General features: G+C 41.0%; 2 protein-coding genes across 2 annotated transcripts; one reads left to right on the plus strand and one right to left on the minus strand.

Moving 5' to 3' along the window:
- Nucleotides 1-20,449: 20,449 nt before the first annotated feature.
- TMEM179 (transmembrane protein 179) lies at nucleotides 20,450-29,839 on the plus strand. Its single transcript, XM_010217710.2, has 4 exons — nucleotides 20,450-20,767; nucleotides 23,940-24,077; nucleotides 25,420-25,498; nucleotides 28,217-29,839. Exons 1-4 carry the CDS (start codon nucleotides 20,466-20,468, stop codon nucleotides 28,394-28,396), a joined length of 699 nt encoding a protein of 232 aa, XP_010216012.2. The 5' UTR covers nucleotides 20,450-20,465; the 3' UTR covers nucleotides 28,397-29,839.
- A 10,511-nt stretch (nucleotides 29,840-40,350) lies between these two features.
- CUNH14orf180 (chromosome unknown C14orf180 homolog) lies at nucleotides 40,351-47,395 on the minus strand. Its single transcript, XM_010217711.2, has 4 exons — nucleotides 47,309-47,395; nucleotides 45,023-45,149; nucleotides 43,214-43,240; nucleotides 40,351-40,576 (listed from the first exon to the last, which is right to left on the minus strand). Exons 1-4 carry the CDS (start codon nucleotides 47,360-47,362, stop codon nucleotides 40,374-40,376), a joined length of 411 nt encoding a protein of 136 aa, XP_010216013.2. The 5' UTR covers nucleotides 47,363-47,395; the 3' UTR covers nucleotides 40,351-40,373.
- Between the last annotated feature and the right edge of the window lie 24,694 nt (nucleotides 47,396-72,089).

Below are 72,089 nucleotides of genomic sequence, written 5' to 3' on the forward strand. Positions count from 1 at the left end.
GGAGGAAAGATACTGAAGAATAACTCAACCCCAACACGTGGAATGGAGATAAAACTGTTTTATAGCATCTGAAAGCATGTGGAAAAACTGTTCATAGTTGGAACTTATTTGGCACTGGGGAGGAAGCTTGCTGAGATGCCAATAAAACTGTAGAAGAGGAAACACTTGTAAGAACACATCTAGACAATCACTGAGCTTCTTTCCCATGAAAATCAAGGGTGCTTGAAATCACTGAGAGTACCTGAAATCACGAGTCCAAGTTCTCACTGAGACGGATTCAAACCATGGTGGGATACGCAACACGTTTGTAAGGACCTGACAACTTCCTACCACCCAGGGACCAGGGGCAGAGCAACCTGCTCAGAATGCACAACATCTGGCATAACTTGGGCAGTTTTCCCAAAATTCAGCTTGCGTGGCCTGAACGGTGACTTCTGTAAGTCATAGTACTTCCTCATATTTAATGCAAGGAAGATATTTTTGTGTCTTTCATCCAGAAAACATGCCTACATTTGCTGGTAGTTAGTGGATGCTCAAGCCTCTATAACTGACCCTGTCATAGGTGCCCTTTTCTTGGTGTGGTACAGACATGTGTACCATGGCACAATTGTAGGGAATGTGGGCTATGCAACACATCAGAGAAGAGCCATATAGCTAATCTAGCTTCTTAAACTGATATATGCTTTGCTATGGCAAAACACATTTGATTTCCTTTTAGAATAGAATAGAAACATTTGCTAATGTTATTTTTTTGAATTCTGTGGCTACAGTGACATTGTCCTAAATATATATACAAATATTGTTGCATAAAATGTTTACATATAGAGTAATCAGCGGTGGTAAGAGAACACACTTAATTGGTGTTTACTGCAAGTTACAGAAAGTTTATTGCTGTTCTTTCTTTGATTTTTCACTGAAGCTAGACTGGCTTTTTCCAGATGAGAAAATTACTTCAGAAACAAAATAAATATGTATATTTTTGTATGATTTAAGATCTTATTTTATTTTATATTGCATTTCACACAAGAGAAAGGAGGAATTTTGTTTCCAATGGGAAATATATCAGTATACATTTTGCTCTGTTTCCCTCCTCTGTAACTAAGAGACTTCTGTGATCATCTTTTGCAGCCAGTATTTTGCTGGTTGTTTAAGAACTTGTGGTCATTATGGAAGATAAATGACAGTCCTTGGAGCCCATGGCTGAAGCACACATTAGTCACTGGTAAATGATGTATAAAAATATTCAGCTTGCAAAAAGATAATGGTAGTTCCTATTTGAAAATGCAGAAAAATGCACATATCTGGAGCACAAAAGTGTCTCATCAATATCTCTGTGGGCAGAAAACTAACCTGTCAAGAAGAAAATGTTGAAGAGATGGAGATATTTATGCACTCACAGCACTGATTTTAATGATGTAAAGGACTACTAAAGCAAACTTAAAATATTAAATACTACAAACACATCACTTAATTATTTTTCCACACAACCTAGAAATGCACTAAAAAAAAAAAAAAACCTCAGTAAGGAATTGCTCATTTTACATCTCTAACTTCCAGTAGTCCTGCTTTTCCCCTCCCACTGCTATCTTTAACTGTCATAATCAAACTTGATTTGACCTTTCATTCATGGCAAAATCCTAAGCCCTCTCCAGGGCTGGAGCTTGGTATGGGGAGTCATTGGGAAGGGCAGGACAGTCTTGGTGACTTTGGCATTCACCGGGCTATGACATTGTGTCCACAGGCTTCACTACTCTCCAAAGCAGCTTCTACCAAACTGGCTGAGCAATGGCGAACCATCAGCAGGATCACCACTTCCTAATCACTACATCAGCCCAGCCGTGCCTTTGAACTGTCATTTGAGTACCCATGTGCAGCACAGGTGAAGTGTGACAGTGCCAGGAGCATGCTGGTAGTGCCACAAAGATAGAAGACACATAACGGTTAGCAGCTGCATTAATGAGCAATTAGGTACACGGGCATCCTGGAGGATCTAAGTCCAAGGGTCTTTGCTGCAGGCTGAAGTCTGTGGTGATTTAACTCTACGCTTCCCATGTACCAGGGCAACATCATATTATCAGGCTATCATTTCTTTCTTTCTTTTTTGTTCCCCATCACTAGTTATGAGTTCTGCTGGAAAGGAAGGAAAGTGGTAGAAAGTGGCACTCAGTGTATATAAGAGTGTCAGAGAAAGCTGCTTGCACATAGTTCCCACCAACACATAGATGCAATACAGACCCCTTTCACATGCAAAGCTTTCTGCCCCTCTCCCCAGTTACTGAACAATCTGGTAGATAAATATTTGCCTCCAGTTCTTCCCTCATACCCTCTCCTTCAGAGAGGATATCATGGTTACATACTGTTTTACAGGAATTGGGTATAACATACAAGAAGTAAAACTGTTCTGTAGATCAGGACACAGATAAACGAACCATGTCAGCGAGTCTGCCCAGTGCTCACAACAGGACCTTTGGTCTGCTGCTGCTCTTGGCTACGCTTGAACAGTCTGTTGAAGATGTCCTGCTGTAGCAGAGCTGACCTTGGCTCTGAGCGCTTTTCTTCATCCTTTATAGATGCCAAGGCTCATTTATGTTTTAAAATTTTGATGTTCACTCCCTTCTCCAACTTCTAAACTCTGTGAAAACAAGGAGGTTTTTGCAGGAAGAGAAACGGCAAGAATTTGCCTGTCTTCTATTAAACCTTGCCAGTGTGGTCTGCACTTAAGGGAGATCGAAGGTTAAATTCCCTCGGCATAACAGAAAGCTGTTTGGTGCTCTTACACTGAGAGAACAAATTGAAGTCACCCGCCGTCTGACCTACTCAGCTCTTATATAATGAAAAGCAGTCAAATCCAGCATGTAGCAACTTTATTATCAAAAAAGAGAGAGAAATCTGTTTAGCAACACTTTATTTACTTCCAAAATAACCTTGAATTGTCAGCTGGAATGGAATACATTCCTTTTCTCTATCCACTTCACATTTCCTTTGCTTCCAACATTTGAGCAGTAACAAGGCAGTTTCTGCCACTGCGTGAGGAACAACAGCATTTTGTTGAGTGCCTGGTTAAGATATTTATAGGTGCACATTTAGGGGCAAAGAATGCACCATAGCACTATGTTTTCTAGACACAAAGAACCGTTACATATTTTCAGCTAAAATGATTTTTAGTTAAAGTGAAGATACTCAAGACCATAAAAAGCACAAAATCAGTCTCGCCTGGGGGCAGCCCATGGAGCATTTCTTTCATGAACTCCTCTGGAGGAACATGGAGAACCAAATTACTTCTTTCCTGGAGATCTTAAGAAGTCACTCCCTACTAAGAAAGGCACTTACCTTGCAGCTGCCTATTAGAGCAGGTTAGGAAATGGTACCTGCTCTCATTCAAAAAGTTTCTTCTGCAGCAGAGTGTAACCAGGGTCTCTCAGGTTTTCACTGGAAATGCGGAGGGCAAGAGAGATTCTGGAAACGAAACCCCCTGTTCAGGCCTCACCTCTTCCTCTCTCTCTCAGATGGCAGCTTTTGTTGCCACATTACTGGGGAATCTGGGGTGGAAAACTCCTTTTGATGATGCCTTGCTTTGCCTGAACGCTTGTTAGGAGAAAGCTTTTTTTATTTGTGCTCTATATCCCTTAGATAAAAAAAAGATACAAAAATGTACAATAGAAGAGCAATTAAAAAGACTGTAACTCTTCAGCATGGGAAATAGATGACTGACAGAGACATAGAGAAGATGGTTGGCCTTATTTATGCATGTAACTACTTGGGTTACCATATATAAAGCAGAACAAAGAAACCAGGTATGTCAATTGGGAGATATTTTTAATTGACTAGATCACTGTTGTCTGATAAAAGTGGTCTCTTTTGCAAGCAGTTGATTATGCACATTAAAGAACTTCTACAACTTAAAGCCCAGCCAACAGGCATCATCCTTGACATTGTTTTAAATGTTCCATATGCGAGGGTGAAGTGCAGTTATGTACTGTTATGGGGAAAACAAAAAAAGCACAGTCAGGCAGGATGCTAACAGAAAGAGAAGAGCAGCAAGTTGTTTTTTACATTTCTGTCTGAGGCCAAAATGATTTCATAACACAAATTATCCACTGCACATATCTGCAAGTTGGCCACTAGCCACTAGAAGTCCTTTTAGTGTATCTGCTTGTAAACAAAAGGATTGTTTGTTTTGCCTTCTTTCCACTTTCTTCCTCTTTAAGGAAGGAAAAAATGACCTCTGAAAAGACTGGTTTAGGAGACAGTGCCAGGGATGCTGGAAGTCAGTCCAGTTGTGAAGTTGACTCTGTGGCCAATGAAGCTTCAAGGCAAGAGATTCTCTACTGAGGTTTCTGGCTGTCACTGCCAGGGCTTGTCGCTGCTGCATATGCTTAGGAGAGGAGGAGGAATTCCCCCTCTAAAGGAAGAAGCTGCCCAAGATTCATAAAAAATACATGGAAAAAAAAAGACAGAGGTAATGAACACATGCAAGTTATTTAACCTGTGTTCATTAACTGGAAATTAAAATTGTAAGATTACAAGAATGAGAGTAACTTCTGGAAAAGTATATCATGCACCTATTCAGAATTTGAGGCTAATTAAAGCTGGAACCTTCCTTTGGAAACGGGTCATTTGTGAGCCTGCTGAAAGAATAAAACTAAGACTATGTTAAAATTTTAGGAGATGTTTGCGAACAGTGAGGGTCTCTGATGAATAGACTGTGCATTCATTTTAAAACATCTCCAGGATTATGACTTAGAAATGGAAATGGAGAAAAGAGACACATTTTACTGAAATAAATAAAACCCTGCAGTCTAATTTGTCATTTGAATAAATTATATTAATTTAAGAATCTCTTGGAATTTAGCGTGCTGGGGATTTGACAGGATTTGGGCTCCAAATTAGATTCCACAGTAGAGAAGTTATCATTAGACTGAAGTCCCTGAGTCACGTCAGCAAGACTGCACCCCTGGTAAGATATTTTTATTAGTAAGTTCTTCTGTAAAATCAAAACTGTATTACAATTGCAGTCTGACAGGAGAGGGGAAGGCAGCCTCTACAGCACTGGTGCCACCATTAAGTGCAATCCTGACTAGGGTGAAGGAGATTTTTATCCCAAATTTTTTCTCTCCCAGTGGTCAGCCATTAACAAAACAACATCCAAAACCAGAATCCAAAAGTTTTATTTGTATAGACATTTTATTACTCCATACCCTCAAGTTTCCAGGAATCCCATACCTTCCTTCTTAATTATTGCCTCAGCACTGAGAACTGTCTGTTCTTCAGAGTAGATAATTCCACTGCTATTTGGGCATCTGACCAGTTCCACTGCTATTTGAACATGCCGGTTGGCATCTCCCCTGCAAAGCCCAAGTCTTTCAGTGCGTTAGGGGAACTACTTATTTACAACCAGCTACTTCCATGTATTCCCTATATATATACTTCCATATATTTCCATATGTTTTACCCACATGTATTTCCCACACCCTTTGGGTGCTTTAGGTTGGAACTTGTTCTCCATGACTGCAGTGTAATTCCCAAGTAGTTGCTTTGACATCAGGATGTGTGTGCTGCTCAGGTTTTATGCTAATTTAGAGATATTAGGGAATCTAACACCTTCTATCAGAGCTATTCGGAAGCTGTTGGGTCAGAAGGAGCCTGGCATTAGCAGAGATCACTATTTATATGTATATTTTAAATGGCAGTTTTACTCAGAACAACAGTTTTAAAAATAGCAATATGTCTTTGTGTTCCACTGGTTGCCATATGAGATGCAGCGTGTTTCCAAGGATATTTTTTTTTTTTTATTTTTTTCCTCCCTAACTGCCAGGACTAGAAATTCAATTTCAGCACTGTAAGCGAACAACATCCTTGTCTTCTCACATATCATCACCAGTAATAAAAACCTGAAGATCAAAGTGTGCCCTGCGTGACACCTCTACAACCACTTTATCTGCAAGCCATCAGCAGGAATCTCACCAGCTCTATCCTGGGTGTCTGAGGAAGGATTGAACCCAGATTGCCCTCTTTGTGTTGTGTTTCCATAGACAGTAAAAGAAAAATAAAATAAAAATGACTACATTTAAAATGGAAGGGATCGGACTGTGACTACATGTAGTATTACCTTAATGTTACATGATGTACTAATATTACGCTGATTTTACCCTTAAGGACAACACATGAGCTTGAACACATCTGACAGACAAATGTCAAGGTCTGATGCTACTGCTAAGTCTGAAGCTTCTATTTTTTAAAGCCATGACTTCAAACCAAAGAATTTTCTTCTAGCTCAGAGACTGTGGTTAAAGGTTCAGATGTGTCTGCAAAAAAAGAGCACTTCGTATAATGTAGAGAGGCCTTTACAAAACACCACTAAATAAATAAAGGAATCGCACACCTCACTGTATACACCCATCCGAGCAGAAGTATTATGAGTCTGGCTCACTGCAGGTTACCCAAATTGAGCTACAGGAACTTTTTTTTTTATATACTGAGACGTATACATTTGCAGTACCCCTACAAATAGCCACTGATGTTAAATGGCTCTACACCTGCTTGCAGAGGTAGGAGGGAGGTAGATGCTTCACCAGATGGTGGGAGAACTGGGTGGTTGCAATGTCTTTGTCCTCCACCGTCTTATCCACATGGATAAACCCTGTCTTCCAGGCTTCCCATTTCTCCTAATCCAACCCTGATCCCAGCTGTGGTTGCTACATGAAGGGTTGCAGACTTGACTTGCAGGACCCCTATGGCTATAATGTGTTTGAATGAGTGCCTTCATAGACCCATACAGCAAAATGCCGTATGTTAGAAGGGACACGTGTGGTGTGCTGGCTCAAACTCCCAACCCACAGCCTGCTGGCACCAAAGCTGTAAACAGCCTTGCTGTGTAAATTTAACCTTGTTGGGAGCTAATGGACTGAAGCATTTAACATACCTTTTCTTTCTCTGTAGATGAGAGCCATATGGCTCTAGACTTTTGCAATGCTCCTTGATCTGAAGATGAATGGGCATTAACATATGTTCTCAGATTAATTAAAAATCTGATCATAAACATAGTCTGACTTGTTGCATGCGAAATGTGTTACAAGGCGACCCACCTCCAGCATGAGGGCCACAGAAGCAGGATCTTTAGAGAAATGAAGGGAAAAGTAATTGAAAAAATATCTGGGAGGTGGCAAACCCCTAAGCATGAGCCAAGGTGCAGTTTAATTCATATAGGAAAGGTTTGATCAGATACTGGGAAGTTCTTTACACTTTGTCATTACAAAGAACCTATGAAGGATTGACTTTGCTGGAGGCAAATACCTAAAATTAAAGTCAAGCCAAACCTAAAGAGGCAATCATCTGTCTCTGGTCCCAAATGCACATAAAAGGGGAACAGTTTGCTGTTCAGGTACATGGTCTTAAAGGAATAACATCAGAAAGAAAAGTGCAGGGAAGAAGAACTGAGACTTTTTTTTTTCACTTTCATACAGAAGAAAACACATTAGCTTAAAGCTCTCTCAAGAAATTTTGAATTTAAGACCCTTTAAGGTGTGCTTGCTAGTGCCTTTGTGTTTGGACAGGATCAGCTGCTGCAGCTCAGGTGATGTGGGGAAACTCACGGAGCCAGAGGAACAGCAGTGCAACCTTGCTTTAGTGAATCAAGATGACTCGTTTGTTGGTACCTTCATCTTCAAGAGTGTAGCAATACTCAGAGCTGTTGAGGCACCTTGCTAATTTTTAAGGTCTCCTTCCCATGAGAATAGAAATAGGTGTCTCTGAATTTGGCACAACAGCACAACTGTGTCCCTGTGGTCTGCAACATTGCAGGGACCTTTATTCTGCCCCTAGGTCCAAACTAATCAAACCCTTGATTAAAGTCTATGCTGGGGGGAGATGGAGGAGAAAATGGGTTTCAGAATCTCCAAGTTTCTACCACTGGTTGAAAACATCTCAGGTGAGAACCCCCTATTCAGTCCTTTTCCTTTTCCATGAACAAATAAGGCTTCACGAGTGATTTATTTGTTTGTGAAATGGCTGACTTTCCACTTATCCTGAACCATGTGTTCATGTCATCCACAAGATAGATTTAATTAAAATGGAAGCAGAGCAGAAACAGCCCTTGTTTGTGGCCATGCCTAGTGTTTTCACTTGGTTAGCTTGCATTCAGGTGGGAAGGAAGGGATTTTCCCCACAGAATATATTGACAGGATGTCTGCTCTATTTTCATCAATTTAAGGGAAGGGAAATTTGATGCTCTGGCAAAAAAAATCTAAAACTCCAATAACTAATAAGATATTAACTAAGTTGTCCAGAACTAGATTTTCATTTTGTCTAAGAAATTAAAAATATTGTAGTTTTTATAGCTGGCTATTCTTATGATTTTTTTTATATGGGGAAGTTTCAGTTTTCAAAGATTTTTTTTTTCTTTTCTTTCATCATGAGTTAGCTATAGTGATTTCATCATCTGTTAGCTATGGAAAACAAAAAGAACAACTGTTGGAAGATGTTGCTTCCTATCCATGTCCCAGCTGTCACTTGATGATACTGAACCAGCTGTGGTGACACTAAACACCTCACTAAAGGAGGAGCATGCCATCATGTTGTGAACCCGCTAACAAGTTATACATGTAATGAGACACTCCTCAGTCAGGATGTCCTTCTGGCCAGGAGGCCATTTGTTATTGCAGCAGCATCACTTGCGCTTGGATGCTTCATACCTGACGGACCCTGTCTACTTCAGAGAAATCTCAAAGTAAAAGCAGGTGTAAGGCTGCTCTTTGGGGTTTTGCATTTGGTTTTCTCCTTTTTTTTTCTCCTTCTGTTTCATAAGGCAGAGTTTCAACACATGGTAGTTCTCCCCCTGCCCTTAACACAGAAAGGCAACTCTTTGGAAAGCTTGCTGAAAACCCACTGCTGTTACTGCTGGGAGACACATCTCCGAGGGCTACTGGCCAGGCTGGGAATGTATCCTATGGCCACAGGATGGAGTACAACCTGCCAGGGCCACAAATGGAGGAAGAATTTGACATTTAATCCTGCTGGCCTGATAACGTGCCCAATTGTAGCCAGGAACAACAGTGGAGTTGGAAAGGGTAACCCAGGCCATATGGTAGTGCCAGGAGAAGGCAGCTTGCCTGCCTCAAGAGAGAAACAAAACGAAATACAAATTATTTGTGGGAGTCCTGGCCAGACTTTCCACAGAATCACAGGATAGTTGGGGTTGGAAGTCAATGCTGGAGATATCTACTACAATGTCCCTCCTCAAGTAGACTCACATAGAGCAGGTTGTCCAGGAACTCTCAACTGTCGTGCGTCAGCTTCCACCAGAAGGAATTTATGACATCATCATTAGCTATAAAATTTTATATCATGTAGCTTGTGCTGATTATTTAAACAAATATCTGTTCACAGGAGACGAGTCATAATGGACTAACTAGTGAAAATCTCCAGAACTGTGACTGCTCAATCAGGAACATCCTGAAGAGAAAGGATTGCCCAAGGAAGGTATTGCTGAAACTTTTTTTTTAAATGTCTTTAACAGAGAATTCCCCAACATCCTGGGGGTCAAAGGCAGCAGAATAAAAGGCAAATGTTGATATAAATCGTTTAGTGCAAATCCTTTGCTTAGTGAATGATGAACCACAACAACACAATAGATTTAGATCTTCTGCCCTTCTAGGTCACAATATATTGCTGTCTGCAGGTCCTTTCCCATTCTTCACCCATTCACATCTCCATAAAATGTCTTGAAGAGAAAGTGTGTAATAGCTCGAATCTTGATGTCCAGGCACTGTCAGATGGGTGAAGAAAAAATGTGACAAACGTAAATGTAAAATCCACACTGCTATGTACGTAGTAGGGCATAATTTGCATAAATATTGTTTGCAAAGAGCAATTAGCACTTCATTTACATTCAGTGAAGTAGCAATTTGCACATTTTCAGGAAACAATTTCTTTGCCCATATGTGCAAATTTGGTGCACTGCAATTGACATGCTAATAAAAAGATGTTAATAGACCATTTTTTTTTACTTTATATCACAATGTACTGAAATATTGATTCACTTTCCTGAAATATAGATTTGGTGGGCTATTTGTAAAAACAGAAAAATGCATATTTAAATTTTTTAAGTTTTATTTTTTCTTAAATATCAGAATTTATTTCAGATGTCTGCAGTCTTCATGCTCTTTAAGTGGTATTTTAATGGGTATTTTTGTCAGAGAAATATAATAAACATTATTAAAAGACATTAGCAAATACAGTCTCCTAATCTGCAGTAACATAAAGCATATTTGCATATCACAGTATAAAAATAATATAATCCATTTTACTAGTGTCAATTTAGCACTCAATTTTCCCCTAAACATTAATAACAATATTTCACATTTATATAACATGTTGTTAGAACGCAGAAACTTCCTATCAGAGAAACAAATTCTGTGTCACTCTGGGTTACAGAGCATTTGTTAAAACAACAAGAGTTTATAGAAGACCTTGTGCGGAAAAAATAGCCACACATATAAAGGAAGTCCTCTGCCCCATGAGTGCAGCATTTCAACTAATTTACAGGAATAGATCAAACTGCATCCACTCAATTCCCTTAGGGAGACTTTAACAGGGAAACCAAGGAAAGACCTTGCCAGAGGAAGCCAATGGGGTTTCAGCACAGTCATTTCCACCCGACTGAAAAGCAGAGATTTTAAAAATTGAGTTGATTTAAATCATAAGCCATGTGTTTTGCATCTCCTGAAGCCCTCCCTTATTCCTCAGGAGATGACTTTGGCTGCTCCTCCTGTGGAAACAGCAATAGGGGGGAAAAAAAGGCATGTGGCAGCTGTTCAGAGAAGAAAGTCTCTGCCTATCAGTCCCCGTTCCCTTTCAGCTGGGGCTGCTAGGTGAGCTGACCCCAACTGGAGCTCCTCCTGAAGACTTTTTCTTGCCAGCTTCACTTAGATGAGGCCCATTGAGATCAGTGCCCAGATACTGCAATAGTCAGTCTGTGAGGGGCCTTTTTTTTTTTTTTAAATTGTAAAAAATTAGTGGAAATGCTTTCTCTCCCTGAGCAATTACTTGCCTAATGGATTCTCCTCCTCCCTTTCTGCCAGTCCTGGGATAAAACTATGAGACAAATGTTCCACCTACTCTACTGGGTGTTGCATAGCACAAAATATTGACATTTTAGATAAATCACATAAGAGATGGTGGGTAGTGGGGGGACGAGACAGCAATAAATTGTCTTGGCCAAGTTCACTTAGAAAATCAGTGGGAAAAACTACATAAGTTGCTACATAAAAGAGGGCCAGGGAGCAATATTTGGCCTTGAGACCAGTTGGCCCTGGCTGGTTTGTGTTCATGGCACTCAGGCTGGGATATTCTAAGTATATCCATACCACATAGCAGACAGAAGATGCCTGGTGATGGAGGGTAGAACACCCCTCCATTTTTGACCCTGGTTTCAGGGTCAAAAATCAGCCTCAACAACCAGAGAGTGACTGTGAAGTCACTTTGGTTGTATTGCGTTTGGCTCTTATTAGATTATTATGAGTTTCTTTGGATTAGTCCTAGTCTGATAGACATTTCTGTTTGTCTCTGCAATTGTGTGTAATTTTTTGAATCTTGGCATAGATACAAGGTATTTTGTCTGACTATACTGGCAATATTCCTTGATATCACCACATTGATGAACCTGTTGATCTCTGTGTGGGGCTAGCTTTCTGCTTTGTGGAAGGTAGGGTCGTGAGGTGAGCCGACCTTTGCATCAGAATAAATTGATGTTAAATAAACTTTTTAGTACTCCTTAAGCAGAGTTACTAATGTTTATTCTGTTTGTTGAGTTTCTTCCACTGTTCCCTTCCCTATTCTCCTTATATTTTGTCATTTTTGCAAATGTGTGTTGGGTAGGGACAGGAAATCCCAGAGGAATTGTGTTGAACTGTAGCTGATAACTGTGGAAACAGTGGAGATAAATGTTTTAAGAAAAATTATTGATTTTGGAGTATCATATTTTTTTTACTCCCAAACTAAAGTCCCTGGAAAAGAGTCTTTTTGGAGATTGCTTAGGTCCCCATCTTCATTAGGATATATCTGCTTTGGGATATAGCATCACAGATGCAGACAGACATGAACTCCCTTGCAATGCATGTAACTGCAATGTATCCTAGTGAGCAGGTCTTGCATCTCTTAACAGGAAACTGTCACATAAACATATTAGATAAATGTGGCTAGGTTATGGAAAGCTCAGAGCATGATCAGAGATGGACATATCTGTCCATTACTATTTGCAGATATGCTGTTAGTGCAGCAGCTGAACACCACTCTGCACTTCAGAAAATCTTTCCTATACCATGAGTTTTGGTAAAAGGCATTATTTGTTAATTGTTGATCATTTAGAAGAAAAGTGAACACCAAACATGACAAAGAACAGGAGAGAGGAAAAAAAAAAAAACAAAAACAAAAACAAAAAAACCATAACCATCATACCCCCTTTTCACATGCTTATTAAAGTAATTGTTGCAATAATGAGCTTGTATTCCCTGTCTTTTTATCTCTGCCACAAGATAAGGTATCACCATGGTTGCCCCCAGGAGTGTGACATCCAGATCTATTTTGATGTCTCATTATTGCTGCTGTTGTCTTTTTACTTTGTAAATCACAGGTATGCATTTCATCTCCTATGACAAGTATCCAAAGCTCTTCTTTGATCAATGCAAAATGGAGATGCTCCTGACACGAAGCGGGGCCTCTCTGTTTGAATCTACAAGGTAGGTAGCTCACGTATGGATCTGTGATTTGCTAATCATTATTTCACTCTATTTTTATTTATGCTCTTCTTTTTTTTTCTGTTGGCAGCCCACAGAATCTTCGAGGCCCTTAGCTCAGATAAGGCTGCATGATTCAGCTGCACATCAACTGCTTAATGACTTCTGGAGACCTCAGAATTCATCTCAGCAGTGGTATTTATACATTTTACATGCTACCCTCCTTTTACAGAGATTTAAATACCAGCTCCACTATAAAATTTTATAATTGATCCCCAGCACATTTCAAACAAATAACCCTAATGAGAAAGGAAATAACTAGCTAAACTTGTACTGTTACTAAAGTCCCATTGGAACTGCATTTTGCAGACTCCTCTGAGCATTGCAAGAGAGGCTAGTGATGGGAAAGTAGTAATAACATGAGACACTTGAAAGTCCTCTGACCTTCAGAAAGCCCATGGACTTATTGTTTGTTGCAAAGCCAAATAGGTCTATCCGTTTTTCTGTTGATTACCAGTAACTAAATTCAATCACAGCTGGCGATGCACGCTGAAAATCCAGGACCAATGATGCACAGGATAAACAGAGGACAGTCAGTGTGCATTAGTTACCAAACTCCCCTGCTGGATACTTCTGGCTTGGACTGTAATGTGGAAATGAAGCTTTGCAAAACAACTTGGTTCATGCAGCTTCACCACTGAGTTGAAAACTGCAGCAAGACAGGAATATTATGACTTAGAGCTCTCTGTTTTCTCTTTTCTCAGTAGCCTTGAGAGATGATGTACCAGGTCAGACTTCCAGCTGGCTGTGAATAGGTTGGCACCAGTGCCTGCAGCTGAGGAGCTGAGCAGAGAAACATTCAGCTCTGTCTTACATATGAGCAATGACTAATGAGGCCACAGTGTACTCTGAAGCGATTTGAGGGCTTTACTCACCTTATTCCCTCTATATCTGATGTCTGGTATTTTACACAGGCTGACTCTCAGCTTTCACTGCTGCCTGTTCAGGGGGAGCCTCATTAGTGAGACTTATTCTGGTTGACAGTACATGTCCTTAGGTTGTGGAGTGGAGGTTGTGATATGATTTGGAGGAGCTGGGGGAGAACCCATGAGGATCTTGTATTTTAGCCTTAGCCTATCAGCAAAGTGCAGTCCTATCTCCATGTTTTCTGAACGTGAGGGCATAGCACTGAGCACATTCCTGAGGACAGAGACCCTTCATGTCCCCAAAAAGATGTTTGCACCCTGAGTAGGGGATTCCTAAAGAGAATGTGCTTGGGTGTCGCCATCGAAGGCAAAGACATGGAGTGTGGAGCTGAGGACATCAACCTCAGCTACTATGAGGATTGGTAGGTGCCACATACCCTCGGGATCACATTCCCTTTCGTGGGGCCAGGCCATGCCAAGGCCCCAGGCATGGCTGGAAGATGTGTTTGCTGGCTCAGATAGGGCTCCCTTCCCAACCAGCCATTTCCCTCACATGCACACCTGGATGTCCAGGAGTTTTTGCACGCCCCTTTGAAGTCTCTTGCATGGCTGTTGTGGTATGTGTATCATGCTAGGAAAATCACAGCCGTAAAGTAACCCCACTATTTATTTGCCCTCCTGTTTATTATGATTTCCCTTCTTGAGAATCAGTATAAATTGTCTCTTTCCCACCACAGTTGCACTATCCTATCCATAGGCTTTCGCAAAGCCTGTCTTCATGTTTCAGGTTCTTTCCTGTTCACTGTCCCATCAGGGGTAAGTGGTCATTGTGGAGTTCCTCCTCTCTCCAGCAACTAAAGACCTGCTTCTCTATCCTGATTTATTCTCTTTTGAGACAGAATTTAATTTTGCAAGCTGGTTCTCTACTTAGTTGTTGCATTTGTTTTGGCAGGAGCAGTTGCCTCCAGCATGAGCACTGAGGACTAGCTTGGTGTTAATAATTGTCATGGAAAATAGAGAGGCTATTTTTCACATCAGACTTCCAGCCTGCATGACAAATACCAGTTTGAGCAGATTAAAAATCAATGCATGGTACAGTGTGTCACACATAAAGCAAGTACATGCTTTTAATTGGCATGCTATCCGTTAGCTGCTCTTAATATATATGTCTATGTGTATAGAAAAGAAACTACTGAAGATAGGTGGGTCAGAACCTCCTTCAGTATAAATTACTACAATAGCATTAAGAATAATTTAGATATACTAACTTGTAGCATCAAGTAATTTGGACAAGGATTTTCAACTTTTTCCTTTTTCTAAAATATGATTCAGCTTACAATTAATTAGAATGAACAGCAGATACTTTGCTATATGTCTCTCCCTGTAACCTAAAACCTGTTTAGCCACAATGATAAGTCATTTAAAAACATAGTACGGTTTGCAGAAGAAGGATTTCCTTTGCTGCTTTTCAGGTGACGTAGTGATGGACCCTTGATTACTGACCTTGAGAATTTCCTAGGGAAATGACTTGACCTTAAGATACAAACTAGTTAATGGCTGCACATAAAAGTAGAATTGCAAAGAAAGCCAAAAGCAGTAAAGGCTGAAATTCTTCTTCAAAGCCTTATTAGGCCTGGAAAGCATTTCTTAGGGATCTTTGGGGAAAAAAAAGCGTTTTCAGAAGGAGCATTTTCAGAAGCAGCAACGTTGTGTTCACTTGGCAGCCACTACACCAGGCTTGGGGAAACAGACTCCCTTTTGGTATCAGTCTGTGTATGTCAACCTGTATTAATGGAATTGAGCCCCATTACACCAGCTGGGGACCTGACTCTGTGCTCCTACAACCAACACAGCACAGAATAGCTGCTTCTTATCAAGGAGAGTAGGGTGTCCAAGTAACTGTCTGGGAGAATGCAGGTACAAAAAATGTATTTGGCAAAGAGCAGAACACTGGAACAAACACCTTTATAAACATACAAGGGTTTTTCGAGGCTTAATGTCTACATATAGGGAAAGCCCAGGCACTGGAGTGCAGCATTTGGAGCAGATCTGGCGTTGCCAGAAGTACCAGTGCTCAATGCCTGCCTGGCCTTAGGGGCTCATGATGCTGCAAGCTTTGCAGGTCACAGGTTAAGATGCAGATGTGGCATTCAGTGACCCATTTTAATCCCAAGTAGTGCAGAGTTGCATTTCTAATCTGTCTGGGTTTTGATTGCTTATATTCTGTATGTTCCTAATTTACTGATCTGATTTACTGATTTACTGATCTGTCTTTTCTCATGTTTTTTCTCTTTTTCATTCTTTCTATTTTGCTAAGCAGTCTCCAAAGCTTGTTTTTTTTGGCCCAGTCTTCATCCGTGCAATGCAGCTAAATGCAAATTCTAGGATCACAATATTGCTAGAGTTCATACGTCCCTTGCCATCACCTCTGACTCATCAAAGAGCACAGGAGAGGAGGTGTGCAGTTTTGGGACCATCACCTTTCTAGCTGCTATAGCTCTAACCGGCTGTACAATGCTGTGTGAAGTTTTACGTGCACTGATTGCTCAAAGCTTAGAGTTAATTGTAGTCTGAAAAGCTCAAGCATCTTTTTTTTTTCTTTTTTTTTTGTTTCAGTTTATGTTTTCAGCACAGACTAGCCTTGTTCAGTTGAGAATGCGAGCAGAATTGTGCATTTGTTTTTTGGGGGGATTTCAAAATATGGTGGCTATTGTATCTGGATGCATTAATGACATTCAGTTGCTTCCCAATAATTGCTCTATTAATGTCTATCAGTATGGCACCTTCTCTGACCATAATCTCCTTTCAGACAAGAAAGCTGTCTTTGCAAAAAAACCCCAAAGAACCAACAAAAAAAAAACCCAAAAACTTTCCTTTAAAAATGTTTGCACAAAAAGAAAGAAAAATGTCAGGATGTTCCCAGATGAGATGCCCTAAGAGATTCACGATGCTGTAGCAGCTGTGAAGAAAAGTGGATGTGACAGAGAGCTGACACGTTAGGTACTTTGTCTATAATCCCTCAGAACTAGTGGCACCCACCTTAAATATAGTAATTACCATGAGAAACCTCTCGCCAAAAGTGGTGCTTATGGTAACTGCCATAAGAGGACATGTGGAATGCCTGTGTCCTTTCTTTTAGTGTCAGAAGGCAAATATTATGGGTCAAGACTTCTGGAATAATGATAATAGATTAATATAATAACAAAACAGACTAGATCCTGGAGCTGTGTTGCCATATTTAATGGGCAAGTTGCATTTGCTAAACCATTTGATAAAATGGGCCTCAGCAGCCATTTGGTTCCAGCAGAGCAGGAGAAGAGAACCTGGCTTCAAGTGGCAGATGAGCCAGCTCCAAAGCAACTATTTCCATTGGATCTTTTTGCGCGGAGCACAGACAGCCTGCGCCCTAGGCAGCCTTCTCCAGAGGTATCGCAGAACCTCTCCCTGGAGGTTAAGCAGAACATCACCAACGCTAAGATGGCAGCCATCTTCGAAACAGGCAGCTGTTATTTTTCTTGGACTGTGCAAATGATACATCCAAAGGAAAAGAAATATATAAATAAAGTTGCTTACAAAAAAATGCCTTTGCCTGAATAATTAACTCCTCAGCAAATTTTACCATAATAAAACATGTCCTAATGAGCTAGCAGGAGGAGAGGAAATCCATCACTTGCCTCGCAAATATCAACTTGACAGCACTGCTCGTGGCACGTGGTGTAATTAATGGCTTGAGTGGGAGCATGGAGCGGCGCAGTCAAAATCACAGCTCCCATCAGTCATCCCATGGCAGTCCAGTTCATAGTGTAACTTGATCCATAGAGGCTTAGACAGGCAGCAAGATGGAGATATGGGACAGAGAGGAAGACAGGGAAATCTGGTATGTGATCCTGATTTCCATGTTGCTTTTCCGCTTATAAGTAAGGTGGCACTAGCAGTGGATCTCGCAGCCTGCTGTATTTTTGTGACTTTTTTTTCCAGACAAACAGAATTTATGGTCTTTGGACACCGCCCTCTGTACTGGCGTGCAACCCATCTCTCATCTAACATCAGCACAGGGTCCCCCTTGGGTGCGTGACCCGCAGGAGACCTGGCTCAGGCCCCTGCCACGAAGGCAGCCCTTTGGCGGCGATCCCGACCAGCAACCTGCTGTTTTGGGACATCCTGAGCTGAAGTTTCTTCCCTCACTGTGCATTCAGTAACTCTGGATAGGCTTTTTTTTTTTTTTTTTTTTTCCCATTAACTTATCTAATCTTTATTTCTGATGTCTATTTTGGGGCTCTGTGTTGAGTTCAAAGATTGATTGCACACAGATTAAGTATGTGCTGTGAGAAAGACGTTCATCTTTTTGTTTCAAAATCTCTCTCTGTTTATTTATGTACTCTATTTCCTGTGACATGAGAAAGGATGAATTCTCTTGATTTGAACTGTCTTGATCAAGACCTTGTCTTGATTTTACGGACCTCTCTCATATTGTCTCTATCCCAGTTGTGCCATTGCAAAGAGACTAATCCTATTTACTTATACTTTACTTATACAAATATACTCCAGTAAAACAGCTCAGTGTGATGGTAAATTATGATTTACATGAGAGAAGAGCATGAGTGCCAGGTGCCAGGTTTGGACCCCACTCTCTGTGCTCTCGTGCACGGTCTCTCCACCCAGCCCAGGGCTGCGCATCAGGGACTGTCAGCCATTCGAGTGCAGCAGCTGCATTGTACAAGTCCGTGAACAACTGCAGATGCCTATTTACATTTTATGAAATTCTCAGATAAACGCTGCTTTGAGCTTGTTCACGAGGAAAGACAACTCTACATGCTCTACAAGTGACCCCCACTTTTCAGCCCTGCAAGTGTCCTGCAGGAGAAGCCTGCAGTTGCTGCTGGTAATATGTGGGCTTTCCCCAGGCAAAGTGCCCTGGGCATCTTCTGTGGGCTATGCTGTAAGCAACAACTCAGCTTTTATGTTTGTGTTGACCTCCCAAGTTAACTTCAGAAACTGTCATCTGGCAAATCTGTTGTGTCAGGTTTCAAAGAAAAGAATTTTCCATCTCAGTCTAGGTCTGATATCCTGCCAGATAAAGGACAAAATCCTTTGGGAACCTGGCTTTTCTTGGAAGTAAGGTTAGGAGCAGTAATCTTTCCTCCTTAATACTGGATTCCAAAACATCAGCAAAATCTTTTCTATTAGGATGCATGTCTGTTCTCACAGGGTCAGACCAGTGCTCTATAACTCATCTTGCAAAACTGAAATACAATCTTTGATGATTAGAGTTCAGAAAGGATCAGAAATATGGCCTGACACATTTCATCAGGCAAGGATATGCTGACAAAACTTTTTATTCAAGAAACAGGATCTAAGCAACAAAAAATATTTCTCTGTACAGATAAAGATTTCACAATAAGAATCATCGGAAATGACTTAAGAGGAAATCAAAATAATGTCCTCTGCTTCTGTGAATGCTACCTGTGAAGTGTCACCGTGCCTTGAATGAGCAGAAGCAGATCTGGGATTAAGAAGTGATGCAAGACCTGCAATTGAGCTCAGACTGGATATTATTAGTAAATTAGATTAGAAATGACTTTGATATGGAGGATGATGGTGACCGATGTTGGTTTTGCCCATGGTAGTTTCCTCTCTGACATCCATCACATAACATCTAGCCCAGGGGAGTATTGGTCACCTACCACGTTTTGGGGCTTCACCTGTGTGATTGCACTGTCTAAACTGCTGAGCCCCAGGGGTGGTCGTGCAAATGCAATGAGAGGGAATCAGACTATTCTCTGCCCTGATCCTGCTCAGGATTATTTTTCTTTACCTCACACATACTTCATCTGCCTAAGGCTACAGGGGATCAGCAAGTTATCCTAGCTCTAGTGAGATTTCTGGCTTGCCATGTCTTGTATATTTCTTGTATATGGGATGGACCACCTGGGGTAGATACAAAACCACTGGGTCTGCAGGCTCCAGGGTCGCTGTGCACCCCATCCCTTATTGCCTCTATTTGGGTTGGTGGCCAAAAGCTTTGTTTGAGGATGGCTGGCCTAGAAGTCCCATGCCCCATGGGACATTGTGGGCATGGTTGTGCTGGGATCAGAAGGACATGCAGGGCATGGTGGTGCTGGGATCAGATGTTGGGGATGATTAATTTCCTCCCTGCTCATGGCTTCTGCTGTGGATTTGGGGGAAAGAGATACAGGATGCAAAGGATGTCGGGACATGGCACTCCAGCAGACTTTGTGCTCTGGAGGTTTCAGACATCCTTTGGGGCAGGAGTACAGTCAGGGATGCTTAATGTTTGCAGTCACCCAGCAGTATTTTATTTATATATTTTTCAGAAGTGGGCCAAAACTTCCTGGGATCCAGCAGTCAGTGTGAGGTTATTTTTATTCTGGAAGGGGGGTTGTCATAGGCACCAGGACGGGTGATGCCAACACCCCATGGGATTAGGAGCATACCTAAGTGAGAAGGTACCCAGCCCTGCTGGGGAAGCGGTGAATATTTAACCCTTTGGGCACCAGGGCACATCAGCAGTGATTTTCCCTATGCAAAGAGATCCTCTGTAGCAGCCCTTCCTCTCTTTCCACCCCAACCCCTGCAGCCCTCAGTATTTAGGCAGAGGGGGCATCTCTGGCTGCGGGAAAGGCAATAGCTGTGCCCGGAGGGCGTCTTTCATCTCATTGCATTTCATCGCATCGCATTGCACTGCGCATCCTCCCTACCCACCCCCTGCTGCTGCAGGCTGCCTCCCTCCCTGCATCCCTCCATCCATCCCCCCTCCTCCTCCCTCTGCCTGCGCAGCGCCGCGGACATGGCGCTCAACAATTTCCTCTTCGCTCAGTGCATCTGCTACTTCCTCGCCTTCCTCTTCAGCTTCATCGTGGTGGTGCCGCTGTCTGAGAATGGCAACGACTTCCACGGCCGCTGCCTGCTCTTCACTGAGGGCATGTGGCTCAACGCCAACCTCACCGTGGAGCGGCAGCGCTTCACCGTGCAGGAGTGGGGGCCCGAGGCCGCCTGCCGCTTCAGCATCTTCACCGGGCTCCTCTCCCTGCTGCTGGCCACAGTGCAGGCCTGGCGGACCCTCTTCTTCCTCTGCAAAGGGCACGAGGAGTAAGTACCCCTGGGGAGGGCAGGGGGCTGGCCTGGGGAAGGAGAGGTGAGCAGGACCTTGGAAGCCTTCCCTCCTCCTCTCTCCCGGTTATTTTTGTTTGGGTTTTGCACCTTCTGGGCATGCTGCTCCCCAGGATTGGGGTTGGGGTGAGGGGATACCTTGTTTCTGTCCCACATGCACAACGTACGTCCCTGAGCTGTCATTCACACCCTGTCCGTGAGGTGAGGATGCTCCCACGTGGCCATCTGGGGTGTGGGACTGCGTACTCGGAGGTTCTCCCAGGTGTCCTCAGTCGTGGTGCTCCCACGCTGCTGCACATCCCTGCAGAAGGACACAGGCCTTCCTGGATGTGCACCAAAGGCTGTTTGGTCAGTATGTAAAAGCCTTGAAGCAGCACACTTGCATGGGGAAGGGGGAAAAAAAGCAGCAATTGGTGATTCCCCCTCTCGCTATTTTTATCCTGCTTTTGTGGTGGACATGGCAACTACTACAAACAATGATTATCGCTTGGTGATGACATCAGTGCAAAGCTGAGTGCTCTCTGCAACAAGAGCAGGGCTGCACTGATGGATGGTCATCTTTTTTAGCAAAACTAAACTGTGTAAGACTCAAGCAAGAATATCTGAAAGGCCTGGTGGTCCAGGTAGAAGCTCTGCTCTGTGTTCATCTCTCCAGTGACCTGTTCATAACCTTGGCAAAACTGCAAGTAAACATAACCAAGGGTGTGGGTGCTCCTAGCCAGAGCTCTGCAAGCATCCAGTCACACAGAGGTGGGAAGGCAGGAGCAACTACTGGTGGTGACTGGACAAGGAAAGCCATTTCCCCCTTATTACAAAGGCCATGGCAAAAGTCACGCATTTGCCTCCTGGTCTGTTTGAACTGGAGATTCTTTGAGTTACCAGCTTCACCAGTGCCTGGGTTCATACAATAACCTGATGCTGGTGATACTGGGGATTGCATGTAGTGTTGTCTCTCTGACTATTTCCAGCCACTTTTGGACTGCCTAATCCTAAAACCTATTGTAGCAAGCATAGAGCAGAAGCTTATTTCCACATTGAAACTTACCTTTGGAGATCTGAATTGAGCAAGGAACTTCTTAACGCATTTGAATCTCCCTTCTTCAGGTAAATTCTGTTATAAATAGAAAAATATGTGAGGCAGAGAGCCAGGTGAGCACTGATTTTCTACCAGCGTGGCCTTGCCTAAGGAAACTCTGCTATTATTTATATGTCCAGTGTAAATCAAGTGCAACACTGAGCTTTAGTTCATTGGTGGAAGATCAAATTCTAGACCTTGGTGCCTGTCTTTTGCTCCAGGGTAGGAACTAGAATGAGGACTGGAAGTCCCACAACAGTGTATAGTCCTGAAAAGTCCTGGAAATCGTTCCTTTTCTAGAGCTGTTATTGGTTCTAATATTATCTCTATTATCTCTCTCTCTCTCTTTTTTTATATATTCAGTGGACATCTAAACCCTTTTCTAGCTCTCTGTCCAGAATATCATGATAAGGTGCTTACGATGGATATGGCTTTAGCAACACTTGAAATGAAACCTAGGTTAGGTGTGAAATCAGCGCAGGGTCGGTGAACATGCAGAGATGCAGCATGCACACACTGTCTTCCTCTGCTATACCAGGGGTGGCCCTGGCACTCTGCAGTCATGAACTGGTCTAGTCAAAGTCCAGTGAAGCTGCAAGGCAAGAATATGATTCATCTCTGCATTCAGACAGTGGTCAGATGTCCCTGGGAGGCAGGTCCTGCTTTAGTCTTTAAAGGCACTTGTGGATGGTGATTTATTTCACTGTTTCAAGTGTTGCTATGGGATGAATTGGCATTAGGAGGGAACCTGGAAAGTGCCCTCTGTAGCCACATTGACCCAAGAGCAAACACGATAGCCCAGGTGTTAAAAGTTTTCTATCTCATTTAATAGATGTCCTCCCAAGGTCACATATGTCTTAACCATGTATAGCACCTGTAGACATCAGGTTTGTTCAACCTTAAACCTTCCCAGGACTCAATCACTTACTCAAAAAGCCACTAAGGTTTTCATTTAATGACCCATCAGGGAAAAGAAATGATTGAGGTTTTTGTTCTCCGAAGTGAGGATAATCCTTCTACCCACAGCATAATGACAGGGGCACTGGTGGTCAATTTGTTGTATGTGCCTTTTCCATCTAACTTAGGTAGGATGACCGGCCTCCTAGAACCGCCAGTCTTTCTTCAACATAGTGTAGATGATTGGATTATAAAAACATGATCCATTTTTCAGATTATGAAAATTTCTAAATGCTGCTTAAAGCCGTTTTGTGAAGCAAAGAGTTTGGGCAGATGAATGAAAAAAAAAAAGGCTTAGAAAGTTTTAAGTAACAAGAATTATGGGGTAGAGCTAAGCAGTTAACAGTTCATCTCTCAGTGAGCCTCAGTTCATCCTTCTAGAGTGTTAGTGACTCTCAGCATCAGATTTGGAGAACAAGCGGACAATTGCTTGGTCTTACGGGGGTCCTGCGGGTATCCCACCCCATACACAAACCATGTGCCTGGGGCTGGCCCTGGGAGGGTAGACTAACTGGGCTGATTTTATATTCATCTAGCAAAAAGCGACGTACTGAAGCCAGAGATATCCCAGGAGAAGCTGGGCTGCTCTGCAAATTGCCCATAAAACAGAAATTCGTGTCTATGATGTCAGTACCATGAGTTACATTGCTTAAAATGATTATAGCTATCAGTACTGTGTTGTTTTATTTTTAGTTTCCTTCTCTTAGGCAATTTTTGTCCCAATTATCACTTTAGTCATGAAATAATTTTAGCTCCAGTTACTATATAATTTGAGCTAATAACATGTATTTTAACAATGGTGATTTTCATCATTACAGCTAATGAAAGCCATGATGTGTATGAACAATTGCTGCTTAATATTTGTGATTTAAAGCCTCATCCTCATCCTCTAACTGTAAAAAATAAAAATAAAAAGCAAAAGACTCTACAAATGACAATAATATACTCAAAGTCATAATCCCTAGTTTTTCAATGATGTTAGGTGTTCTTAATTAAAGCAGATGTGTTTTGAATGGAAACTGGTATCTTTGACTATGCCCAGGGTATACTGCTTAGAGAGATTGCTGATGCTGTGTTTCAGCTGTTTATGAGTTACATTTTTCTTTCCTTTTATTGCAGCTCTTTCTTTTATGCCTTCCTGAATCTGCTGATCAGCGCCTTTGTGGTGTTTATCACATTTATTGCTAGCACTATAGTGAGTGTAGGATTTAACATGTGGTGTGATGCAATTACCGAAAAAGGGAGCATGCCAAATAGGTTAGTATTGAAGAATACATTTTCTTTCTTTCTTTCTTCCTTTTGATACATGCACAAGTGAACAGCATTTATACAAAGTGTGGTTATTACATGCAAGCTGAGCAAGGGAGAGAAATTTGGAAATGCTCTATGAAGGGAGGGAAAGTGGTCTGGTGAGCCAGGGTAGGGGACTGGTAATCTCCTGGCTTTCTATTTTGGCTCTGTTACTGACCCACAGCATAACAGCAGTCACTTGTCCTCCCTGTGTCACCACACACCATCATCCAAAAACGAGTAGAGAGATGCTGATCTCATAGCGGTGCTGTGGACACCCTGAGAGCCTCAGAAGTTATGAGCACAAAGTACAGCTGGCCGGTACATTATTAAAATGCACAAGATGTACAGGTGCTAAATTGGTGCAGGTGCTAAAGCTGTATTCCACAATGCTTATGCTTAGTGCAGGAAATGGATGATAGGTTGAGATAGATTTTTTCTATCAAATAATGAAAAGAGAAGAAAAGGTGACATTTTATGTCATATGATAATCAATAGTAGTACTACGTAAAGCATACATTTATGTTGTTGCCCATTGTCATATGTTGTAAAATGCCATAGTAAATGTTCTGTTTAGGGCTGCAACGATTAATTGAATTATTCGAATATTCGGTTAAAAATTGTATCTCAATTGCATAAAACGTCTAATCGAATATTCGGATAAAAATCCAAGATAACCAACAGCACTGAAAAGGACAGAGAAGAGGCTGCAGAAATCAACCAAGAGATAGAAAGTCAACCTCAAAATCCCGGGATTTTTTTTTCACAACACCAGTAAATGTCCAGGTTATTTGTAAAATCCGTAGATAGCCTCTATCTCAGCATCAGAGTATCGTCTCCTTGCGAGAACATCCGAAACAAAAACACCCTCTCAATCCCTTCTTCTGAGGCTCTCCTGATGATGTCACAAGGTAATGGAGGCTCGTGCACTTTGTTTCATCGAGGGGTGAAGCGACCAGACTGGGGTGATGCCTCAGGTGTGTTTATGTGAGAGGCTCCTGGGGAGTGGGATAAGAAAGGTTTAGGGAAATGGTTTTCATAATAATTTTAATAATGCCACTTTATGGAAGACTGGTGTTATCACTGACATAATTACACGTGTATTTTTAAGTAATCATATGCCTCTTTTAGCCTACTTTTAGACAAAATTCGCAAGCCACTTCTTAAATATCTTTTGATAGAACATGTCATTGTGACTGTTTGAAACACATTTAAGATGTCGCTTCATTTTGCACTTGCTTTGCCTGTTTGGAATCTCTCAAATAACTTTTTTTTTTTTTTTCCCCTCTCAAATGCCTTGTTTGGGTAGCTGTGAAGAATTGCAGGATATAGATCTTGAACTGAACTTAGAAAACTCTGCTTTCTATGACCAGTTTGCTATTGCACAGGTAGGTCAGACTAGGTCACGCTTCTATTTCAGTTCATTTACGATTTTCTCATTGATCTGGGAATGTAGGGGCTGAATAACATCCTCTGATGTGAATGTGAATGTTTACACTGGCCTCAGTAAGTGCTGAATCAGGATGATAGTGAGTGACACATTTGTATTTTAAATTCAAAATAGATAGTTTCAAGTGTGGACATGTCAAAGCCTGACTCGACCACTCATTTTATTGTTCATCATGAAAAAGTTATTATTTCCGCAAGCTGTACAAAGGCCTCAAAACCTGGGTGTCCCAGAACCCTTCCTTACTGATGGGATTAAGAAAAAAATGACTGAATTGTATCAGTCCATCCAGCTTTCTCTTCTCTAAGTTTGTCCGAGCTCCCTTGAACCCACATAAATACAGGTACGACAGAAATAATGAAAAATTATTGTCATTTAGATAGGACTGTTTTTTCTAATGCATCTTTGTATATTAGATCCCTGAGACTGTAAGATCATATTATTGAATTTGTCAGCTCTGTGAATGCTCAAAACCAATGAATATTCCTGTTGTCCTTTTAAGACTTGAGCCCTTAAGCATATGAACATAGGCAGTTCTGCAGGCAGAGCAGACCCATTCGTGCAGGGCTGCACCCATGCTCGTGCTGCTCCAGCATTCCTCCCAGGGAGATGCATTCGGATGCCTGGGGCACCACTTGCAGGCAGCTGTGCCTCTTGGACAGAAGCTACCTTTGTGTTTTCATTGCCAGCACTGGCCTCTGGAGACCCAGCTCAGACATATCCGCCTGTAGGGCAGAGATATGTCGTAAAAGTGAACACTTTGCATCTTGCTAGCCCATACCCAGACTGTATTTTTATAGATTTTGTCAAGAGTAATCTGCCAGCCAGTGCAAAGAGAACCGAATTGAACCTTGTATCAGGCATAGCTTTGAATTCATGGGTGCTGCTAGCCTGCAGGGTGCAGCCTGTGCTCCTTAGCAAACCCCTATGAATGAGAAAATACCTGTCCACTGCTGGACATGACCTGGTAGTGGCAAAGGAAACTTTGAGAGAGATTATTAGAGAAGGGAACCAAGCAGGGGACAAATCCTGCAGTGTTGTCCTCTAGCATCTGGGATGTGGCAAGCAGAACTGGATGATGGCAGGAGAATGGATTTGTCCCTGAAATGCAAATCGATTTCTTTGAGTCAGGTAGAATGAGGAACCCAAGAATAGGCTAAACTTTCTGGAAAAAAATATACTTCTTTGTGAGTTCCTACAGCAGGCTTTACTCACTAAGCAGTGCTCTGAGTGGAGACATCAAGACTGTTTGCGATTTAAGAGTTGGAGATGAAGAGTTTAAGATGGACTCTGAATGAAATCTGAAAAACAGGCTGTTTAATCACAGCATATGTATGTATGCACATACAAACGCTCAGAGACTTGGATAAGCACACAGAGCCCATATCTCTCTGCTTCCCTCAATCTGATGACCTCAGAAGGACTCTGGGAGTTTCACTGAATTTGGCTAAATCTATTCAAATTCTTTCATATCAAATATGCCAAGAATAACAGCAATATTAGCTATCAGAATGTTTTTAAGATTACATTACATTAATGAAATAGTGCTTAAGAAATGAATGCAATCCAATTCTCTATATATTGTTATATAAAACCAAATGAATATCTTCTTACACAGAGAATTTGTGGAATAACTCAAAAATATTTTTACTGATGAACTGAAAAAGCTGTAAGAATGGGCAGAAGTACTTAGGAGATTTGACAAAGTGCATAAGATATGTAGGATCATAAACACCCTTTAAAATCAGTGCTATTGGTTGTGCAAATTGGCTATAAACATCTGTGTTACTGTCTAGAAGTGTCTAAAAACAAGTGTTTAAATTGTTTTTTTTTTAATAAAAAGTGCAGTATGTCAAAACTGAAATACAGGGATTCAATTAGTGTTTCTTTGCTAGAAGCACAACAAAACTAAACTGAAGTGGATTTTCTGCCAGAAAATCTTATTACAAATGAATGTCCTCTGAGACATAGGAGGCCCACTTCAAGTATATTTACCAGTAAGGTATAATTATTTCTGTGAAGCTGAACAAGAGAGATTGATCAGTTAGTGATAGGAGTTTTTGGAGATGGGGATTTAAGCTGAGCTCTCACATACCACATATAAAACAGCCACCAGGCATTTGGATGCGCTGGAATGAGTTTCTCTTGCTCTTTCAATCAATCTCATGTGAACTAGTAACCCTGCAATATAACAGTGTTTTTTTATAGGATTCTCTCTCTATTTTGAATAGAAGTGTCTTAAAAATTATACTTCTGCAAGGGGTAGTGGTGAGGCCCAAAATACCTAGGAAGGAAGTTTTTGAAAATGTCTTAAAATGTAATGCAATCCCAAAGCAACTAAACTAAACTGCAACAATCCCAAGGACTTTTGGATGTCCAGAATGTCAAAATGGGAAGGTCAGTAGCTGCGTGTGGATTATATATAAATCTTTATTAATGTCTTTAGTACTTTTTTTTTTCCTCGTAAATAAGGGTATTTTCCTTCAAGCTAGTAATTACTTGACAGGGTTGAGAAACTGTGGGGCCAAGACCTTGCTGGGTGGAAGCAGGGGTGGCTACATGGGTTTTGGTTGAGTTGAGATTCTGGTATTCACCTGAACAGTTGACTTCAATTTTACAAAACAGTACTGATCTCTTTACTATTTATTTTCTTCTCCAGTTCGGTCTCTGGGCTGCCTGGCTGACTTGGCTGGGAATTACCATTCTGGCTTTCCTGAAGGTTTATCACAACTACAGACAGGAGGACCTGCTAGATAGCCTGATCCATGAGAAGGAGCTGTTGCTAGGAAGATCTTCTTCACGGACCTCTTTGCAAGAGGAGAAAAGTGGCATGATCTAAAGTGTAAGCAGATTTCCAGGGCAAGATCTTGATTTTATAATTGTGCCAGTTAAAAGTGCAAGCTAAAGCTGAGTCAGAGAATTGAGTGTGATGTTTTCTTTCCTGAAACCACCCAGTTCCTTAATGAGAAATTCTTGGCAGACATACTTTTGTTAGGACACAGCTCATGAACAATTACAGAACCCATGTGCCATTAATTGCAAAAAAACTGTCCTGCACATGCAGGGAGCAGCACTAGCTGTAGCTTGCTGTTGCAAGCAGAGTTCCCACGTGCTATTGCTGCCCTTTGGGGGAAGAAACTGCTTTTGAGGACTGTGCTAGCAAGAACAAGCTACAGAAAATAGTCTATTTCTTCAAACTGCAACAAGAGTTGTAACCAGGCTTGTGCTCAGTCCCTTCTCTGTTCCTCTCCCTCCTTTTGCCGGTAATGCTGCCTCTATCCTCAGGTTATTCTAAGTAACTGCTGTTCCAATCCAGGCACAGATGGGGCCTTTGCTGTCTCTGCTTTTGCTGTGTGTGGACACAGCGCTGACAAAACTGTTGCTCCTGCTCCGATTTTGAGTTAGTCTAAAACATATGAACTTCTTCTCCTAACTATTCTTAATATTAGACAATTGTAAGGAATTTAATGAAACCACTATATTAGTAAAGTATCTGTAAAAAACTGTGTCATTTGGAGGGATGGTGGAGAATATTTGTGTTCTTGTTTCTTCTTAGATTTTTGCATGACCAACATTTGTTACGACTTCCTAAAATGTAATGTAGCTAGTAATTACAGAAACCTGCACAGTAAGAGATTAAGCTGAATAGATAATACTAATGCTTGCACACTCATATATATATAACTTGGTCCCTATTACTGTATATTATTCAATTTTGAGTATTAGAATTTATGTGTAATATTCATTTCATAGAATATGTATAAAATTACTGTAAACATTTGCATAGGTAGTTCTGTTCTGGATAGGCCCATTCTCTCCACTCGCAGGCAGGAGTACCAGGGCTGTGAAAAGGGAGAAGAAGTGTAATTTTCACAAAGCTCACTAGTGACTTTGTTGCTGCTTTTGGTTTTTTTTGTCAGTGCTTCAGTGAAAAAGATGAATGGTTTAAGATGACAAAGAAGTCCAACAATTAGAAGAATCCCTCAGATGAGCGTGGGATTTGCATGGCAGAGAACATATGCTATACTAGAATATAGGCAGTTATCCCCAGGCAAAAAATACACAGCAGTCCATGATTCAGCAGAAAACTTAAGATTTTTGGCGGGTATGCAGACACAATTGCTTGAGCTGAGACTGGGTTTATTGCATCCTAAGTGCAAAGCACTTGCATCTGTATCACCTGGTAAATGGGGAGCAGCAGATCTCTACCCCCATCCATCCTCAGTTTCCCTGTCTAGAGAGCCAGCTGTCTTGCTCCACACTCAAGGTCTCGTGCAAGGCAGCCTGCAGGCAGCCTGGATGATCAGGCATGTTGTCTTTGAGCAAGAGCTCCAGCCTGTAGCTAGCACAACTCTGTAGATTTGCTGTTGTCTTCTGGGGGCTATTCGGTGCTTAAGGATAAGTACCTGCTTAAATGTTCGGCTGAATCAAAATTTGAAAGCATAACAAGCCCATGAATTTCTAAGCATTTCAGGCCATAAAATCTAAGATTACATTTAAAAGCCAAATTGCTCTCCTAGGTTTAGGGAGCAAACCTTTTATGGGTTATAAGCAGAGAGAAGACCTTAAAAACCTACATCACTCATAATGCCAGCTGGACAAGGCTGCCTATAGGGAGATCCTGTTCTTCAGCATTGATTTCTGCCCACAAGGGAATATAATTCATTTGGAAGCTTTACAGATGTTGCTTCTTTGCAGTTGTGAATTGATTGCAGAGAGAGGCAATCCTCAGAGAGAGATCTAGAGATGAAATTAGTTAATACCAATTTAAAATTCAAAAATCAGGATTCCTGGAATACTTTTTTAAAATTCATTTCATCTTGTGAGAAAGAGACTCTGGCAGACACCTAAGTGCTCTGCCAGGGAGCCTTCCCCATCTTTTCCTGAAGAATATTTGGGACCTGAAAGTTACTCTCTTTCTTCAGCTCATTGTTTTCCTGGCTCCTTTTCCAACTGTAGAAAGCTCTATTACTCCTCCCTAACTTGCTTTGAATTTCAGGGTCAGTGGTGATGTCTCCTCCCACGAATTACTTCAGTGCGTGCCTAATTCTTCTTATGGGACGATGCTGCTATAATGTGTTTTTGCCAAAGTAACTCATGGCCTGGGCCTTGAGTTCCCTGTTCCTCTCCTGATGGTTTGGAGAACTGGGAGGCAGAGGCCAGCGAGTGTTTCCTCCATGTCTCTCCTCTGAGGTAAATGAGTTAGAGCTCAGTCACTGGCTGGGAGGATTCTGCTTACTGGTGAGGCTGTCCAGGGTTAATGCTCTTGTCTACTCTTTCCCCAGGTCTCTGGGTCTTTTACTCTTTCCACTTGAATGAAAAGCATCAAGCACTCAGCCTGGAGTTTCTAGTCTTCTTGGGTTTTGTGGGTAACGTTTCCACTAGTCACACTCACGTAGTCTTAGTTGTTCTGTCTGCAGAAATCAAAAGATAAAAATCAAAAGATAAAAAGCTTTTTTATTATTTTATTATTATTATTATTTTAAAAATAGCATCTGTGGAAGGAAAGATCCCATTTCCAATAAAAACTCCATAGGAATGAGATACCTTACTTCTTTACCTGCCTTTGGAAATCCCATCCCCAAACAAATACATGTGGAAACTCACCTACTGACTTTGACACCAGTGCTGAGTCTCTCTGATTCATTTACCTGGATTAATTCTTCCACAGCCAGTTTCGTCTCCCTGCAAGTGCATAGTGTCTTGGCTGTTGAGATGGTTTGCAAGATGGAAATATGTTGGATATGGATTCTACTTTGAATCCTGTGTGCAAATGATTTCTTCTCCACAGCTTCACACACTCAACCAGGTGGAGTGAGGCAGCTTCACACACTCAACCAGGTGGAGCGATATTTGAAAGCAGGGGTAGTTTTAAGGAAAACTCTGAGCAGCTAAGAGACAAGAACGCACAATGAACAACTCTCTGGCTGTTTTGAGGGAAGAAATGGGTAGAGCACAAGGATGCCACATCTGAGAGTGCTCGAGCTTTTGTGTTTGCATTTCTGCAAACTCTTCTCCTAATGTTTGGACACCCAGGCCAACCTGGCAATGCCAGACTAAAAATGTGTTAGAAAGGCAATATTATTTATATATACACTCCCATATATGCATGCACATATGTGTACATATACATTTGGACCACAGCCTCTGCTTTTAGTTATCTGTTGCCAGTAAGTTCAGAGTTTGACTTAGCAACATTTCAAAGCCTTCTTTAATCTGCCTTCTCCAAAAGCAGGCCTCTAGGAACACTCTAGCAAGAAGGGTAGTTAAAAAGAAGTCTTTGCTTTGACCTATGTAAATTACCAGTAAGACTGTGAGAGTTTTTACAGACCTTACTAAGTGAAATGCAAACTGATGCGCTGGAGCACTGCCACAAAAGTATGTTGTTATATTGAAATTATTGCATATGTACTGACTACCCCCTGTTTTTAACTTCCCTGTAAATTCCCTGTTAACAGTGCACATTGGGTTAGAAAAAATCGGAACTAAAATATTTTGTTGAGTTTTTGGATCAGTGCTAGTTTTTCACTTTGTTTTTGTAAAGAAACAATTGAGGCTTTTTTTTTTTTTTTTTTTTTTTTTTTTTTGGTGAATAGAGTTTTCTCCTTAGAGCAAAAGGACCCATAGCACCTTATCCCATGAATCCATGCTTTTCATGCATGTACTTTCAATAGGAATCACAGATAAGCTCCTGATGATTCATTTTAAAAACTGAAGAACACATGCTTGCTATAGAAAATAATCATTTTGCTTAGAAAAAAAAATAATAATCAGTGATTTGAATCAGGTTATTTGAATACACAGAGCTCATAAACGAAGGCATTCAGTGTTAAGGAGGTGACAGATGTGTGTATGCAGCATGTACACAGATATAGGCCAGAGACGAATTCCATTGCTCAGCTTTATACTAGAACTGGGTTTTCAGCACGACCCCTAAACACACATCAGTCTGTTGTGTGGTCTTAGAAAGCACAGATTTAAATGTACAGATTCCAAACTGATGTAATCTGCAACACAGTACAAGAACAAACATGCAAACCTTGTGTTTGAGTGAATGTGACTTTTCTTATCCCTCTCTTCTAAAGCTCATATCCCTTACATAATGTATCTAAAATCGCCTTTGCATTTTTTTTTTTGAAAAAAATACATCCAGACAGTAATGTCTACAGTTTATAATCTGATTTGGATTCTGGTAAAACTTTTCTGTCTGCTCTTAAATCTGCTTGGGTGTGAACATCCTTGAACTAATGGAAATCCAGCCTGTATCCAGATCCTAAATTTGCATCTCAGGTCATTTCCTCTGCTGATGGAAATAGGCCATTTTTATCTCATTGGAATTTTTGCTTTCAGGGGAAGACCCTGGAGACTATAAGTATTCTCTCCTGATGCTTAGCCAGTTTAGGAAGAGAGTCAATTTTTTTTATGCCTAGTTTCCACACCTGCTCATACAGCTCCAGGAGTGGCAACACTGTTTTAGAGATAAGGTCTTCACCTTATTCCCTAAAGCATATGTTTCTCTTCTTGTCCTCCATTAAGAAAATGTAAAACTGTCTTGAACTGTATTTTAGTATTCACAGAAACACCCTCGTGTGTTGTTCTACTTTTTTTTTTTTTAAGCAGCAAGTTCTGCTCAATAATTTTTGTACAGAAGACAACACTTTGAAATACTCCTGGCATAGGCGTGAGAAACCACAACTGCACTCTCTCAAAACACTTCACAGTTGTTTCTGATAGGTTAGACTGCAATTTGCTTAATATATAGCAGGTACTGTTTATTTAAATGCAGGCATGTAATTCATTGTATCTTTCCACTCTGTTGTTGGGAAGAATATTCATATAGCAATGCTTTCTATTGAAATTTATTTCCTTTTGTCCAGGCCAAAGACTGTAATTGAACTGATATTACAAACACAGATTAATGTGAATGTAATCACCTGAGTGCTTAAAATTTTCTACCTCTCATAGCTGCTATAATTGTTTTAACTGTTGTTGCATACACTAGTCAAAAGCACTGGATCTATATATGAGTATAAATCCTATTTTCATAGATGATTTAAGGATTTAGGAAATAACTCGTACTAATTTACTGTGAGATCATGTTCCCTAAGAAATAGGCACAGACCCCAAAGAAGGGCTATGGTGGTTTGGGAACCAAATTAAAAATGGCGAGAAAGAACCCTCTGATTGGACAAATAAGGACTCTTAGTTTTTTCTCACCAAAAATAAAAGCCAGCAACTGCAATTTATTAGACATAATAATATTATGAAATATTATACCTGAAAGGAACCTGAAATATTACATTTACCCAAACATGAGCGATGCTGGTTTAACCCCCTACACTGAATAGATATGAACCCCACCTACTCGGCAAATGCTCCCACCACAATATTTTTCTCAATTTTCCTTCAGGTGGAGCCTTTTTTTTTTTTTTCACTTGGCTTAAATTACAGAAAAAATGACTTTTAATCTTGTGGCTGTGATATTTATCAAGGAGATAAAGCAGTTAGCAACAAGAAATGCTCATTGAAATAGCCTGAATTATTTGTATATTGTGGAAACTCAGTTTGAGAAGCTTTTTCCCCTGTCTTGCTCTGGGATCATGTTGTAAAGTGAGGGTTGAGATAAACTATAAGGAGGTGGGAAGGAAGTTACATTTTACTACTGACCTCCTGGATGATTTCTCGCATAAGTGAGTAACTATTCTCATAGGGTTTTATCTCCTCCCCCGTTTTCCCCAAATTAGGGCAGATTTGACCTGTAAACAGATCCTGTAAAAAAGATCCTGTAAAAAAGACCTGTAAAAAGATCCTGTAAACAGGATCTGAACAGGGTTTATGATGGTGGATGAAATTGCAGTTCTATGGTAGATTTTATTTTCTGAAAATGAAAAAAGGAAAGAAAGAAAAGTTTCCCACATTTTCTGTTTTATCACTTCGGCTTTTTACAGTCTGACGCCAAATCCTTCCTTTTACATAAGCCAGTCCTGATCCTGGTGACACATTGCTTTAACAGATTCACATGTCTGGTGCCAGCATTCCCTCAAGGAACTCAGTGGCTTTAGACTAGTGAAATATTAGACCATAGATCAGGAAAGTAAAGCAGTATAGTGTTTGAAAATCACCTGTCATAGTATTCCACATGACACAGCCCAGAGCTTTTTGCCCACTCATTCCTACAAGAGAGGGAATTATTTTTCCCTATAAACATAGAGGTGTTGGATAATTTGTGTCGAAAAATCAGTACATCTTTCTACAACACGTTGGATATTGATTTAACAGATTAATCACTTCCACTTTCAATGCTGCTGCTGTGATTTTAACCCTCGTTTTTACAATAGTGCTCAATATCTGACATCAGAAGGTACTTATTAAGCCCCAGTCCTTAAAAGTTGAAAAAAGTCTCTTTTGCCAAATAATCGCAAGGACACCCTTGCTGTAGCAGCGTCCTTCAGGCATGGGGAGGAGAACGACTATGCTGGGGCCTACCACCAGTGCACACCAGAGTGGTATTGTTCCAATCCCGCTGAATTAAGCAAATGCTATTTCTCAGATCAAGTTGCACAATCAAGAAATCAATGTATTGTGATATAAAGTACACTGCTAAGAAGTTTTTTCAGGTTTATATTAAAAAAGGGGGGGAGAAAAAAAGAAGTTCCGCTGACATCTTCTTCCCCTGAGTCGCTGCTTCTCTAAACACATTCCTGCAAACTTTCAAGAGGGCTTCATTGACATCAAGCTGATCAAACCTTATTTCTCACATCTTTTCCTGTCAGAGGAAGAGAAGCATTGCTGAGGGGAACAGGAGAGTGCCATAAATCAGAATAAAAATGGTGAGGAAAACTAATAGTTTGCCATGAGGGATTTCAGTGCATAGCCACTGAGGCAAGGGACCCAGCATGGCAGATCTTGACACTGATTTTGGGCTTAGCTCATCTCTGTTGCTTGCAGGCAACTCATGCAACTACATAAAATGCAGAATATGGGTGGTATTGGGGCAAATTGCTACAGAAAACCCCTGCTTTCATCACCAGTGGCTCTCCAAACCCCACGGCTGGCCTATTTTCATGCTCAGCTCGTGAATTGTGTGGTGACCAAAGGACTGTTCCCAAATCACTGTAAACTTGCTGTTAGTAAAAGGAGCACATTAACACTCTGGCTATAGTTTTAAAAGGTTTGTCTGTCGTGTGGTACCACATGAAAAGGTTTGAAATGAATCTTTATTGCTTACATCCAGTGCAGAGCCTGAAAGCATTTCAGCTTCACTGAAAATATATGTCCTGTAGCTTAAATATTTGTGAACTGTTGTCTCTTAGAGCCACTTGAGAAAGCTTTATAAAAGTCTAAACGCCATGTTATGCTGCTAAAGAGGTCCCTGTGTAATGGATATTTTGGAGCACAAATAGAACAGTTTTTCATGTTTTGTTTAAGCATTGAAAGCAGGAGAGGGACAGATCCTCAGCTGGTGTATATAGTTTCTCATTGTGGGCCATACTGGAGCCTTGCTAGGCTGCACAAGCCAAGAATAGCACTTGGTGTATTTTTGAATATTATCTTTCATGCTTTGTATGGTCCTTTGCAGTGTAATGACTGCCGATTTGGAGCATTAATTGCATGATTTTCACAGAAACAGAGTTGGAGTTATGTTTGTTATTGTTTTGATACAGTATCAAAAGGGAAGTCTTTTATTAGCATTTTTAATACAGTCATTTGTAAACATCCAGCAGATAAAAATTGCCAGTCCAATCCTACTAATGAAGCCGTTGGAAAAGTTTCCTTTGACTTTAACAGGAGCTGGAATTAGTTCAATATAGGCGATATTCTCTAGTGTAATTGGTCATGAATTACTGTGTTTTATATATTGAAAGCTTTTTGCTGGACAGTGCATTGGCTTTTTATGATTTGGTGACATACAAATAAATGATTTGAAAAGTCAACATTGGTACCTTGGTTTATTGTGCTTGGTTTATTGTGCTCATTTCCTCATTCCATTCCTCATTTGGTCCTGCTACTGTCTACTTCTCGTCATGTTCAGGAACACGACTTGTTTCTCTTTAGGGGTGGGCTTGACTATTCTGAAGCAAGAAACTAATAAGAAATAAGTCCACTTGTCCATTTTTTTAGGGGTTTCTGAGCTGGCAATATCCTTTTTTGTAGTCATACACTTCAGCTCCTGTCCTTGCTTCCAAATGGCAAAAGGCAGAAGTGATGACTAAACCTGCTGCTCTGGGCTGCTCCGGGCTAGCAGGGTTGGAGAGGTGGAACAGAGAAGTAGAACCAGAAGCAGAAGCCTTTGGCATTGCCTGTTACTAGTGCTCATGCTAGGTGCATTAAAAGGTTAATACAGAAAAATCTAGTGTTGTTTCACTGTGTTCTTTCTTATCTTCTCCTGTTGCGGGTGTACGGATAGGTCTGCTCGTGTAATCAGGTGCTGCTGATGTGCTGAGCCTCCCTGGGCAGGGTGCTGGCAGTGCCCTCCGTTCCCGCTGCAGGGATGTGCTGCATGCTGCCGGGCAGCAAGCGTCCCATGCTCCTGTGGTCTGCTGATTTCTGTTATGCCTGAATTTAATATCCACTGCATAGGGCATACTAAGCATCACCTCTACCCTTGCACTCTTAGGCCCTCTCGCTAGCCCCTTTCCATGCACAGAGCTCTTTCTGCTGTCCTCTGACCCTCTGACTCTTGCCGTTTCAGATGCTACTCCTGGGAAGGCCACCTATCCTTTGCGTGCTTCAAAAATTGCATCAGGAGTCCTCTACAACTCTTTCTGTCCTTTGAAACATAATCCTCAAAATTTCCAGTCCATCTTAAATAACTGCTCAGTCCTGGTTGTTTTCAGGTCTCCTGGTTTCTAAAGGGATATACCTACTCTGGCACCAGATTAAATTAATGTGAACATCCTGACTGTTTGCAATAAATTATTCACTCCCTCTCCTTTGCTTCCCTTTATGGGCAATTCTCTGGAGCTGTATTGAAGGGAAATATTAGCCAGCATGGTCAATAAAGGAAATGTTACCCAACATGGCCAATTTCACGTAATTTTAGAGCTATTCTTAGGTCTTCCACATGAAGCATTGAAGAAGAGGAGTCCAGCTCACAGCCATAAAAAAGGATCTGGTGATGGATAAAGAATAGGAAGAAGGGGCAAAGGGATAAAAATTCTGAGATGGTTGCATGCATAAGAGGGGAAAGGACGGATGTGTCATGAGTTCTAGTGTAAGCAGAAGATAAAGTTTGCAATTAGATGATTAGGCATGCTCCAGCAATTAAATGCAGATCAGGAATCAAGTTTTTTTGGTCCTATTCTCAGCCTTGTTCTTGTCTTGCTTCATTCACCAATATCCATAGATTTTCTCAGCTTCATTTTCTTCATCTGCAAAATATTACCTCAGGGATAGGGTTAACCTGTTATATATTTCAAACATTCTGGTCATGCTTTGAATTGGTTTCGACTTTCTGCAATCTTCCGCGTATCTGGCTGACTGCAGCAAACAGTCTGACCCAGGAGACCTTGCAAGGCCATGGCCTGAATTCAGCAGACAGCTCAAGTGCTGCTGTTGCCGATGTCCCAAACTGTCCCAATCAGAGCCTCAGCAGAAGCCAAGAATAGCTGTTGCTCTGTTTAATTTCCCTGACAGCCCTGATGCAAGAGGCTTTCTCATGGTATGCCTCGCTCACACTGATAAAATTTGCACCCCAGCAAGGTCCGTGGGCTCTTTTTTTTCATTTAAACCAGGTCTGGGAAGGGTGGTCCCAGGGTCCACCTCTTGGCAAGCAGTGCAGGAAGGTAAGCCTTCATATGCGTTTTGAGCTCTGTCCTCATGATCAGAGCTCTAAGAGGAGATCTCATTTCCTTGTGAGCTCAGTCCTTTGCTTCCTTGTTATGAAATGCAGTGAATTTCAGGGGTTGCACTGCTCCTGCAAAGGAAGCCTCCTGTTTTGAAGGTGCTAGCTACAGACATGTCAGTCCAGCCGAAAAAGGAAGCCCACTGACTTGCCAGAAGGTTAAAAGCATGCACATTAAAAAGACCATAAACATTAAAAAATTAGAACAAAGGTTTTGATGACCCGCTTGCCCTATGAATACAGCATTCCCAATTTTTCTATCAGGAAGCGACCAGCACAAGTTTAAAATCTTTCTTCTTTATTATCTAAAAAGAAAAGCTGTGATGGGGTGAGAGGGAAGGGAAACAATGGTGGAACTTACCCTGGATTCTCGGGATACATGATGGGCTTGTGCAAAGAGCCATTGAGCTAAATGCCTCCTGCAGCAATCTGGTTCCCAAACTGACAGCTTGGCATGTACAACTGCTGTGGGCCTTGGACATCTCAGGATGAGCATGAGAATGGCCTTGAAGTGACCTCTTTTTATCTCTGATCCTGCAACTTTTTGGATCAATTTTCAATCAGATTGTTGTGCACTTTCCTCTTGGGTGCAGCTGCATATTATGTTCCTGTTTTGTCCTTTGCCTAGTTTAAGTCTGTGGGCAGCTTGGGAGAGGATTTTAGTGGCAGAGAAATATTGCCCTCTCTTTTTTATAAAGTCAGTAAAAAATAAAGCACCAGATTTCCTTCTGTTTGGTTGGTTGCAATGGCAGGGGTGTTCGGGACATTGTATTGCAAATGTCACTTCCATCTTCTCTGCTGTGTGTTCTGTCTTCCTTTTTTCATCTTTTGCAGTTTCCGATGTCATCCTTATCATAAAGAATAAAACCAAGCATGCATCATATTCTTTATTGTCACTTGAATTTTAAAAGGTGCTGATGATATTTTTGTTAAGGAAAAAACAAAGCAGAGAAAACTGCTGTTCATAAGCTTGCATGTGCTTGCTCTCCTCTCAGATGATCAGGGCAAGGTTCCACATTTATTCCATGGGCTCCATTAAAATGATTTCCTTCAGAGAGGTGCACGGAATGTTCTGGTAATGGAGGGATAGTAGGGCTATATCCCCCACATCTGCATAAACAGTCTGTGCTACCATTATATAAGGCCTTGAACACAATCTGTCTAAATGCAAGCGCTGTCATAAACCTTGTAAGCTCCGTTTGTGGGGTTTATGGACTGAATCAAACACAGAGGATTAAACTACTGATTTGATAATTAACCTGGGATGCAAGGCTGTTGTGCATGATATTAGGCAAATACACGATTTATCATTTAAATTAGTTTTCATGCACTTTTTCACACTTGGGAGTCAAGTGAAACACTAAGAAACAGTTTTTGCCCGTTGAGGCAAAAATGCATGAAGGAAAAAGAAAGACATTTGCCAGGATTTTACTAACAGTCCTTTCACAGGTGTAGAAATATAACAAATTTGCCAAGCCTTTGGCCACAGTAGGAGCATTTGTGCACTAGTTCAGCTTTATTTAAACTTTGCAGAATTACTTTTAGGAGTCTTGAGGAGAAAGACGGTTTGGTAGTTAATGCCTTGACCTGAGACTCCAGAGACATATCTCAAGAGCTTGCTGCTGCCTGCATGTATGAATTCAGTGAATTTCTCTATCTGCTCCTGCTCCTCAGACATACGATTTGTAACCTCTTTGGGGGACAAAGTCAAGATGCTTGTTCACTGTCTTGGATGAGGAAGCTCAAGTTTGGCGAGACCTCTAGTTACTACCGTGATGACACAGTGACGACAAAAGAGAAAGGAGACCAAGTGACTGAGGGAAGAGCATTTAACGGGGTTGTTTTATCCTCAAGGTGGATGCTCATGCCTTCCCTGACATATGGCTGGAGCAGACTGGGTATTTTTTGTGGCTGGTGCTGGTGAGCAGTGCTCAGAGATGTTTGTCAAGCCTGCTGTAGCTGGAGAAGATTATTACTGCCTCGTAAACCAAGTCCAGCATTTCTGAGCAACGTGTCTTATCTGAACAAAGAAGATAACAAGTTGGGATTGAAATTCTTCCAGGACTTTGAAATCTTTCTTCATGCTGGTGTAGTAGAGACTCACAGCCAGGATCAGCACGGCACAAAATGAGAGCCACATGAACACAGGCAATCCAGATGATGACCTGTCATGTACTGAAAAGGGGTGGGGAGGAGAAAGAAAGCAGCATTATTTTAGTGTCATCTGAAACACTTCCCAATTTTGACCCCCTGCTGATGTCTTTGTCCCGCTTTTCTGGGAACAGCGGGATACACAGGGCTCTGGTTGTGAAAACTTCAGAAGGCATCAGTTAAGTGATAGTGAGTCACACCTCCTGATGGAGGGTAGTGAATATAAAAGATCTCATCTAATGGAGCATTACAAGAGTTTAATTATATACAATAAGAATGGGATTACCATAGATAATGCATAATCTCAAGTTTCCTTCCAGCAATTATTTTTTATACATTTAAGCTAAACAATGGGTTAAATACTAGAAGTATATTAAGCAACCACATCTAATTATTTGATGCTCACAAATGTTCCGTACAGAGACATGTAGATTTCTGTCCTTTTCCCTGATAACTCAGCTTGTTTTGGGCCCCTGCTAATTACAGCAAGAACCAAGGTGAGAATCTATTAACCGAGAGGCGCATTTAGAAAGCCCTGGCAGGTTTAACCTCTCTCTCTAAGAGCTCGGTGTGCTAATTACACTGGAACGTCCTCTGCACTTGCTCTTAAGCAAGACAGCATTGTACACATTTTATTCTAGCCTATTAAAATATAATTCAAGGATGTTTAAAGTGCCCTAGGTCAGGCACAGTACAAGTGTGGAAATCAGTGGGCTGTGTTTAGCTCTCTGGCTTCCATGCAGCCCTAAGGAGTGATTCTGATGGAGATTTGGCCCCCCTTTGTCCCCATCCCCTCCCCTCTCAGCTAACCTAGGCAATTTGAGAATAACTGTGGACTGCTTCCATGATGGGAAAACACTGATTACTTCTAGCTCTTGGTCCCCTAGCCAGGGACTTCCCACTCTACATTGCTCTGCATTGCTCATGCTCTTGGAAGCCGCTCCAGAGAGCGAAACGGCTGCTCTGCTTGGCTGCATGGTCGTTGCATGATCAGTATTATTTTATAACACACTTTATGTGTTAAATATGCAGCATAAAACCAAATTCATGCCCGAATAAAAACCCATATCATGCAGCATTCCTGCCATATGCATATAATCAATAAAAGGATAAAAATGTGGTGGGTATTTTCATGGGTAAAGGGTCAACAGTAGCTGTAACATATTTAAATTAGCTGCTATTTACCAGCCCTGCAATACACAGCAGTCAATTAAACTGTCATACAGATGTACAGAGAAGAAGGTAGAAGTCATAAAACCGAGCAAGAAACACATAATAATGTATCAAAAATGTATGGGGAAAAGGTAGAATGTTAATAGGCATTCATTTTAGAGCTAAACAGGAACCAAATCAATGTCCCATAATAGAGTCGAGTGAATTATATGCAGCAAATAATTTATTCATTTGAATTTAAGCCCTTCTCTCTGTTTGCAAGTTAGCCATGAGCAGACTTCAAATTTTATAAATTTGTTTATTTAAAATTATTCTCTGAATGGCTTATACAAAGGCATTTAGCCAGGAATCACTTACTTACACTTTTTGCTTTTGCTGAGATCTGGAATTTGGAGATAGGTATTTCCCCTTTGCGGTCTCTCAGACCCCATGACATGGCTGGTGGTTCTCAGCTGGGTGCCTAGCTGCCTTTCAAAAGGCAGGACCTGATAAGCATAGCTCATAACAGGGCAGGTTATCTGCAAATGCTGAGCAGTTTTCAGCATCAGCCCTTTCCTGTGAAATGCTTATAACCTTTTTCCGTCTCATGGATGTTACTTTCCATGTAAAATTTCTGTGATCTCAATTGCAATCATCATCTTTTCTAAATTGCCAATGCAAAATCAAGAATTAAATTCACCATTTTTTTTTTTACTGTTAGAACAGGACACAGCTCTAGCCCAGTGCCTGGGCTAAAAAGAGGACAACTCATTTGTGGGAAAGGCACTGGAATGGGATAATGACGATTTTTGTTTAGTTGCATGGCTAAACAAAACATTGGCTATGCGTTTTTGCTGCTACCTGAGGCAAGTCGTTAGCGGTAAAGCTAACTATGGCTCTGTGTGTGTATACACATATATATGTATCCCCTATCCTCTTATAGCACCACATATCATAGGGCCTGGAGGTTGGCTGGGGCCTCTGGAAACGATCATCATAGTAATAACATCCATATACACACATTTCCTTGAGGGTCTGTGAGGCTGGCTGGCCTCAAATATTCTTTCAAATAGAAATAAGAAACATATTATTGTTATTATTTCTACCCTGCTGCCAGCATACAAATGAATTGTCTATTCCCAACACATGAAAGTCAGCAGGGAGCACTTCTGTTTTGCTTGGGGTGCTTTCCCTGAATATCTTAGTGAAAAACCTGCACCTATTTTATTGCCATAAAAATATTAATTGTCTTTAAATTAAAAATAGCTTCAGGGATTTAATTTTTGTTTTCCCTATTTGTCTTACTAAATGTTGTGCTTAATATACCCTACCAGACCTCATCAACTGCTTGTGCTTCATGTGCCAAAATAGAAAAAGCAACCCCCGGTGCCAGCATGAAGTGCTTTATATTTCAGGGGTGTATTTGCATAGCGCATCCCTGCAGCCACGAAGCAGCCTCAGGTTAGCACTGAGGATGGCTCACAGTCATCAAGCAAAACTGCAACTTACCCACTACGTAGTCACAGCAGGAAATGGCTAGAAAAGAGAATGAAAAGGTTATTACAAGCCTGGAAAAAGCCCCCATGCGGCAGGTGAATAGGAAAGCTAGCAGACTTGGTGGCTGAGTGGCATCTCTGAAATTGCCTGTTGCCTTACGGGCACCAGGCCACTTCACACACTTCTTTTGGCTGCAGAGGTTTGTGCCAGAGGCTGGATTGAAGATTTAGCCATGCAGATGCATGTCAGGAAAGTGAAGAGCTTCTGTATGAGGGATTTCAGAGAGAAAGACTGCTTCTGTTTTAGGGAGATCAGGAAACGTCTAACTCTCACCTAAAACTCAAACAAAACAAAACAAAAACACAAGAAATTTTCTTATTCTGAATCATTTCTAGAAGGGAAATGAGACAGACCAGGTGGCTGAGGCAAGAATTATGTTTAGAAAACAAACCCCACTGTAAGACACAAGCTTTATCCAACAATGTCCTGAAACTGCCTCTGCTTGGCAGCTGGGGCCCAGATACAATCCAAGATAAAAAGTCCAGGGAGTGGAAAAATTTCAGTGGTGCCAGCAACCTTCCCCTTACCAGGCTCTATATTAATACCGCTGTATGGACAAACAGCAAGTCATCTAAAGTACAGGCTGTTTGTAATAAAAATATTAATTATAGTTTGGGACATTTTTCAAGTCTTAATGGAACAAATAGTGTCTGAGTCTACTCCCTCCTCATAGTTCAGTTTATAACACAGATTATAACTGTGTTAAAGTCAGTGTTGGTGGAGAAGAAGCAGCTCCCCTCCGGGTTGTACTGACTGCAGAGCTACCAGCGCCTACAGACTCCAGCAAGGAGCCGAGGGCAGTGCAGCAGCTTGTTGAAATGCAGCTCTTGAGCAGTCATACCAGCTTGCAAGAGTTATTGCAAAAGCAATGCATGATATACAGCTGTACTGGTGGGTGCCAAGCTGAACTGGAAGTCTGAACATGTGGCTGACATAGAAATTTTACCATCCTGTCACATGTTTTCTTTTTACTGACTGGCATATCAAAAACACATGATGTTAGTTCCCTAACAAAGTGTACATTTTTTTTTTCTAATTTGAATCAGTTTGTGAAAGTCAGAATACCCTGAGAGTCCTTATGAGGTTATGAATTGAATATAGACATAAACAGAGGTGCAAATTAGATCCTTTGTGCCAGACTTCTGCTTAGGGTCACTTCCAGCTGACCTACCTGCAACTGCTTATCGTGGCTTATGCACTAGAGACCAGAGGTTATGATAGCTATTTTATTCCTTGTGTGCTCTCATTGACAGCAATAGTTATAATTTGGATTCTTTTAACCCCAGTGGGCCCGCAAGGCTCAGGCATCCCCTTAGTGCTTTATTAATTGGCATGCTGTTCAGAAAAGTGAAATAAGGAAAGGGCAGCCCCCTCCACTAGTATCGTAACCCAGTTACCCAGAATGGCATAAACACTTTTAAATATGATCTGAATGAAAGCAGTGTAGATCTGGGGTAGATTTGGGTTGGAGAAGGATGCAATAAGAGAGCCCATACAATCCCATGGTGCTGGAATACTCCCTGTAATAGCTGATCCAGGAGGCCACAGTTAGATCAGCACTGGGGCTGCCCTAACTTGGTCGAGGACACTCTGTCTTCCCAGCATTTCTGCAAAGCACAGCACAAAAAGTGTCTGGCCCTGTAGTAGTTCTGGTTTGTGCTGAGCACAGAGCAACAAATAAGGATAGTAGATGGGAAGGCTAATGAGGACAGACAGAGTGAATGTTAGGAACTAGACAGGTCACGCCTAGCTTGAACCTACCATGTTCAATGACTTCTTCTGGTTCACGAAATCGAACTCTTCTCTCTGCTTTACGCTTTTCCCCGGCTGCGTGGTCCACAGGTGGCCTTTTCCTTAGTATTGAAGGAGGACAGCTACTATTATCTGTCTATGGAGTTGATCAAAACACAAAATGTTGTCATTCAAACTGGAGTAATAGACCTAGGTAAAGTTTTGAACTTTTGTGATTTTATTTTTACCATGACTCTGGAAAGACATTATATGAAATATACCTGTCGTGATGTCTACAGTCAAATCACTGAAATATTTACAGCAAGGCAATATTGTCATAGTTCTTTAGTACTCTAAAGCTGCTTTCTTAGGAAAACTCTTTGTTAAAGTAAGGGCAAAAATGTGTCCAGAAAGGTTTTCTCTGCATTGGAGTGGACAGATACTGAAGATGGTTGCTTGGCAGATTGGGCTAGAAAAACGTAAATGTGATATGAAACATGATTTATACTACTGAGTGCACTTTCCAAGCGTTCTCCTGAGCTGAGCAGCCGCATCCTGACTTATGATGTTATCATTTCAGCAGCTGACACTACACAGCAGTCTTGTGTTTGGACACTATTGTGATTCATGAGAGAAGGTGATTCATTTGTACTTTGATATCCTAATTTTGTTGCTGTTTTGATTTTTGCTTGGAAGCAACACTCAGTCTTTGATTATGGAATCGCATTGCTGTGGATTCTGCCAAATGTCAAAAAGCAGAGCTGCAATTACAGTAACAAATCCCTCTTTCATGTAGGAATGCTCCCAGAGTTAAACCCTCAAAGTGAATTCAAAGCATCTCAGTTCAGAGACACCCACTGTCCTCAGAGAGTGAAGCAGCAGATGACAAGGTCTGTACTTTTCAAAGTCCTAAGTGGGAGGCAGAGATTCTCCACACTTTATTTTTACTTTAGAATCAAAATCATCTTCTCCAGTACTTCTTCCCCTCTTCTCTCCCTTCTGTTAAGTAAAAGGTGTTATTTCTTAGGCGATTTGCTCGTTCCTGTCACTTACTACCTCTGTTCATCAGTTTCTTCTTAGGTACCTCTTCCTCAGTCTTCCCTTGCCCTACACCTCTTCTTTCAGAGGACTCCCTACATTCAGCCATTCCCACCAGCACTCCCTGGTCTGCAGAAAGGGGATTAAGATGCCTACAGTGTGGGGATGGCAGACCCCAGAGTGTGGAGAATGAGCAGGTTTCCCCAAGCAAACATCGCCTTCTGTCCTCCCTGATTAGCCCCTTGGCTGAACCCAAGCTCATCACACATCATCTGTGGAAGAGATATCACTGCTGGCTGGATCCAGAAGGGGATTTAGTGGGGACATTGCTGGGCAGATACAGCCTGCCAGGGCAATTTTAAGTTGGATGCCTGGGCTTCTTACGTGATTCATGAGAGAATTACATGCTTAAAAATGACATCCCCAGCTGCTGGCCTGTGAGCAGGAAGCCGTATAACATAGCCAGTAACACCTGCCACGGAGTGAGGAGTGTCTTCAGACCTGATACCTTCTTCTGAGAGATTTAGAAGTCAAATTTTGGCCTAACTTAGCACTTAGGAGACATTTAAATACTCATTGGTCAAAGAATGAAAGACTTTACAACCTGGTGTTTCAGTGTTCACTGGTGATGGAAGAGGTCTCCTCCTGTCCTTGCTTCCATGAATACTTAATATGCAATTAATTATTTATTGGAGCAGGCACTGGGAACAGGGTCTCTCATCTACCAGGTGAGTGCCCTGAGCACTCTCCTATAGCCACGCACATGCACACATTTTCTGGCCCGATGAATATTTAATTCTGTGTAAAGTGAAACAGTTTCAGGGAGACAGAGTGGAAGATGCCTAGCTCAGGCTAGCAATGGTTAGAGATTTTGCTGGCAGGGGTGGCACAGAGAAGGAAATTGGACCTTATGTCTGAAGAGATTTGTAACTTCACAAGCTTTATCAAACATCAAACAGCACCACATCAGAAGGAAAAAAATGTCAGAATTGAGCTGATTGGGCAGCACATAACCAGGGTATACCTTAAGAATGAAGAAGTATTTGCAATATTTACCAGGCTTAACAACATGAAAATCAAAGCTACACTGTGTCAAAACAAAATGATGCATTTTCCCCTCAGACAGAAGCCCCGTGTTAACATAGCTGGAGCTCTGGCAAGAACTGGAATTCTACCAAAGTATTAGTAAGGAAATTATATACCCTTAAAATAATGCAGCTGTGAAATGCTCTGGGCACTGGACAGGACTACTCTATCACCCATTAAGAAATTACTTACCAGGAACTCCTCTGTGCTAGAGCTGGAAGATGGGGCTGGACATGACTGGGACATGCACTCTGGATGCCAACATCAAGCCTCCCACATGAAGCTTCGATCGGAAAGCGACTTGCTAGAGTAAATGGGAATGCCCAGGGAAGAGTGCCTGGAGACCCCTCTGGAGACCCCTGGAGAGAGCAGGCAGTGCCACAAAGCCGGTGGAAGCAGCAGCAAATGGCAGAGAGGAGTGGAGAGACGAGATTCCACCCCTCATAGCAGTGTTGGCTTGGGAAGGATGACGTTACTCGAAATGTACTCGGTAGTCAAAAATAGCATGTAGTGATAAAACTAGATATGCAGCAGGAAAGCAGGGCTTTCCTGGCAACTGGAAAGGGGTTGGAAAGGGCAATTCACAGATCACCACCTACAGATTTATATGCATAAATGAAAAGTCAAGGCCGCTCTTTTTCTAATGGTTGTTGCAGTTCCATAATCATCTTGATTTCCTTACCAGAAACAATTCCCAATCTCAAAGATATTAAAAGTAACATTGCTTTTAATCCTTCTCCTGATGAAAATGTGGGCAAAAGCCATCAGGAAGTGATATAGATGCAGTGGGATCGCATATATCTCTCTCCAGTACAGTTATAGCTTCACTTTATATGTTTTACAAATTAGGTCCATTATTATAGTAATAAAGTGGGATTTTAACATTAGACATTTCTATGGATATTATAATAAGATTATTGATAGGCAAGAGAGATGATTTACTGTTCAAGAGGCTTTAACAACCTCTTGTCAAATGCTGAAGGCTGGTCATCATTAAATATACAATTTCCAGTCAAAAATACCTGTCATGATTGCTGAAATATGGTGGTTTACAGTCTCTACAAGCATAAGCTTGAGCTTTTTTTGTTTTTCTTTTCCTGAGGCTATTTATTTGCTGTGACATGGGTCTATGTTATTTGCCAGGTGGCTGGATGGGATCTCCCCTGGCAGGGCTGTGTGATTCCTCCATTCACGAGGAGGAATCTTTTTGCAGAGGGGGAGGGAAGACTTTAGTGTCCTTCAGTGTTACACCTGTGCAAGGTCTTGGGCCATTCAGACTGGGACCCTCTTTTCACACTAATCCAATGGAGCAAGAGAGGTGAGATGCTTCCAGTGGTACAAGAAACCAGAGGGCAATCCAGATTTATTGTCCTCACTACTTTAATTTTCCCTTCAGTGGCTTAGGGAATAGTTGGGGAAGGTTGAGTTCCTGCTCTGGAGAGCACCAGTGGGCCAGGGCAGCAGGGGGACCCTTGCAGTAGGTGTGGGACCAGCAGCATCCAGGTGCCTTGCTGTCACCAACTGCAGCCTTTGCAACCAAGCTTCATGAGGCTGAGGTCTTCAAGCATTCCTCTTTCCAGGAATGAAAGGAAGGTCAGTGTGGAAGAAGACACATTTTGATGTCCTGGAGCTCTCTACCAAAGGGACCATGTCTAAGAGCTATCTGAAGAGATTGGCCTTACCTTCTCTTGCCTGTGCATTGGGGTAATGGAGGGCTTTTCCTCATGCTGCAACCAGCTCACAGCTGCAGGCCTTGTAAAACTCCCCAACGCATCCTGCAAGCATTTCACAGCAGTTATTGGAGGAATACCTGAACCAAGCTTTTGCTAGGGAAATATCATTCTTTAATGTTTTGCTTATAGCGGATCTTAGGTAGTAAGGTGACAAAGCCTTCCAAATTCTAGTTTTACTCTTGTTTCTCCTTGATAATCGCTTGCCCCTAACCATTATAAAAAGGAATTTGTTAGTCTACTCTGGCCAATGAAACTGGTGCAAATGAAAAGATGGAAGTCTAAATCAATTGTTCATCTGTCTTTCCCTTTCTTTAGATGAAATGTGTCTTTTTACTGGGGTAATCCATCAAGGCACATGAAAAGGTCCTTTGTAATCTCCTTTAGACTTTCCTGTAGAAAGTTGCAGATATTTTTGTGAACTTTTGGACTTGAATAAGAAACTCAAGATCCTATCTTTTTCACTGACTCTGGTTTTACTTAATGAAAGGTTCATAGTTTTTCTAAGCAATTGGTCAGAAATTGTTTAGTTTTTTTTCTTTAGAAAAGTCCAAAGAAATGCTTTTTTTTTTTTTTTCAATTTTCCAGAAAAGAAAGTTTGGAGACAATATTTGTCATTTTGAGTGACAGAAAAACAATTCTTTTTTGTTCTAAAGAATCCTCTTAGATGTGCACATTTTTCTGTTTATTTTGATTAAAAAATCATAGGGCAGCTTATAAATTTTTTCATGCAAACTTGCTATCTAAATGCTAGGAATGATCATTTAATAATGTCATTATCACTTTTTTTTTTCCATTCCATACTAATTAAATTGATAGTAATAGTTGTAAATGCTCGAATAATTAGTAGTTACCTGGGCACTCAAGTTGCAGTGGATAAAGGTTTCAGAAGTTCAAATCTCATAACAGGGACAGATCCATTCCTACTAAATGCTTTTGATCGCAGTTTAACAACCTAAAATTGGATATATGATAGGAATAAAACACAGCTTAATGCATGAAGAGAAAGATTTCAGGAGAATAACTGCAGTAGTCTTTTAAATCATTTGTAATGTGTGATTTGTACAATGTTGGGGTAATCTCCTTTAGAAGCTTTAAGAATTTTCTTCAAAATTACCCTCCTATTTAAAGTATTTTTTCATCTAAGCTTTGATCTAATTTTATGCAACGTGTCAGAACCGAAGCTGGACAAAGAATTCATAAATGAATTATTTAGCTTATGAATGTCACCTCTATTTCTTTTGGTTAATTGCTCACAAATAGATAGTGACTTCTGTGAACATAATCATTATTCAGATTTATTCAGTGGATAATTCTTTGTCTGTAGATTGCTTGGAAGCTTTTTTTTGAAAACATTCAACAGTAAAAATATATCCAGGCTTTCAATAGAAAACAAAATAAAAATATCTTTAACCATTGATAACATCCTTAAGCATGATCACTGCAGCCTTAATCAGCAAAGCCAATGTTCTGAGGGTGAACTTAACGGCTACTTCCTGTGTTACATAGCAGTAAAAGCAATGATATCTCAAATACCTGTGCAGTACTGACTTTGAACGGTACATTCACATTGTATATGCAAATAAGTTTTTGCATGAAAAGAGTTGCTTACGTGTTTGCTCAGCAGAAAAACAAAACAAGCCCAAGTGAAACGAGATTGACTTCCCAGTGAATAAATATGAACAGTCCACACAAAGGTACTAACTGCACAGCCCATATTTTCCTGCAATACCCCAATGGAAGATGTCTAGGAAATAAACATAACATGATAAAACAATTTTATGCTCAGAGGATAGCTGTGTAACCATATGAACTCTTTTTCCATTTCCTTCTGCAGGAATAAATATTTTAGACAAGCAAAGCACTTTGTAAATGATGCCTTTGTGGGGATTCGTCTGGCCTGGTTCAATTATTTCGAAACCTAGCAATTTTCTCATATCATTGAATCTGGTTTTATTGCAAATAGGGTCATAGAAATAGTTACTCATTGCGATAATGGACTTAGTTTATCTTAACTATTAACACTTCCAGGAGGTTTACACACACGTATATATACAATATTTATGGATATGCACAGTGCATATATATTAATAATGAAGTAACTTTATCTCTGACAATCTGAAAACAAAATCACATAATACCATACAGTTCGAGGTGCAGTGGTAACTGGAAGCAGCATATCAGGATAACAGAACAGAAAAGGAATAAATAAATTAGAAGGGAGTCTTCCATATCTTCTTCAACTTCCAGAGTGTCAACTGAGCCTTTATTCAATATTCCACCTTTCGTGGTTCTGTGTGCTCTTGATTAATAATTTAGAGATTCACCTTTTGGCAGCAAGGTAAGTTTTGTGTTTGCCAAGAGTGATTTTCCACCAGTCAGGCAATACATCAGAAAATAAAAAGGAGAATTGTTCCACATAGCATAATAAGACAAGTACCTTCTTCCTTTATTATTATTATATTTTTTGCCTCTGGAGAAATGGATTTGCTGTTGAAAGATGGGGAACACCCATGAGGTAACCTACAACACCTTTTGTCCTTCCCAGGCCTTTCAGAAAGGAAAACGTTGTATAAATCCCAAACAGAGGACAATAATTTGTCCTTTTGACTGTGTAGTTCCATGTGGGTTCCATAATCAGAATGGTCATGGTTAATCTCTCTTCTCATGGTTACTCTCAAATGGAAACATTTTTATGGAATTGAAAAAAAAAAATGACAGTGAAGCATGATGGAGGCAAAACAGTGAGTGGTCAGGCATTTTGACAGCTCTGGATACTTCTGCGTAGCCAACTAGACTGAAAGCAATCAGTTTTCCTTTCCATATGTTCCTTAACTCCTGCAATGCCTAGAGACCCGCTGCATTCAACTCTGTTTGCTAAAGGGGAGGACAGTGTGCTCAGCACAAAACACAACATCTGCTCTTGCTACGGTGCTCCATGAAGGACCCACAAGGTTACCCTCCCTGAGAGCCCCCACTTTCCCCTTTACACATAGTAGCTGGCTTTGAAACTTTTCAGGATCACGTAGATATATAGGCTGCCCTGTGATGCAGGTAGGCAGACCTGGAGCCATTCATCCATGCATTGCAGGCTTGGATTGCCTCAGTTTGCAAATATTAAATTACATGTGGTAATATTGCATGCAGCCATCTGATTCAACACAGCAAGATTTATTTCTGAGGGCAGAGCCCAGGCTTTATTTCTGGATGTAGCAGGTACTTCTGAGTCATGATTCTTGTCCCGGCTCTGCGGCAGCAGTTTTGAATTCACGGTGTGCAGGGCTTTGTAGCCTTCTTTAAAACAAAGTCACAAACACCAAACAAAATATATAGCAGGATTTTGCATTGTGGTGAGAACATCCTCACTGCAGGACAGAGTGATCCTGCTTTCTTGGAACTTCCTAGAAATGATTTAATGCTTTGGAAGAACCTGGTCTCAATTCATCTCCAGCATGAATGCACTGACTTATAACAGGCATGGATTTGTCTCCGCTTCTTGAAATTGCCTCTCTTATTCATAGGTCTTTCTGGATAGATATGACACATACCCTCAGAGAACTTATGATGATACATAGTAAATACGGAGAGAATTTCTGTGCTCCCGAAAGGAAGTTTCTAAACAGTTACAGAATGATTCCACATCCATTTCATAATTAGACTCCTGAGATTACAGTCAAACTATTTTTTCTGATTCAACATGCATTTTTATTTTGAAAATCTCTCATAAACCATTAGGTTTATTTCTCCTGAGGTTTTCCCCTTCATTCTGTTCATCCTGCCACTGGGAACTAAAATGTAAGGCATGTATTGATTAAGGAAGAGTTACCAAGTAACCAAATGCTAATATCTGCTGTTGGCTCACTCTTTCCGCATCAGTCAATCCTGTTGAGCTGAATGTAGGGGGACAGAGCTGAAGGGAATATGGTGATTCTGAAAGACCTTTTATTGCCCAGCCATCATATTTTAAAAACTAAAAGTGGTAATGCACATTCTCCTTAAAGCACCCTCGGGTGTTATTTATGGTAGAGCTTCTACCAGCCAAATACGAATGAGAAGTCTGAGCCTGTTCACAGATGGTGGATGGCTGAGCTGATGTAAAATAAAACGGAGGCAAAAAAAAACATGATAATAAAGACCAATAGAATAAGCAAGAACAGAATTATGTTTAGGAATTCCATTATAACAGCAATCACTTTGTGTTCTGTGTTGTGTTCATTGGTGTTTTTTTAATGATTATCAATTTCCCCAAGTGAATTTTGGCCTGAGGAGGATTCAGGCCAGGATAACTGCAGGATATAGTCTAAAATGGGGATTAGCAGTCTTGCCTAAATTGCAGAGATATCAAAAGGCTTCTGTTGACTGCAGCAGGCTACTTAATGGATTTGAGGAAAATGGTAGCCATTAATGCCCAGATTGGTCCTGAGAAGGGCAGCAAGTGGGAAGGATAAGCTTTGCAAGGCATTGGGAAAGAAAGAGGCCAAGGGAATTGTAAGGACACAGGCATTGTGGCATAAGACGATTTAAAGGCATTGACGGCAAATGCTCTTGAGCTCCATTTGCAGTGTCACCTTGGAAGGGGATTAGATTGTATTAGTGACATGAAAGAAGAACAGAAAACTGGAGAGAAGGACAGATGGAAGCCTGAGAAAAGCCCAAATGAGCAAAATACCCATGAATTGGAAAGAGCTTGGAGGATGATAGTGGATGAATAACATAAAAAGCAAGTGGTAAATCCTTCTATCATTGGTAGCTGATTTACACTAATGTTAATTATATTAAAGTCCACTAAAGAGGATATTTGTTCTGGATTTAATTTCTTGTAATTAGTGTGTGAGTCTTTCTCCTCTACCTCTTGAATCTTTGGAGGATGGTGTATTCAGAATAGAACAAGTAGTTTTAACAAGAGTAATCAGTACAATTTTCAAAACTGACCAAGTGCTTCTGGAGCCTATATTCAATTAACTTTCAATTTTAGCAGAGGTGAGGAAAGAACAACAGAAAACTGGAGAGAAGGACAGATGGAAGCCTGAGAAAAGCCCAAACAAAGGACATGAGTATGTTCAGGTAAGTCAAGCAGAAAGCCAGTTCTATTTTACACAACCAGATGGATGGTGTGATCTGTTTTTCTTCCAAAAGGAGAGCATCACTGGACCTATTGGCATGTCTCCAGCAGTGTCAGAGGGACCTGCTCTCTCCAAGGTTTGCATTTTATGGAGGAAAAGCTGAGAACAACATAGGTTTTTACTGGAGAATCCCAGGTCTAGGTCTTACCCTGATAGGTTTGGATCAGATTTTTGAAATCTGATGCCCTTTCCAGTGACCTTAGCGAGACTTCATCTGTCTTAAAACAGATGGGGCTGTTTAAGGGGGCTCTTTCAACACTTTTTTTTATCTCCTTCGTTTTTGTCAGAAATTTAGTCCAGGACCAAGAAGCTTTTCTTCTTAAATTATACACTTGTGAGAATCATTTCTGTTTCAACAAATCAGCTTTTTCTGATGTGAGAAGTTTCCATCAGTATATTTTTCGTCTTCTCAAATGTTTGGGCCTTTCAATCAGTCTCCTCAGTGAAAGAATGGAAATTACATCATCTTTTATTATAAAGATAGACAAATGTAATGGCAAAGAATAAGCTTCACAGGCAGGACAGGCAGTAAATTAATAGTGTCTGAAGGGAGGAAATTTGGAACTGAACTCTTGTTTTATCATGATTCTGGCAATGTAGCTATAACCTGACAAAAGCAAAACATGTGGGTGTGGAGCGTCAGTTCACTGTCTAATATTCTCTTTTCCACATTATGCCAGCAAGCAGTTTCTAGCAAGCATTTCTAGGGCTTTTAGAGGGAACTGTGTTTTGTGGAACCAAAAGCAAATCAATCCCTTTTGTGCCAGACTGGGCCGAAAGGTTCATTCCATCTCTGAAATAAAGGTGATGGTAAGATGACTCTTTCTTCCAGAAGAAGACCTCTTCTGTTTCTGTCATTTCAACTCAGCAGCAGTCAGGTTGTACACATAAAACTCCTTTCTGTGGCACTCTTGTTTCTGGCGAGAGTTTTCACTTGCTGCATTGGATAGTGCCAAAGCTGTGCAATTGTCAACTTCCTTGACAGATATATCTGTCAAGCTCAAATCAAGAAGCTATTAACATGAGATACTGTGGTATTGCTTTCCAGGAAAGTTGCTGTTTGTTGGATTCCCTAGTAATCTTTTCTGTGCAAAATTTCTAAAAGAACATAAAAGGAGGCCTGTTCCTACCCCACTCCATGAGCAGGGACATTGTCTCTACTGCATTGTCTCATGCAGAGACCAAGCAAGGTTCAACCTCTACTTTTGTAATCTATGGGACTAGTAGATGTTTATTTAAAAAGCACAACTTATTTGTTAGGGCGCTTTGGGTCAATCTGTCTTCCTCTTATATCAATACAAAATTACTGCAGTCAGTGGAAATTTGCTGGTGCGTGTGTAATACCAGAACTTGCTCTTCAGTCAAGTGAAGTCAAGCAAAACATGAAGACAAGGGCAAAGAACTGTTGTTCCCAAAACAAGATATCAAGTTTCTTCTCTAACTAGAGCAACAATTTATTTCCCTCTGGTTAAAGTCATTTCAGCGTGAGGGGCAAAACTTGACTGTAAGGCTGACACTCTGCTCTCTTGAGCTATAGTTTTGCTGGATTCTGCCAAATGGCCAAGTACTTTCATCTGTCCCATTTCCACTGGCTTGTCTGCTATCACTAGCTTATTATGACTACTGAATTTCCAGCCTTTTGGCACTTACATACAGCATGGTCTTCTGAATAATACAATCTTTTGCCGCAGCACATGAGCAAGGTATCTGCCTTACACTTCCTTCTTTTTAAATGAGTTTCTCCCACATCCACCATTCACTGCATAAAGACAACTGGTTCCCATTTATAAACTTGGTAGCCTGCCTACTCCTCATCTGTTCCTCTAGCCTAGATTCATCAGGACATGCTTTCTTGCAGCTTGTGAGTTTTCATTGGATGCAAAATGAGTCCCTTGGCAGAAGTATGGGTGAAAAGTGCATCTGAGACTAGAGCATGACAGAATGTCCTTGAACTAATCCATAGGAAGAAGGTGGCTCCTTGAAGGTGGATTTATCATGTTTCTCAAGAGGATCTGGGAAGACAGTAGCTTTGTGTGAACTAGCATCAGCGTTGGAGAAAGAGACCAAACAAGCACTAGGCCGACAGAGCCAGGTAGGTTTGCATGGCAAGACCTTTTCTGTGCTCCCCATTGCCTTTTCAGAGAACACTCCTTCAGCTCCTTTGAGTTCACTGAATGGAAAACAGCCACACTGACAAGAGCATAATGACTCCACTTCCTTTGCTCTAGGAATGTGCCACTTAAATAAGCACAACACAGGAGGAGAAAGAAGGGGGTTTGGAGCAGGTGGCACTTGTGGTTTATGTCATCTTTACTTGTTGATCTGGATTCAGGTTTGTGGGGCAGCACATAGCAGAGGAGCTTCTTCCCTTGAAGGCAAGAAGCCCCTCAAACAGGCAACAAGTCCTCAGACCTTCTTGCAGACCACCTGCTTACACAGCGGTCACTTTGCACAGAAACAGGACTGAAGATGTTTTATAGATGAATTTCCCCATATCTTGATTCTGCCCAACAGTCTATATAGCAGGTCCTAGGAGGTCCTAGTCTATAGGTCCTAGGAGTGTGCAATCCTAAAAGGCCAGACAAACACCTTCTGTCTGAAATCTTTGATTTGTTTGCTCTAAAAAAGTCAAGCAGCTCTTCTAAGATGAGTATGTGATTAATACTTTCTAATTTCAGAAAATAAGACCTTTTATTTCAAAACATTCCTGCCTGAATAATGGCCTGTTCTCTCTAGGTGATTTATAAGAACAAATGGAGATCATTTATTGGGCTTGGAAATGGCGCTTGGTTTGTGACATGGACATCTTCTGCTACATGCACTGCAAGTGGCTTAGACCTTCATTTTGTACAAAGCGGGTTGCCTGGGATCTGAACTGTTATTAACCTTGTATTTAGCATTAGCGGCAAAGTAAGGTCCAAAGGAGCAGGTTGCTGTATTGCTTTTATACTGATTCAATCCCCAAGAGCCCATTAATAGATTTTATTGCATTACCTGTTAATGATATCAGCTCTTAACAATGATTCTTATTGATCATAAATAATATGCTAGTTTTCGTTAGTCTTGTTTAAAACCATGTCTGTATAACAACTACAGACATTGGTAAGAGACAGTTCCTGCCCTGGAGACTGTTTAAATTGAAGGAGCAATGTCAATTTACAGCAGAGTAAAGATCCAGCCCACAGTTTCTGAAGAGACTGAAGACTGAATATCTTATCCAAGGGAAAAGAAGCCATGAAGCTGCAGCATTTTGAGAGAAGCAGTTTAAGAAGTTTAGTGATAGAGGCTCTCTGACACTCTCACTCAGTGGGCTATGTAGGGCAAGAACACAAAGCCATTTTGGACGTACCTTTTGTTCACGATGAAAAGTGCAGGCAGCATCTCATACTGACACGGCCAGCTTGGGAGGCCTGCTCCAACAAATCCTTCATCAGAGCAGCAGCTGTCTCCTTCCCCTGAGCAAATTCCTTTAAAGCTGTCAAAGATGCTGTAATCAGACTAGGTCATCAAAACCAGTCCTCCTGAGGACTGGAAATAAGATCCAGAGATGAGCATTCAGCTACATGGGCAAGGTCTAAAACACTAAAGTTTCCATTGAAATTAAATGAAGGGACTGTAATTGCTGTGAAAGAAAAGCAAAGTAATCATTGGAAGAGGCCGAAAGCTTTCAAACTACCTCTTGAAATGATGCTGGCTATAAAGCAGGGATCTATGTGCCACATAACAGAATCTGATAGCAGAGCAAAGCTTTTACTGGGAAACCAACTTAGATAACTACTGGAGCATTTATCTGTGTGGCTCCTGGAGCTAAGGCAAATTTTATTTGAGATTTCACCACACAGTTGAGTAGTTTTATTACCAGGTTAAATAAAAAAGGTTAATAAAGTAATAAAAAAGGATTCTTTGTCTTCTGGATTTCAAAACATGAAGCTGCAGTCAATATGTTTAATAATTTGTAAATAGACTGGAATAAAGCAGTGCAGCCACCATGGTCACCAGTGGGAAGGGATTGCTGTGCATTTGTACCCTCTTTCATGTTTGTGTTTGCCTCAGCAGTTCGGTAGTTTGCATAATTCATTTGTCTGTATGGAAGAGAAAATGGAATTCCTCTCTGGTTCAAGATTTAAAGTTTTACTGCTTTTCTGGGGGTAAATCTGGCCTAGATTTAATTTAAAACAGTTAAAGTTAAAGGATATCAAGGAATTTAGATGATTTTACAGTGTATTGTTTGCAGGACATCTGAATTTAGGTGACAGATCCCTGCTTGAGGAGCAGTGATATAATGAATAGATCATGATGTGTCTTGGGTATTGCCCATTGCTCCTACATTACACCAAATACTTGTTTCCAACTATTTCCTCTCTCTTAGATGCAAAAAAAAAAAAAAAATGTGTGGGACAAGATCTTGGACAACTACAGGAAAAAATCAGAGCAATCTCCCCCCTCCCCAGCAGGAATAGCTAGCACAAATTGACAAATTGCTCTGTGATTTACCTGCCCCCTTGACGTGCTGGTGACCTGACCAGCTGTTCTGCACAGCTGCTTTTGGGCTTGGCAAGGACCACCTAGCAGTACCCTGACCACTGGACACCAGAGAGAGAAGGAGGAAGCGTGTGAGGCTGCCTAAGCCTGAAGCAAGAGCAGGTATGTACAGGGGGGTCTTCAGGAGGAAAAGGAGAGAAGAAGGTTACATGCTCCATTGAGCTTCCAAAGGAGTTGTTAGTTGGAGGGGAGGTGGCTGAAGCACAGAAGAGTTGGAGGCAATTTTTGAGGGCACGGGGATCTCCAAAGCAATTAGAGACCCTGGAGGAGGGAGGCATCAAGAATGTCAATGCAGGCAAGGAACGGGCAGCGTTCTCAGAAGCTGGTTCATTAAGCTGTTGCTAGCATCGTTAGTGATAACACAAAATTCATTTCCCATATCTGATTGCTTTTTTCAACAAAGTCTCTGAGACTGTTTCACCCTCTTGGCTCTGTGCTACATCTTCCACCTGTCAGAGGGGGAAACTAAGGCACCGGCTGCAAAGTGACTTGCCCAAGCATCCTTGGCTAACCATCAGCAGAGCCGAGAGCTGGGATCATCTGATTCCTCATCCCATTTCCCACAGACACCCTCCCCATGCTCCCATGGCAGTGACTGCTCCATGCTGCTCTGACCGAAGGCTCTGTAGGCTGCAGAAACAGATATGCAGGGACTAATCAGAGCATAAAAATGCAAGGGAAAACTGCTGTAAGCCCTCTAACATAGGACTAGCAGGAAGTTAATTTTACAGGAAGTCAGAGCACGGAGAAGGCAGCAGAAAGGAATATCTCAGTATATATAAAGTCATGTACTTGCCTGAACCCGCTCGAAGAGCAACACCCACCAAAGGCACTGCGCTTGAATGAGCCCCAGAGCTTCCTCCTCTGTTTATACTGGTGAAGAATGTTTAATGGTCCAGTCAATTATATGAAGCACAAGTGAAAAAACACAGTGCCAAAAGCGCAGGAGACGGAGCCAGCGCAATAAACACAAGGTTGCCTTGACTATTTTTCTGAGTTTCTAATTATATATATATTCAGGATTCCTGGGGCTCTATTACAACCTCAGAGTTGCCTTTCCTTCCTCAGAGGTTTGGTCCCTCACTTGGTAAAGAAAACAAAAGCAAAACAAAACAAGTGTTTTTAGTCTCTAGCTTCTGTGCCACAGGAGGATTCTTTATTCCTAAATCAAATCTGGCAGCTTCCAGCCTTCCGAGCGCTATAATTAGAGCATCTTGCGACTTTTGAAAGAGCACTGACCCTCATCACTGAGCTGAACTGCCTGCTTTGCAGCTCTCCTCATCTGTCCCGCACACCAGCTTCTCACCCACACAAAGCAATTGCGCCGAGTGGACAAGGGGTTTGCATTTTGGCTGTTCCTCTGGCATGCAGTGTATGTCTGAATATTCCTCTGGTTCCTGCACATCTAGACCCATCTTACATCATGCTGGCCATACTCCCAATCTTTTCTAGAATGGTGGGGATGGGTTAAAGAGGGAGCTGGGGGAAGGATGCACTTTAACTTAATTGGACATCCTATCATCCAGGCGCCTTGAAGTAGCTAGACCCAGCCAAAGCCTCAGTCCTTGTCTGGTTGTAAAAGTGGGTTTGGAGCAGTTGTATGAAGTTTGGCTCTTCTGTCAACATTTCAAGCTAACACAGCTTAGGTTCCTTTAATTTATGTTGCTTGCCTGTTCTTCCTGCTCCAGCAACCACCCACTGAGCACTGGAGGGCTCAACCACTTCAGCTCCTAGCAAGGGCTGACACAAGACGAAGAAACAGAGGGTTGCCCAGCCAAACAAGTTTTGCCGTGTTCTGGGATGATACGCTAAATACTCCCTAAACCTGCTTTGAACTTTGTACAGTCAATGGGAGAGATGTAGGCAGCTTCTGGGAGCAATTCATCCCATCCTAAGAGCTCCAAAGACGATAACAGCCCCATGGCAGCCTCTCTCCAGGGAGCTGGAGAGAGACTTTAACTCCTTGGAGGGCTGTCCCCACAGAGCAGAGCTTCTCTAACTGCAAAGCTGCCATTCAGCTCCTCTACAATAGATATCTCCATGCAAGTAGGCACCCCAGGCTCCTGTTATATTGATAGGACAGAAAAAAGTGTTTTTAGGGGGAAAATCCCTCCTTGTCCCCTGCAATTTAGGAGTCTAGTTTAGGAGCAGATGATGTACCTCGTAAGTGTCTGTTTCTCTCCCCTTGGTATGAAGGAAGCTGAGAGGACTAGCTCTGACGGGAATGCCTCCACTTGTTGGGGTGAATCACTTCTACTGTATTCTTAGGCAGAGGAATATTTTTAAGTGCCTATCACCAGGAGAACTAGGAGAGGAAGACTTCTTCAGGGTGACCTTGCACTGAATGTGAATTCCTTATGGTGAATTTATAGAGCTGCATGGGGAAGGACAAGGAGGATTTTCCAGAGTGCAAACTTGTCTCCATGTCAAAGCCCTGGTGCAGAACTACTGAGACAAGCTGTGTGTATCCTGCTGGACATGGGCACTGCTTTATATCTTTCTCATGTTTGCATCTCAGAGAGCTCATTTTAAATATAAATCAAGGCTCTTTCCTCAATTCTGAGGTTTCTCTTTATTTATCAGAATATACTGTACATTTTCTTTCACTTTTATGGGAGTTTGCATTTCCCTGTATGTAGGTAGTGTACAGAACAGACATCTAAGTGGGTGAAGTGGAATTTTGATTTATTGGAGGATAGTGTATTATCAGTAAATTCAAGAGACTAAATCTGCCATGGAGAGGACTTCTTTTGTTTCCATCATCAGGTCAGACATTTCATCCTGCCAAACATCCCAAGGGATGCTTTTGCTCCAGGTGCCAAAGGTAATAAGTCTACTCAGAAATTTGCTCTGTGCTGAAGTCTTTGACTTAAAAGGCTTTCAACTCCTGTTTCAAACCTAGGACATATGTGAAAGAGAGAAAAATTAGGAATTAAACCTTTGTATTATCAGCCCTTGGGTATGCCCTCTTTTGGCACAGGCTATGATGTTCTTCAGATGAACTCTTACTTCTGGCATGTTTCCATTTCTAAGGGTGATGTTGCCAGCTGATGTCGTGCCATGCAGCTTTCTCATTAACGCCACCAGTGTCTGTTGTTGCACTGTGCGCTAAGTGCAGTGCCTTGGGGAGCTCCCAGAGCTTCTCTGCTCCCTTGGACCTGGCTTCAGTGCTACAAATCTACTGGCTCCTGTGAGGCATTGCTAGTTCACATCTGCAGCAGGTTTATTCCTGAACTGGAAGGGCTTCATTTTTTTAAACTATTCTAATTCAACAAAGACACTTGTCTTGACCTGAATTGCCAGAAATTGCCTCAGATAATGGTGTTTTCTAGCATATGTATCTACAGTGATCTGCTTTTGGTATGTCTGAATTTAACTCCCAGAAACTTACATAGGACATGTTTGGTATACGTTGACTAAAGAAAGATTCTCCGTGGTAAGCTGCACAAAGCTGAGACTCGCTTAACAACCAGCCATTTATGAATAAATGTATCTGTTCAGAGTGGGAATCATATAAAACAATGGGCTGGCAGTGGCTGGTAATTTAAAATGGAGCAGGCAGACTTCTGTGCTCACATTAGTAACCTATGAGACACATCACTTAAAAAGCACCATAAGCCCCAAACAACTCCTTGTGAATTACTGAACCATTTGTGGCCTGCTTTATTCATAGAGGAACTTGCTTTTAAGATTCAGTTGTATCTATTATCTTTATTTAGATAAACTTGATAGCTTTAGGTGAATCTGGGTTCCCTAAAAGGATATGCTATTCATTCATGGAAAGCCACATATAATCTGGACTTTATAGTCCGTACTTGGGTTCCCGTTAATAGGCCAATGCTATGTAGTTATTTTAATATTCTTGCCATTTCACTTCGATTCTATTGTGTTACTGATTCTTCCTACTGCTAAATTTGGAACTAAATTATATGCATATCCTGTAAATTGATTGTGCCTAGTACTAATTGTTCATTGCTTAGATCCTCCCCTTAATTTTGCAAATGCCATCTGGTCGGCCAGAGACACTGTAATGATGGGCTGCATTTGTTTGGTGGCCTTTTTTTCTATCAAAAAGCCATTTGGAAAATAGAAGCAAGATGGTGCCCTTGGAATAAAAGGTGGACTTCTGTGAAGAAATTCTGTAGATCTTCCTGTGCCCTCAGCTTAGGATGGATGTAGCTTGAAAGGTGTTAATTTAGACCAACTGGCCCAAATAAGAACTTGAGAACTATCACACAGCAATACACAAAAATGACAAAAATAAATAAATAAATGAATAAAAGAGCTGCTGCTAAGGCCCTCTCTCTCTATTTCAATGATATGGATGTAAGGCGTAAGAAAAAAAACCCAAATATCTGTCATCTGGAGAGATATAAAGATGTTTGAGATTTTGTAATGCGTTATGGTTCATTTTCCTTGAAAAAATGTTTCAGAACTTTCCTGTTACATTTAACAACCAGTAAAATGGAAGGTACAGGAGAGCATTTTCTCTCCTGAACACTTCTACCTTCACAATTCAGCTCCTTCACCCAGTCTTAAACTACCTCCATGATATATCTTCCCATCCTCTTGGAATCACCATCAGAAATGTTCTGCTCTCTTCTCCAGACTTTCTCTGCACTAATCTTTTGCTCATCCCATTCCTACCAACTGTCCCAAGCTTATGCAAGTGACTTAGCTGAAACTAAAAATTAATAGCAAAATAACATTAGCAGATACTGACAGTAGATACTGATACTGATACCAGTAGATGAAAATCCAGGTGAAGTCAAAATAAAATAGAAGTTGTTTTGACACCAGCAAGATGTTTTAATTGGCACAGCACAAAGTTATTTGCTCCATTTCCAACTCTTTAGTGACTATTTCTCTAGTCACCCATATGACTGGACATTATGTTCATGGAAATTGAATTTGTCTCAAAACAAAAGTCCTGAAAACTGATGATGAAGAAGTGAACTTGGAGACTTGCTGAAAGATGACCAAGAAGCATAAAAATGAGCTAGGCATCAAATACCATTTTCTGCCATGTCATATAATTCCATTCATAAAGGCACTAGCCTTAGTCCAGACAACAGTGTTGTAGCTCCAACCCCTCATCACCCATAAGATTTTTTTTCCAGACCCGCTCTTCTAAACATCAGTCTAAATTTATTCATGGATAGTTTGTGTGCATTTGTGCTCATATCATCATCCTTCAGCTTCTACAGCTCTTCCACAGAAGAAACTGCAGTGCCGTTTGATTTGTGATTACTCACATCAGAAATAGTGCTGTTAAATGCTAAAGATCAGGATGAGATCTAATGCATAGCTGTGATGGGTTAAATCATTCCCAGATATCCTGCTGAGCCCAAATGGTAATTTCTGTGTTTGAGTATGTCAGGACTGTCTGATTCAGTGTCAGGGAGAGACAAGGTAGCTAGGGAACAAGAGGGAAGACAAAGGAGGTTGTCCTTTTCTCCTCTAAATGGAAAGCTTTTTGTACTCAGTTCTTCAGGAGCAATTGGTGTAATTATTGGCACAGAGATTTTTGTTCCATTGAGAAGTCATTTCAGAAGGTCATGCTGCTGCTTTCTTAACAGTCCCTGCCAGCAGATATGACGCTGAGACGTCTCATGATCATGATCATGACTCCTTCCCAGTTCATGCTATAAGCTTAGATGGAAGCTTTCACTACTTCAACATCTGATTCCATTTTACTGTTGGTCATAAATGAGTGACAAGGTTTAGGATATGTTAATTATGTCAAGCTCTATGTGAGCGTCAATCAGCTCTCTGGAAAGACTTGGCATGTAAAGTGTCTTTGTAGCCAAGGAATTTTTGCATTGGTTCTCTTATTCCACATCAAGCTGCTGTAACAGAAGATCCCTCAATTTCACTTTACTCTGTAAATCGATGTTTAGATGTTTAATTAGGAAGCAAACCATATAACCAACCTTCTGCAGATGTAGTTGCAAAGCATAATCAGTCTACTTCAGGTTCTTTTCAGGCTGTTGGAATACTAGTGGCTGCTGAGTTTATCAACAATGTCATGGCTCTAGTGGCAATTTGCCCAAGGATTTCTCAATTAATAAATATGAAGCAGCATGCAGTCCAGTCATCGCACAAGCTATGCTGCACATACAATGCAGCAATTTCACCCTGCTTATGTCAGGAAACCAAAGAAATCAGGCAAAAACACAAGAGACAGGACTAATGAAATGAATTTCTGTGTGGGGGGTTCTTTTTTTTTTTTTTGCACTGTTCCCTTTGAACATTCCCATAAAGCACTTATGTGAGCAATGTAAGTCATCCCAGATGTTATTCAGGGCTATTCTTGGTGAATGCCCTGGAGTCCACCTGCCTAGCAGGTGGAGATATGGGAAGTTGGGAAGTAGGAGAGCAATGTACAGCACATGTTGTCAGAGGTATGGCATGAATTTGATGTATCTCCTCAAACACAGCTCAAACACAGTTGCACAGCTCTGGTAGTGGAATCTTTGGATAGATAGCAGACTAAAGAAAATGGGAAGGAAGGAATGCTGTAACCCTAAAGTCCTCAATTTAGGAATCTCTTCTCCTATTATTCCTTATGCAATCATGGAATGAAAGGACTGAATTCAGGGCTTTTGTGCTCTGATCTGTCTTCTAAAGAAACCTCTCCAGAATTGACAACAAAGGCAGCCAAGGAAGATTGTCTTTTTTTTTTTTTTTTTTAGCTAGGTGCATATGATTAGCCTCTATGGGCTCCTGGCAAGAGTTCCCAAACAATTGCAATCAATGAGTGTCTGGACATTTTCAAGGGAGAGTATAGACTCTCAAAGAGTGGATGAGACTAAAATTCCAGGCTGAAGACCACAGGGTAGTTGATACTCACCTGTGCGTCCTGCTAAGACCTAGTGATGCAAAGGATCTATTATTTGCATGTTCTTCCCCATCACTTTTTCTTGCACTGGTGCAGCCTGACAAAAACTTTTCCAATCCTATTAAGACAGGTATCTTTCAAGGTGGCTTCAGCTTGGTCTATCCAAAATCTACTCCTAGTACCAGGCTGCAGAGGTTGTTGTAAAAGAGGCTGCTCTCCCATGTAATCTACTATTAATGAGGAGCAGTACATCTGACCAAATTATGGGTCACAAGTTCTTTCAGAGACACTTTCTTGTTGTTTTCGTTTTGGCAGCCCTCAGTCCCTTCACACCACTATCGTTTTAGTCACTAACACACAAAGCCTTTGTGAGACTTCTGCTTCTTTAGCAGTACAAACTGCAATGAAACCTGAAGTGCCTTCTAAACATCCACAGTAGCCCAGGTGGACATTTTTACTGTTTGTACTGCAACAGTGGGAGCTGCTGCAACTCTGTGGGGGAATGTCTCTGGATTTGGGCTTCATGCAGCCATGAGAAACCAAGGAAAGCACTGGTGGAACTAACTGGGGCAAACTCTTTAAGCTTTTTGTTATGCAGGAGATTTTGGTGATGGAAAACTAAAGGCAAGAGATGAAGCCAAGGGCTCAGACAAGCCAGCTAGCTGTGACAGATGAACAAGTTACTGTGCATTAACAGGTCTTGAGTAACAGAGTAACTGTTCTTGGATGATCTGACAGATCATGGCAACTGAAAAATAGTTCAGTTTATCTTACACTGCTCTGAAAGAGATTGATCCCATGTTATATTTTTGTATTTTTTTTGTACATTAATAACACTTGTGTAGACTGTTCCCAGAACTCTCTTAACATAGAGTAATCTGTTTCATGTTACTGAAGTGTTGATGTGTCTACATAGTTCTGGAACAAAGAAAGATGAAGCATGTTTGCATATTCCACAGAAGAAAATTTTGGAGGCTCTGACTGCAAAAGAAGGTGAACTATATAGTGAAAAATTAGTATTGAAATAAATATCCAAGGCAATGCCAGCATTCACAATAACATGGCAGTTCTAGCCAGAGAACATTCAGATCACCTAATTAACCAACTGAAAATTTTCTCTCTTGGACTCAGAAATAGAGAATTATAGACTGATAGATTTTTAAGGCCAGAAAAATATCCATACTATTTCATTGTCTGATATCACTGACTAGCACTGAGCTCAATACCTAGTCTTTGACTAAAAAGCGACTTCCAGAATGGAAACTGAAGATCATTTGCAACAGAAGATAATTGAAAATCCCCAAACTCAGTTCCCCACTGCTTTGTAATTACTGATGCCCATGTAATGGACTATAGATTTGCCCAGCTTTCCTAGACCCATTTTACGAAGATACTAATGAATACACAAAACTTGAAATATTGGAGAAACAGTTCCAAAGCCTTAAGAACAGCCTTTATTTGTGGAGTTGCTCAACAGTCATGTAGAAGGTAATGGTATTACTGCAATAGGACTCAGAGAACTTCCATACAAAAATCTTAATTGTTTTATTTCTAAGCAACCTTGCCTTGTCTTTGACTTTCCTTGAGAAGGGTCTCAGGATTACCCCCAAGCATGGAGCATTTTTAATGGGACAGACGTTATTGCACAGAAGATGTAATTCATTTTCTTTGTATTCCTTATTGAAGTCATTTTATTGGTACATCTGAACTCACACCCTTCCTTGTTGCCTTATGCACTACTTGGTGTTAGGGGTTTCCTTGACCATATTCCTTTTGAGTTTCTGGGCCATCCCGAAAGCAGTAGGCAACTGGCATGCAATGATTTTTCTCTAGTATGCAGCCCTTTAAGGATTTCAGTCAATCAATGTTTACTTTTAATGAGCTTTATATATATATGTGTTCAGTGCAGGATTATGAGGATTTTAAAAGGGTAGTGATTATTGTGATGATCACTGGTACTTGCAATATTAATGAGAATTTATTAAATTAAGAAGATCTTATGAAACAAAAAACAATTTCATAGATTGAAAATACAATTAGCAAAGTTTTAGATGAATAGTTCAGGGATTATAGTTAATCACTTCTTCACAAATAACATATAAAAAACTCTCCAAAATGGTGTGTATATAGAGTCCCACCCTAATTAACTGTGTGTTAGAATTTTGGATTACTGAAAAAATCTATTTTCAATCTATGAAAATGTTTTTTGTTTCATAAGATCTTTTAAAAAGTCAGCAGGGTGCTGCCTGAGTTTAACCAGACTCCCACAAAGTGTTATTTCTCAGCTTATTATAAAACCCTCTGAGAGTAGATAATGATGTTGCTGCAGAAAGCATTTTGGGCCTGAATGGGGAATTGTTTCCATTTTTTACCATTTCTTTTTCCCCCCTCAAGCTTGTCCTGTAAATTAATGCATAAGATCATAGTAGTCAACACCTTCAACAAAGTCGCTCAGGCATTAAGAGAAAAATGTCATCATAATACTTCAGGGAGGAACATTCATCTAACCAACCAGACCATTAATTATATCTTTTATTCACATTTTATCACCCTAAACAGAATAGCTCAATCAAGGAGACCAAGAATCATATGATATTCAAGGTTAGATTCAGGTGAAGCATTCAGGACAGATGTGTGACTTGGGCTAAATATTTGCTAAATATTTAATAAATAAGAATCTGTCTTCATTCAGGAAGGGGAATTCAAAACATCTGATGCCATTCTTTTGAACTTTGTAGCTCCATTAGAGATGGATTAGAGGTTGTCTGGTTCTGCTGAGAGGCAGTGGATACCTAGGTCTTTTGGAAGATGTGAGAACAAGTCGCCAATTTGATGGAAATTTTATTTATGACCTGGGAAAGCTACTGTCTCTGTTGAGACAGAGGTGGGTTGGAGTTTGTAAGAGTAGATTTAAACTGTTTTGGGTGGCTGCAGCAGTACAGACTCCACTAATAACATGCCTGCTGGAAAGGAGACTCTTCCATCTATCCAACTAAGTTATTTCCATGCTTCTCGCCTTACAGGCATTACATCCAAGCATAAATCTTAATGTATTTTCCACCTGGAGCATTGGGTAAGTTTTCAGTAAACCCACACCCCTGAAGTTATAGTTATAAGTGTCTGTATTTAAAAAGTATAAATTATTGAACTGAAAGTATTGAATCTACAGTGGGCATATACTTCTCATCTGCTTTAACTTCAATACTGATTCCAGGGAAAAGAAGCATAATAAAATCTCTTTACCTGGCTTCTGTATGGACAAATACATGAAAGATCAGGAGGCTTCTCAGTTACTATTACCATGGGTGCCATACAAATAACTGAGACAGACACCAGGTTACTCTGCCATGTGGCTTTATGCAAACTATGACAACAGTGCTGAGCTGGGGGTTAAGGTAGCTCTGGTGTCCCATTAGACTGGCACCCTGATGCCTTTCATTTATAGGAATGAGGATCTGTACTCCTATTTCAAGTTTGACTTGCTGAACCCGCTCCCTGTCCTCTATGCCCCGCTTCCCTTGATACTTAGTTTGAATAATTGCTTACCAGTTGAAACCAAATGTTCTCAGGTGTGAAACCAAACATTTTCATTGCAGAAGGAGGCAATGTTGCTTCTGTGTGATGCACCCACACCAGATGTATTAATCACAATATTATCCTGAGGATTCAGCATATAGAGAGTGTTATAGGCATCACAGAGTTCAGTTAATATAGGAGGGAGGTAAAGAAATGGCATGAGGACACTGAAGACAATGTCAGGGGATATTCCTTAAAATTACAAGGGCAAGTTTTTTTTTTTTTTTTTCCTAGGCCTGATGATGTGAGGAAAGAGGAACCTGAGAGCACCACCAGACTGAACTTCTTATGAACCCTAGGGGTTCATCTCTGTCAGGGCAGATCAGCCTCTTAAGAGGCTGATGAACTTGATCAGATGCTGGGACACCGCCTTCATCATCGTAGAACTGTGACAAACAACTCACAGAAGTGCATGCAGGACCTCATCTGCTGTAGGTTTGCTCTGCTTTTCTTCCTACTTCTGAGGCTCAACTGTTGTACCTTGCTGGCTCTTTGCTGTATGTTGTATTTCCCCAGAGGGACAGATTCCTTGGAGAGCATGGAACAGGCCTCTAGGACTCTGGGAAGAGCAGGAACAGGCCCTTCTAAATAATGTTGTTGGTAACACTGTAATGTGCTCTGTTCCCTGAAGACTATGCACAAATGAGAATGGTAGCTGGACAAAAGAAGATAATCAATCTTTATCTAAATTAGGGAATTAGGGAAACTGGGAATTAGCTATATGGGGTTAAGCTTTTAAAACTTTTGGTGAACATGATACTTTATCTCTTTGTGATTCAACTCCTCATGGGAATAGAAATATTGTGACACCTTATTGGAGTGTAGTAAGACATGCATGCTAAAAATGAGAGACCTTCATGAGGGCCATGAATGTGCTGGAAGAGAGAAAGATGAAGTGTGAGCAAGGGAACAAAAACATGGTCTTGACTCATTTTTGTGTTTTGTTTTAATTTTCAATAACATATATAGACAGTGCAGATCAAACGGTGAAGATTCTAGAACGTGCCATGGAACTATACATCTCTGCAGTGATATTCTGATATGAGGAGTTCGTCCAAAGCTGGATCCCTTGATTGCCACATAAACATAGATGCTTGGTTTTCAAAGGCCTTGTCCTACTACCACCTGCTGGGTGGCATCACCAAGTCTTTCAAACCTTTCTGTGCATGTAATATTTCATAAAGGGTCTGTGAGGATGAAAACATTGAATGTCTTGGGTATCTATTGCAGAATAGACTGCATAGACGGGTAAAAATCCTACCAACAGATGGCTTGTTAATGTTTACCTCATGACATCAGAGTTGGACAATGCAAAACAATGTGAATTGTGCCTATGATCAACCCATAAATGATGCTGACCTACTTGCTTTCCAACAGTGCCATTCAGAGCTGAAGAGAATATGCTTTTTGACTAGTGATGTGCCTTGGGGCCTGGTTCTCTCACCAAGTGGGCAGTGACAGGGCTGTGACTGGGCACAACTGCCATGGGGCCTGATCCAGAGAAGCCTGTGGTGGGCGACAAGAAGTTTGTTGGGCGTTTCTTTGCTGTACTGTGTTTGTCTGATGCATATGCCCAGACCTGTGGCGGACTAAAGTTTTCCCTGGCAAGGAAGTTTTTCCCTGACAGCAGACCTGAAACTTTTCTGTGCTCCTGACCCCTGTTTTTTTTTTTTTTCTTTCTTTCTTTCTTTTTCAAGACAGAATTGTATTTCCAGTGAAGCTCTGCTCTGCAAATGCATGGGGTGGAAGGGAAGAATGGGGAGACACTGCCCAAGTCTCAGACTCCAAACACGGGACTTGACAGGGTGTTTCTTCTCTAAAAAATAACCAAGATCCCAGGTGTTTGGAATGGAAAACTTATTCTTATTATCTATTAGCTACGATAAAACTGCTGTCAAATGCCCGTGCAAGAGGCAGTCTTTGTAAAACCCACAGTGATCCATTTCTCTAAAGGCAAGCAAAATCTGACCTTTCCAGAAAGTGGCTGGAGAATGTGAAGAAAGTGCTTTGGAGTAGCCTCATCTCCCCTTGCTGGTGTTTAGCAGTTATTGCAGCCCTGTCTTTGTTTCTATTGTCAGATGTTGCAGTGCATTTCAGCTTTAGATTTGCATAATTTTCAATATACTGCCAGAGAAATTATTAGAAACTTTGTATGTATACCTATGAAGCTGGAACTGAGCTCATTTCTTGATAAATGAGTTTTAGTTAAATAAACGTATTGTTTTTTTTTTCCTGGAAGCCTTTCACACCTAGCATCAGTATTCAAACTTACTGCAAAAGGATGTTTAAAAGGATGTTTTAAAGGATGTTTTAAGCAGTGCCAACACAGTCATAGTTGTTGGGAGCAGAAGGAAACTATTTCAGTAAGAAAAAACAACTTTAAAAAGCATTTGAACCAAAATGGACTTGTGAAATTTCTGATTTAATTACATACAAGGCATTAGCCTTTACAATCAAGGACTGCATGACTTATAGTCCTCACCTGAGAGGTAGGAAGGAGTGAGAGGAGAGCTTGACAAGACAATTCCATGTTTCTGGGGTGATTGGGACCAGCACACTCAGCACAGCACAGGTGTCTATACATAAAGATCCAGATCTTGCTCAGAGCCACATCCATCGCTGTCTGTGTATAAGGGTTGGAACTTCTGCTACTTCAATGTAGTAGGCTTTTATGTATATATACACACACACACACACACACATATATACACTTGTGAATAAGCTTTGGGAATGAATTTCTTCACCTTTAAATTATTTCTTGGCACAAGATCCATGCTGCTGGCTCTACTGGTTAAAGAGCCATGGCTAGATTTACTGCCTTCTCTGACTTTAACCTGATGTTCAAGGCTGCAGTGATTGAACGTTGGCTTGAAAACCCAGCTCCTGTAATTTTTATATGATTATAACTTTTGCTGGTGGTATTTCCCTAATGGCCTTGGAACATATATCATTTTTCCAGTGAAATAACCACCCGTTTATACATTTCTGCTGAGAGAGGGTGTGATTTAACATTGCATTTAGAACATAGTAAGATATTTAGTTTGCTGACTAGGTACAATGAAGGGACAAATATACGAAGCACTGTTCATAACAGACAGGCATTTACAATGTAAAATACTGTTCATTGTGAAAATATGGAAGGATCAAAACAACGGCATTTT

The sequence above is a fragment of the Tinamus guttatus genome, unplaced genomic scaffold, assembly GCF_059628265.1.
Source record: "Tinamus guttatus ecotype Peru unplaced genomic scaffold, ASM5962826v1 Tinamus_guttatus_pri_ptg000048l, whole genome shotgun sequence".
Lineage (NCBI taxonomy): Eukaryota > Metazoa > Chordata > Aves > Tinamiformes > Tinamidae > Tinamus > Tinamus guttatus.

Bases quoted from the DNA above. Each gene is read 5' to 3' on its own strand.
- CUNH14orf180 (XM_010217711.2), bottom strand. From the start codon at position 47,362: ATGTCCCAGTCATGTCCAGCCCCATCTTCCAGCTCTAGCACAGAGGAG. The intron at 45,150-47,308 runs GTAAGTAATTTC...TCAACTCCATAG, and splicing joins CTAGCACAGAGGAGTTCCTG to ACAGATAATAGTAGCTGTCC. The intron at 43,241-45,022 runs GTAGGTTCAAGC...TCTCTTTTCTAG, and splicing joins AGAAGAAGTCATTGAACATG to CCATTTCCTGCTGTGACTAC.
- TMEM179 (XM_010217710.2), top strand. From the start codon at position 20,466: ATGGCGCTCAACAATTTCCTCTTCGCTCAGTGCATCTGCTACTTCCTC. The intron at 24,078-25,419 runs GTTAGTATTGAA...TTGTTTGGGTAG, and splicing joins AAAGGGAGCATGCCAAATAG to CTGTGAAGAATTGCAGGATA. The intron at 25,499-28,216 runs GTAGGTCAGACT...TTTCTTCTCCAG, and splicing joins ACCAGTTTGCTATTGCACAG to TTCGGTCTCTGGGCTGCCTG.